Source organism: Tauraco erythrolophus, chromosome 7 (assembly GCF_009769465.1).
Source record: "Tauraco erythrolophus isolate bTauEry1 chromosome 7, bTauEry1.pri, whole genome shotgun sequence".
Taxonomy (NCBI): domain Eukaryota; kingdom Metazoa; phylum Chordata; class Aves; order Musophagiformes; family Musophagidae; genus Tauraco; species Tauraco erythrolophus.
The window spans coordinates 49,076,338-49,140,089 of record NC_141471.1 but is presented as its reverse complement, the minus strand read 5'-3'; the positions used below and the strand labels follow the sequence as shown (position 1 = coordinate 49,140,089).

The 63,752-nt window shown below is 42.5% G+C and overlaps 2 protein-coding genes across 2 annotated transcripts; one reads left to right on the top strand and one right to left on the bottom strand.

The window, feature by feature from the left end:
- Positions 1-3,727: 3,727 nt before the first annotated feature.
- On the bottom strand, positions 3,728-46,964 carry FYCO1 (FYVE and coiled-coil domain autophagy adaptor 1). The gene is given in 22 exon segments (XM_086614315.1): positions 3,728-7,576; positions 8,022-8,131; positions 9,417-9,627; positions 11,576-11,671; positions 14,687-14,770; positions 28,611-28,755; positions 29,100-29,305; positions 30,805-30,954; positions 31,379-31,546; positions 33,040-33,116; positions 33,118-33,159; positions 34,130-34,222; positions 35,278-36,161; positions 36,164-37,504; positions 37,507-37,906; positions 38,315-38,408; positions 39,179-39,322; positions 40,201-40,307; positions 44,023-44,133; positions 44,135-44,149; positions 45,261-45,367; positions 46,870-46,964. Coding segments are annotated over 22 exon segments (4,716 nt in total). The 5' UTR covers positions 46,925-46,964; the 3' UTR covers positions 3,728-7,500.
- On the top strand, positions 21,187-23,576 carry CXCR6 (C-X-C motif chemokine receptor 6). The gene is made up of 2 exons (XM_009978399.2): positions 21,187-21,229; positions 22,510-23,576. The coding sequence occupies exon 2, from the start codon at positions 22,533-22,535 to the stop codon at positions 23,568-23,570; it is 1,038 nt and encodes a 345-aa protein (XP_009976701.1). The 5' UTR covers positions 21,187-21,229; positions 22,510-22,532; the 3' UTR covers positions 23,571-23,576.
- Positions 46,965-63,752: the final 16,788 nt, after the last annotated feature.

Here is a 63,752-nt window from a genome sequence, read left to right as displayed (position 1 = left end):
AGAATTAGATCTATCTTTCTCCTGTATTTTGGCCATGCAATGTGAAGTGAAATTGGGTACAGTTTATTTACTACAGCTCCTACTTTTATGCTGGAAACAAATCACACCTCGCAATAAAAATTCAAGGGCATCAGAGATGTGGAGTTGTCTGCCCCAGAGATATTTGCTGTATGGTGCAAAGGCATAGTAAACCAGAACACAGAAACCAAACCCATGGTTCAGCAGACTGCCAGTTATGCACTGATATCTTTGCTGAGAGTGAGAAAATATATTTAGCCTGGGTTCAGTAAGACAGAGAGTAATTAACTGTCAAACCTGACGTTAATGAAATTTGTATTGAAGGCAGTGGTTCCCCAAAGCGATGTGCTGTAACGCACCCCGCAACTTCTGTAGGGCTTTTGGTGTGCCAGTGTTGGTGCCGTGATGGGGCCCGAGGCTGCAGGGCACCACACGGCCGTTCCCCTTCACTCATCTGCTCCCGAGGACATGGCATTGCCTGTCCTGCCCAACCGCAGCCTGCACCTCCCAGTCTTCCATCCCAAATTGTAGTGCTCTGGGGGCTTTCTTTTAAATAACCACGTTTAACCTGGTCTGCCTCCTGGTAATTGTTTCTTGCAGGAAGAAAGCATTTTCCTTGTACATTAACTGTTAAAGTGTGTCAATAAACACGAGCTTTCTGCAAGGTTTGTCGCTGCTTTTCTAGCTAATAGGGTATAGCTGAGCAGATGAGCTCCTAGTTTCATATACATTTATTAGGATTTTAAAATATTTTTTTACATTTTTCTTAGGAAAAAAATGGTGAAAGATGTATGTATTCTTTACTGTAAGTGTAAGAAGGGTTTGGGAGGGTTTTTGTGATTAGTATCGAGCTCAATGCGAACAGAAGACGAAATTCTGTTAAATAGAGGCACTGCCACAAAGAACAACTGGATGGACTGGTTCTTTCTTGCCCACACATCCTTCCCAGGTTTGGATCCATAGACATAACCTGTTTCCAACGACAGGATTTTCCCCTCCCTAAAAAGGCCAGAGCAAAACCTTGCTAACAGAGTGTGCTCTGTGTGCCGTGTGTGTCTAAGCCTTGGGGTGTAGAAGCTGCAGCTGAGGACCCCTCAGGCACCGGAGCGGGTTTCGGCTGCTGCGGCAATGGGTGGGGTGCAGTTTTGGGAGGGAGGGCAGGTTTCCGAGGGTGAGGGAGGAGGGAGCACGCTGGGGACTGCTGCTTCCCCGCAGCAGCTGAGCCCTGTCACCTCTTCCCAGGGATGGGGGCAAGGGTGCCTACCCGGGGGTCCTCCCAGCCCCAAAAGAGCCCTCAAGCCATACGAACAAAAAAGAAGCATGCAAACCTTAGCTGCCACCAACCCGTGGTGCTGCCCAGCGGCCTTGAGCTCCCCTTCCCCACACAGCGTGCCGCCGGCCCCAGGAACCTGAATTTCAAGGTCTTCTCAATGAAGGTAAAAGCTTCTTTGCGCTGTGAAATGTGGTGGGAAATTTTCATTCTTGGTCGGGGAGTGAAACTGCTGCGGGAGGAGAACCAGCGATGAACTTTCAGCAGTTTGGGTCGTCCCTGGGTCACGCAGCTCCCGCTCTGAGTCAGGCTGCTCCCGCCGCTTTGCCTCGGGGACCTGGGGGATCAGCACCTCCCCGGGGCAGCATTTCCATCCTGGGGTCTGTCCTGCTGGGGCTGCCAGTGCTCCAGTAGCTGCTGGTGGCTCCCCAGGCTGCTGGCGAGCCTGGGCTCACGGGGAAGCTGCCTTCTCACGGCCCCTCTGGCTGCAGCCTCTCCCCTAGCAGGGTCCCTCGCTGCTGGCTACCACACAGCTGGGACTTGGTCATGGAGGCGTCTGCTGCCATTGCCCCGTCATCTGTCTGCGAGGGACCTCTGTCCCCAGCAGCCTGGCTCCTTGTGACCAAGCCCTCCCAGGGCTCCTCCATCCCTCTGCCCTGAGGTTTTAGCTAGATTTGCCCCACTAAAATCCCCCTCATGCCTCCCTGGGATGCAGCCTTCAGCTGATCGTATCTTCTGGGAGGGGAGGTTTCCCTGAAGGGGTGGGGTGCTGCCTCTCCTGCCCCACGGCCCTGCATGCCTCCTGTGGGACGCTGCCTGTGCCTCACCCATCGCTCCAGCAGGACGGGCACCGAGAAATTGTTGGAAGTCCCAGAAGAGGCCTGACATCTTCCGTGGTTCCCCTCTCCTCTCTTCAAGGCCAGTTTTCCCCAGATCTTCCCAATTTTGGGAGCCAACAGATTCCTCTGTTGTCCCTTATCTTTGAAGGAGGAGCTCAGCTGGTCTCTGCCCTAAGCATTGCATTGTCACCCTGAGATCCTTCGTTTCGACTCCTAGTCCCTGTCTCAGACTTCTGAAAGCCAGAACTGTGTCAGGACCCCAGGTTTCTTCCAGGAGGGAACAGGGCCAGACCTGACACTCCCAGATTATGCAAAAGTCGAGTGCTGCGTCATAGCGGGGACAGTCACGGCAGTAGCTTCAGGTTGTCATCAACTCATACGGTGAAGCTTCCGGAGGTAGCTGCGACTGTGGTGCAGGCAGTCATGTAGCGTGGTGCCAGCCTGCTTGAGGTACAAGGAGAGGAAGTTGGAAGAGTCAATGAGAAACTTTGGGTCTCTGCAGGCAAACCCACCTAACCGATGCCTGCTCCTGCCTGAAACAGAGACGTGCTTTATGGAAGCACCTCTTCCAGAGCACAGAAAGATGACAGAAAGGTGCAAGAGAACGGCGATGGGTGCTGCAAGCATTGCTGAAGTCATGGTAGATGAAGTAGCCCAAAATCAGAACCATCAATCTGAGTTTGGTATGTGCAAACCCACCATTTCCAAGTATGATCTGGATCAATTATCCATCATTTAACTGACCAGACACTGCAGTCCCAGCATCCCCAAGTGCTGCCTGTTTTCTCCGAGCCTCCTGGGCCGTACATGTTTTGAAACCTTGTATTTGGACTTCAGAGCATCTGACATGCCTGTGACATTTTAAGGGCTAACAGAGAGGATATCGCTGTCTCATGGCAGCTTCACATGGTCCCCACAGCAGAATGTCATACTGGGTGTGCCAAAGCCAATTCTTGGGGCACAGGCTAAGAGACAGGTGGGTTAAGACCCTACGTAAGGCAGCACTACGGCTGGGAGAGCCTTGCTCCCAGCACCAAAGAAGGGAGAAGATATTGTCCAGTCTGACTAAACATGGACTATTGGAGATGTACACAAAGACTTTCAACAGCTACAGCCTCCCCTCCAGAGCTCTTGTACAGCAAGGCACAGTTGCTTACACGAGTCCTGCAGGTCCCTTGTGCTGCGGGCTAGGCTTTGCTGGAGACTCTGTCCCAGTAAGAAGCCTCCAAGCATGGAGCAGGGGCTGGTGCTGCTGCTGGGGCACAGGAACGGGAAGCGTCACAGTCTCCACCCCAGCAGGAAACTCCCGTGAGGAAACAAATAACCGATAAAAGAAGCAGCGATGGGTCGTGACGGGGAGATAACCTGGACACAGTGATGTCCTTCTAGCCTGGGGACCCTCTCACTTAGTACTTATTTAAGGATCTCCGCTGTTGCTCTGTTGTGCTGTACAGACGTGGCCTTTCTCCACCAGCATGACAAACTATTTTCTATTTTCCTTACTTTCCAGTATTTTTTCCTGCTTAGAAGTAGATCGTACAATCACCTGATTTATCTTCCAGATACAGCTATCTCTACAAAGCAGAAAAGGGACACACACTCTCAATGATAGATAATTTTATTTTTTTAATTCCTGAGGTTAAAAAAGGGAAAAAAAGCATCACAAAACATTCCAGTACACAACCGTCTACGTCTCTGTAACTGTACAGACGTCGGTTTACATACATCTCTTTTTCCCCAATTCAGAGCGTGAAGTTTGATGCGAGCGGGGTCTGCAATTCTTTGGCAGTTAAGATCAAAATATCCTTCTGAACAAGTTACAATCTCAGTGATTCTGCATAATTAAAACTATAGTGCAATTTCGATTTTAAAAAAGAAGCAAAGTCAGGGTTTTGCAGCTTTGCTATTTTGTAACGTGGTACACTCTTGTGCAATACATCTCTGTGACTTCATAAAGCAACATTGAGTAATGCTGAGTAAAGGGACACTGTCGTTTTCTTAAAGCAGCTACATTCTTTCATTCACATAAACCCCTGCGTAACAAAAAATATTCCCCTTCATTGTTCTGGCACCCAGGGCAAACACCCAATTGCGTATGCTGACCTCAATGTGTACTCTCTTTGTCCCATGAGTGTGACATCCCCTTAAATCAATTTCATGATCCATTTAAAATATTTATCTTCTCTTAACTGCACGGCTGGGGATGGTCAGTTAATAAAAGGCCTAATTCAGGGAATGACCTGAGAATCTGTGGGTAAACAAAGTTTATCAGCATCCCTGGCACCGCTCATATGAACAAGTGCCTTACGAAGGGAGGTATAAGGTGCTTGAACGAAATCATCTCTTGCACAAACCTACACTTGTGCTAAGTCCTTTATGAAGTTTCTGTGGATCCAGGAATGTCCCATCTGGGACATTTAAACAAAAGGTTGGTCTAACAACAGGCTCTTTACTGCCTTCTCTGCACAGCTTCTGAGGTGTAAAAAACTCCCTCTTCTAGGTGACATGATGGGATTCCTCTTCTTCAACAGTTGATTTGAACAGTCGCACTCCTGTCCACTTGTGGTACCTTAACAGTTTGAGTATTCTTCTTTCGGAACTTTTTCTCCTTTCTAAATACTCTCCTTGGTTAGGAGCAAACCTTTTCGTCTTAACTCCAGGCTACGGTTCCCACCCTTAGTCCTCTTTCAGAGACCAAAAAAAGCTATAAAACTACTCTCATGGGGCAGGAAAACCTGAAGAAAAGGTACCATAAAGACTCAAACACACACACACAAAAAAAAGCAGTGTTTTTTTCCCCTTCCTCCCAAACATATGTTTCAGCCAGCCTTGGGACTGTCTACATGGAAGACTTACAGGGAAAAATGTGGCTTACTTAGATGGAGCAAATCACTTCAAGAGTTAAAAGTATTTTCCACAGGATGAAAAAATGTTAAGAACTGGGATGCAGAGAGAAAATCCAGAGGCAAGGTTGCCAAATATTTTTGAACGGAGATATTTCAAATACTTCTGAGCAGAGATGTCACATTTTGGCCTAAGATATTTGACGGTGTCCCTTTACCTCACATTTGGCATTTTAAGGAAGATATCCTAGTAAGATTAGTATTCTAACTAAAACAGCAGCAAAATGCTTTTAAAAACCACACCTAAAAGCTTAAAGGAAAACTGCAGGAGGCTTCAGTAACAACTCGGTGAAATTGCACAGCATATGGTACACAGTACTCCATTTTAAAGCAATAAATAATCTCTTTCCTAATTAAATATAAAACATAGCTTCAACACTGAAATATGCCATAATTTATGAACTGATCGGTGCGCTGTTTATTGCCAACTTCAGTCTCTTGTCTTCGGATGTTCATGCACGCAGCCAGGTAAGGGTTAAGTGCATTGCAGCCTGTTCCCTCAGGAGGGGAGTAAACCACCTTGCACCTCCCACCGACCCCTCTGCCTGGCAGAGGCTGGAGAGCACACCACCAACACAGGGAAGAGCTGTCTGAAGGGAAGGGAAAGCTATTGATGAGCTAGACACCTAAAACCTAGGTGCTCCATGGAAAGTAGTCATTCTTCCACAATCTTTTTCAAAATCACAGTATTTATACATTGTTAACAACTGGAATGAATGATCAGCAACCTTTAGCTTTATCTGCAGTATTCTTTTTTTTCTATGATCAGAAATTTCCCTCTACCTCAACTGCTACTATGTAAATGTCCAACATTTGTCTTGAGATCTCCACCTTTCAAACAATCAGACTTTTAGTGTAGGAGATCCCTTAACGGGTAGTAGATTGGACCAGCAACACATAAATGCCATCTGGATTCTCCTGACCCTTCCCTAGTCGAGCTGGTCCCTCCAATTCCCTGCCCTTGTTTTTACATCTACAAGTTTGCCCCTTTCCACTCCCCTAAATCATTTGTTTCAGCTTGTGCTTGCCCCGTTTTCTCTTTTCCCCTCATGTTTTATTTTCTGTCTCCTACCATGACCCCTGTATACCAGCTATAGCTGCCACCAAGAGTTTACAGGGTTCCTGGAAGGCTGTGCTGGTCTTCTACCAACTGCAGCACTAAAGCCTTCCAGGTCTGAGGTTTCCTTGGGAGAATGGTAACACGGAAATCAGACACACCTGAAATGATAAGGAGGGCTGGTGGAACAAAGAGCTTTTCTCCTTTCTCCTGTCAAAAGTTTTTTCCTTTCCATCAGAAGACAGGATTTTTAACCAGAAAAAAATCTGCTTTTAGATATTTTGACAAAAAGTTGAAATTCGATATAGAAAGCAGATGGTTTGCATGGAAATTTTGCATAAACAAGAACCCAGTCTTCCCTTAAAAGGCAGTGTTTACAGCCAGCCCTGTCCCCAAATCCGAGATGGAAAGTCAGCAGTTAGCTAGGGGAACTGCATGGGTTAGGAAAGGGACAGAATACATTAACACCGGGTGGAGAGCTCCTCAGGGCTAGATATGCATTTGGTTTTGAATGGACTTTCTGAGACCGATTCAAACATTATTGCTACCTTCCACGTGGTCTGAAGAGAGAGACAGTGCTAACCTCCTCAGGAACTGTGCTTTCCTGTCAATGCTGATGACTAAGGTGCTAAAGCAGGAAAAAGGAATGCCCCTCTTCCTAATATCACACAGTGAGTGGTACTTTATTCTACAAATGATACTCCTGTTTCTGCCACTGGTACTTACCATTTCAGTGGACCAGCTTACACAGAGTACGGTGAGCAAAAGTGAAAGGAGATGCTGCTTTGTGTTGTATTGTATTGCAACTGGCATTCAGTACCAAAGCATTTGTAAAAGCCAGTTAAGACTTAGCAAATCTTAGCCCTAAATGTAAAAAATCCCTGTGTTTGCTGTTTATAAAACTTGCAAAAGATAAAAATTCTAGATGGATTACAATATATATCTGTGAAGATTGAAGTATTGCATAGTTGTTGCTCTGACTGTAAGAGCACTAGAGCAGAACAGAAATGGTTATGCTTACTCCTCAGTGAAGAGGTCAACAAAAATATGCATTTTTCTTTAAACTTCCTTTTGAAGGACGTTGTTGGAAGAAAAGTAATTAAATTTTCAGTAAAGAATTTCAGTTTACATTTAGACACCTTCACACTTATTTTTCTCCCCACTGAAAAAATTTGGTTATTATTGACCTGTTAAATCAAACAACATGGCTTTTCAGCAATCTGTACACAGTACAGAACCATTAGTGTTCCTAAAAATGCTTCCGTTTTTTAGTGTATGCGTGTTCTCTAAGTGCATTATAACTATTGCATAGTTTCAAAGTCTTCAAACACAGCGGTAATCATAATGCTTACATGTACATAAATAACAGCATTTCTTAAAAATTTAATTAAAAATAACACAGTATAGTCAAGGCTATGGAAAATCACTTCCATCATAGATGACAGGTCGCTCGACAGCCAAGTGATAAAACACTCTTTTTGAGATAAACCTGTCAAAGGAAAAAAAGAGAGCAAGATGATCATGTTAGCTGAAGTCAACTAGACAGGAAGCCTTAAAAGTGTATTCAGTCTTTCAGTCTATACTCAGACAAAAAAATGACTGGTGTCAAAAAGAAGCATGCCTGTGCAAGGGCTGTCAGGTCTGTTGTTAATAAGATGACAATCCTGACTAAACTGTCTTGGAAAGAGTCACAAATTACTTGCTTGCTTCTGTTTACCTTCCCAGAGGTGGAGACAGAAGAGTGGAATTCTGCTATGGGGAGAGACAAAAACCCAAACAAGAACATGAACCAAAACTCGGACTGAAGATCTTTTGGCAAGCTAGGACCAGTTTTTCTTACTTACTTCTGAATGGCAGAATAATGGTACATCCAATTAGTTCCACACTCTGTAAAACCAGGCTCATTTCACCTTTTATACCCAGCTAGGACCTACCTAGAGAATGTGTTGTCAAATATCAGTGTGTAGATTCCAGCATTTCTGACTTTGACCTGTCCTCTGATAGTTTCCTTATGAGAGTTACAGCGGGTCATAGGAATAAGAACCTGGAATTCAATACAAATCAAAATGAAACTTGATATTTGCTCTATAAATTGACATTTGCCTTCAAAAAAATATTTAGACTTGAGCCACCTTTAAACTCCCAAAGCGCATATGTGCCTGTAAAATTATTTATTTTCACTGATTAGCATTAAAAATTTCACCTAAACTAAAATCTCCTTGATAACCTCTTTACAGCATTAAGCTATGGCTATAATTCTCTGCCTTAGAGACAGAATAAAATCCTGATCTTTTTAATGTTAAACTAAGCAAGTTTACTAACATCAGCAGTGCTACATTAAATCTATACAAATATATCTAAGAGCAGAATTTAGCTAAATATGTCTTTTAATATATGTTTTTATACTCACTATATTATAAAATAAGCTTTCTCAGCAAATCTTAATTGTTTATCTAAGCTTACAGCAAAAGTGCGTGTAACCATCTATCTTGCTACAAAACCCTAGCAGAGACAGCTGTCAGAAGAGCAGCTGATGTAAATCAAGGATGACTCTATAAAACCCAAAGTTACATCAAATAGATATATTGAGACAGAAGAAACATTCACTCTTCATTCGGCTTTCAGATTAAGAAAAAAAGAGATTTTCCATGGAGTTAGCAACCGTGGAGCGAATTAACACATGCTATATAAGTGTCTTAATCCCCCTGTGAAATCACAGCCTTAGAGCTCCCCCTGCCACGGTGGGTTAAACCAACAGCTGCTTTGTCTTCATTAAAACTTTGCAATAAACTGAGTAACACAGATTCACTTAATCCATAATCCTCATGAAACACGGACAACGCATATAAAAACTGGTACCTTGGGCACTGGCAAAGCGATTTTGCACACCATCAGGGCATTTAAACATGTGCTGCGCTGTAAGAAATGCAGGTTACCTAATGAATTTATCTGTCTCCTTGTGGCCTCTGCTTAACAGCCTGGCAAGATCAGCCCTAAGCAGTTTACACATTAAATAATACTGAGGAGGGAAAAAAGAAGAATTTTGCAGGCTTGGACTTTTATCTTTGCTTAATAGTAGTGGGTGGATTTGAGATGCAAACAACAGAAACGACCGTGCTTTTCAACTCAACTTTTGCAGGCAACATTAAATAACTAAAAATGTAGCTCTGCTCTCAGGAGAACTGTAGCTTAATTGGAGAAACAAGTCCTAAATGAAATCACAACTGCCACTCTTGTGGAGACCTTCTAAGCTATGCTTGCTGATGCCTCTAGGAGGCTGACAGTAGCATTCTACAGTCTCTAAGGTAGTAAGGAAACCAAGGCCTTACTTTGCACTGATCCAGTGGTGTGTCTTCTGATTCTTGGTAGACAACGCTGAAGGATATGCTTTTAGGGTCTGATGAAAAGATCCAGCTAATGGTTAGCCCCGTCTCTGTAACGGTGATGGGAATGATACTGTAGGTGCTGGATTTAATGAACAGCTCTCTGTTACTTTCCCCAAAATTTAAGATCTCTTCCACTGTAAGGGGTAGCTTGATCCTGTGAGGGAGAAAAATGCAACTACTTGAAGAGATCCAATGTAATTACTCAGACAGAATCAATAATCATTGCTTTTTATTTTCCATCTATTCGAGGCAGATTCCATAGCAACTTTGGGACATGTCCACAAGATGCAGGAAAATTCAGCCTTGGATGAAAGCAAGAACTACTGAAAAGATGACTGATATCAAGCACTTTCCCTGCTCTGGCAAATGTGGCTGTTACTCATTTATTTCATTTTGACTAGAATAATCTAGTGCTTGAATAATGCTTTTTTAGAGTTACTATGATTAAAAAAAGAGTCTGCTGCCCTCTGCTGTTATTTTTAAACAAAAGTTTAAACAAAAATTAAGTCACCTAATTTACTCATCTTTCTAGATCTCACTTGTACAAGAAATAGGCATAAGGAGTACAGAGGGAACAGATGGGTAGGATGTTAACAGCAGGTCTGTCTAGATCCTCTGAAGCACCTAATGCTACAGCTTGGTCTGTTTTACCCAAGCAAGCTGCATAAAAGTAGACTCAAAGTACTTCCAATTAAAAAGGAAGTTCTTAGCACCTAGATGATCCTGAGTCATGAAGCATTATATTAGCCTGCCTCACTCTGGAATCTATTTCAGACTGCAAACACTGAGGGTCTTAAGCAGAAGAATGCTGCTTGCTTTCTTCAAGGGAAACCTATAATTTTTAAGAGCTGAGGATTTCACCTACATTACCCTAGCTAAAACGGAACTCATAAATCACTCTTCAGGCCAAACAAATTGTTTCCCACGCAATGAGCTCACAGCAAATCACAGTACTGTGGCATGTTTGTCAGCAGCTATCAAAAATCAACACATTTGCCAGAAGATACCACACAGTCACCATGATGATTTGCTGCTCTGGAGTAAGGAGTTCAGTTTCCAACCACGACTACACAGTGGTTAGGGATCACAGCCGATTTATTATGATAACTATTGTACTCTGGCCAGAGAGGAAGCTTTATATTAAGTTTTGCTTACCTTGTTGCTTCATCCTCTTAGCTGAAGTAAATGCTGGAGTGTCTAAGGTGATATTTGATTTTAGTAAACTAACGACCAGTCTTGGTTTTGCCCTACAGCCTAGCTATGACTTTAGTTACTGCTTCATTTGCCTGGTTCTCTGAACAGCAGCAACAGTGTTGAAACATGGATTAATTTATCTCTCTGAAGTAAAATTTTAAAACCTTCCCCATAACTAAGCCAAAATTTCAAAGCTAGGCTTAAGGGGACAGTGAGCAGAGGGGAGTTTCTCCAAGTTACGGGCATTTTCGTGCGCTAGATCCCCGTCTTGGCTGTGCAAGTGACATGCCGTATCACTGCTGCACGTAACTATTAACTTCTGAGCAGGATACATGCAGAGAATTGTGCGCACGCAAATCACAGAGGTTGAGCAGAGGCTCAGCTGAACATTTTATGCTATGGCATATATCAATCAGAGCAGGCAAGACAGTTTCTGTCAGGCAGTAGGTAGGGACCACCAATTAATAATAGGCATATGCTCCAAAAGGCCATGAATTCTCTCCCTGTGAAAAGGTCTGACCAGCACAGCACTCCCTGATTTTCCCTTGCTGTTTCTTCCAGAGACCACTAGAACTACACAGCCTTCTCTCCAAACCCCCTTCCTGTTCACAGCACCTCCTGTAATAAGAACAGGAAGGAGGGTTTTCTGATGTGATGTGGACCCAAATCTTTCCTTCTTATTCCCCACTTGCACTAAAGTTTTGCAGGATTGAAGAGAGAGAATCTGGCTCATTGCTGCTGCTCTGTTTAGTTGAGCTATACTCTCTGCTCTTCCACAGACCAAATTCTACCGTGGGACACAAGCGATCAGCTCTTCCGGGAGTCTGCACGACTTGTGCTCACATAGCTGATATCTGAGCTCAGCCTTTATTCTTTCAGCCTGGTAGTAATGAAACTGTTCTGCTTACATGATTTCTCCTGACTTCAACAAGCATATTTCAGCATCTTGAGCAACTTGCCACTCTTCTGATTCATCAAAAGTTGAAGAATTACACGTGCTGTTTCTAGGACAAGGGAAAAAAGGAAAGCTGTGATTCTCTAAGTAGTATGTGGTCAAATACCATCTGCATGCTGATGCCTTCCTAAAACAGACGTGTTTTGATAGTCATTATGCCAAGTTCTAAAACTCTTATTTTGCACATTCTAGTGACAAAACTGCAGCCCCATTCTGCTAACCACTGTGCACAAATCTAAGACTGTTCCTATCTTGGTTTCATGAGCTAAGAGGAATACATACGTCCAGAACACCTTTTCAACGGTCTTAAGATAAATTCCCGATTGAGATGCTGCCAGGTTTTAAAGATTCCCTGGCAGGTGGAAATCTAGATGGAGGGCAAACACAAGCAAAACAGTCTGGACTTGTCCCTTAAACAAAGCTTGCAGAGTGATATGACATTTGCCCTGGATTTAATCTGTGAGGTGTTTTACAAACACGTTACCCAGTTCCTTACTCTGATAATGTATCGTAAACACATTTTATCGTTGTAGAATCACTATCATGTATCTTCTTTTCATATAAAAATACTGGATGATTAAAAGACAAATACACCAAAGAAGCTGTTGCATGATGACAAAACAGGATGCCTCATCCCCACCATGATGCGTCCAGGAGAGCAGAGGAAGTAGATGGAAGCACCTGCCATCCACTCCTTAGTTCAAAAAGGGTGCATGCTCTGGCTGAATGCTGGAGTAGCACCAGGTGTGAATTACAGGTCTGGGACACAGATAGAGTGAGTTTGAGAGGCAGTAAACAAATGCTGATAGTTTCCAAGTAAGCTAGAACTTCTCTAACTGATACTCACTTTGATTCTCTGCATCTCAGCAGGTTGACAACTGAGACAATTAGGCTGTCATTCCCAGAAAAATGCCAAGGATTCTTATATACAGGGAACCAACTGGTTGGCTCCTTCCAAAAACCAGTGGCATCTAATAAAATGTAATATCACTTATATGTGCTTCTGAATCATCAAGTGTAATCACGTAGCAAGGGCGTAATTGCCACACATTCTGTAGACCAATGCTCAAAACCAATGCACAGTTTGGCATTTTCTTTTAAATCCTACAGGACCTTGCTCTACAAGCACCACCGCTGAGTAGAAGAGCAGGAGAAAACATCTCCAGGTAACAGCACCTTCAGCTGCTCATTAGCAGCATCTGAATATACTGTGTAAGCACAGGCAACCACGTGTGAGATTAGCAGGGTGACACTATTGGGTGGAAACAGTGTTTACATGTTTCCTGAACTCATAAAGCACTATTATTTGTGGAACTCATGCTCTTTTACTCCTGTAGCCTCTATGGTAACTTTTGACTTCTTCAGAGTCATACCACTACTGTTAATACCCTGAGGGGACAGCTGTGACCTGCAGGGAAGACTCACACCTGTGACTAAGTCTGAGACTGAGCTACAAACAAACACTACCTGCCAACTGAAATGTAGGAATGACATAGTACATGTTGGTCCATAAAGGTTAATACAATATCTATGCAAATACTTAGCAAGTGATACAAATAATTTAGTTGTTAACTATATTTATACCACTAGATAGGAAAACAGATTCTGAAAAAAAAACCTAGATAACTAAACTACAGCTTGTAAACCTATACATACAGTTTGATTGCACAGTGGGAACAGCAACAGACTTCATGCTATGATCCACAGAACTCTCTCTTCCCACCATGATGGGTAAACAGCCTTAATTTCACAGTCTTGGATTTATACAGACCAAGAGAACTCCAGGACTACAGGTCTCACAGAAGTGTCAAACTCTATGATTTATTATGCAATGCCATTAGAGTTCCTTATTTAATCCATTAATTTCACGTTTCTTTTGGGACCCTGAAATGCAAATTAAATCCAACAAATTTTCCATATTCTCCTCTAACACTTGATTTTTCTTATTCCTGCTGCTCCAATCCAGCACACAGTTAAGCGGTTAGCTTGCCACTTGGCTGCTCTAACCAATAAATTCACTGCACCTACTCACTACAGGCTAAGGGAACACTAAGTCTCCTACTTTGTCTCTTAAACCCAAGTGCATTACCATCACAAAGCAAATTCTTCTTCTCTTTATGATATCCCATTGAGTCCAGTGGTTGCCTGTGTGGAAACACAGTCTCACGGTCTAAGTGGAGCTCTTGTCCCCAAGAGAATTTATTCTTGCAAGACTTATTCACACTAGGTGGCAGCACTAAGGATGTTCCTGCAGCTTGCCAGGTCCCCAGCTTACAAATATGCATCCTCTGGTGTATCTATTAAAATCCAAACTGTTTCTCTTCTTTTTCTTTTAAAAGTGAAATGAAGTGAGGCTGAAAATCAGGAAGAACTGAAGCATGGAAAAGACACTGCAGCAAGAAGAGAATGCTCCAGTTCAGCAAATCCTTCAGACGCAGACTGCGTCCAGACAAAAGGCTGGTGGAGCATTTTGAAGTATTATTTCATGCTTGTTTTGTTCCTATGCTCTTCCTCAGGCATCTGATGTTGGTCACTGTCCCTCAGCTGGATGCTCTGGTCTAGTGTGCCTTTTCTTATATATGGAAAGCATTTCTTGCAAATGATACTAAAAATACTGTGACCAACATCATGAATGGCTTTGGGAGTTAGAAATAAGAAGTCCCTTTCAGAATTAAAACCTGAAGAAAGCTGGTTCAACTCTGCCCTCGGCAATTTTCTGCTTTCATAGACACCTGAGCTCTGGCAGCTGAAGGTATGCATCTGAGGTGTTGGTTTCATGTGGCTGAGCAGTGAAATCCCATAAGTCATCTGCCTGTCAGCAGTGCAATGATTTCTGGAGAGAACTTCAGTCATCCATGAAGCACTGGAACAGGTTGCCCAGAGAAGAAGTGGATGCCCCATCCCTGGAAGTGTTCAAGGCCAGGCTGGATGAAGCTTTGAGCAACCTGGTCTAGGGGAAGGTGTCCCTGCCCATGGTAGGGGGGTTGGAACTAGATGATCTTTAAGGTCACTTCCAACTCAAACCATTCTATGATTCCATGACGATCCAGGGCCAGAAACTTACCAATTTGTATGAAAGCCAGAAACCTGAAACAGAGAGTGGAGGCTGTATGGGGCCCCTTACAGCTTCTTAGTCCAGCAAACACCTCTGCAAATATCTCCAGTGCCAAGAACCAATCGAAGGTGTTAGGCTGGAGTGCACAAATGCTTCCCCAGGCCTGCTGTTACCTAGCAGGTCAGACCCATCCCAGGCACCCTGATGTAGTTATCAGCCTTCCTCTCCAGCCCAACAAAAAGAAAGAAAAAAAGAAAGAGGATGGTAAAGGATCAGAAGAAAGAACGCAGAGGCAGCCCTCAGCACAGGCAAGAAAAGAGGCATGATTTGGGATAGAGCATGGGGAATACAGAACTCACTGAGTTTTTAACAGGGTACAAGAAAGCATCTTGCATGAAGGAGTTATGTATGGGTTGGAGGGACATGGAAGGACCCTGACATATATAGAGATGGGAAAACATCACGCAGACAGCTGAAGAAAAAAAATGTGTTGTGGGTGACTCGCATATTGGTACGCAGGGGATCTCAGCCATTTCTCAGAAAAAAATGTAGGATTTAACTGTGCTACATCCTGTATGAAAAAAACCTGAAAGGACTCCTCTGCCTTAAAATTGGTTACACTCTATCTGTATGACCAGAGGCAACAGGTGTGTACAGAGAAAGCAAGTTAGAGAAACAATCACGACAAAGGGATATTTCTAAGCTCCAAGGGACAAGATGCAAAATCTTTTGAGAATTTTTTCATACTGTGATATGGAAGAGGTTTGGCAAAGGCTCTGAGATGAAGATAGCTTTCAGTAGTCAGTCAAATGCTGCATTTGCAAGAGGTTCAGATAACAGGTTTGAAAATAAGCAATTTGGGATTACCGGGGTGCCTTTAAGTGCCCTCCCCAGCAGGAGGCAGCCAACAGATGACTATCAGAATCAACACTAGAAATACTGGCAAGGTTACAGCCAGCTCTAGAGGTAACCCCAGCTTTTTCCAGTTGTGAGGTACTTGCTCCTCAAAACAAGATGTTTTTTTCTCACATACCTTTGAATTTTCTCCTTACACAGTTCTTTAGAGGCTCTTATGGGGAAACCGAGGCAGGATTATATGATGCCTCTGCCATACCTCTCCTATAGGAGAGGTATGGCAGAGGCAGTTTCTGCCTTGGGTGTACAGCACCATGCACCTGGAGCCCCAGGCCCTTTCAGCAGAGCTTCTGCCCAGCCCTCAGCGCCCAGCCTGTACCTCTGCAGAGGCTGCTCCATCCCAGAGCCTGCCGGTTCCCTGCAGCTGGTGCAGTTTCTGCACACAGCGGGCTTCACAACTATACAATTAAACTTTCTTCAGATTGACCTGTGCAGAAGTAACAGCTAGTCTCTCAGCCCTCTCCCTGAGATAAACTTACACAGCCCACCTCTATTTTTACCACAATGCCTATGTTACAGTGATAACTGTTATGCTATAGTGAGTCTCCTAGGAGGGAGAGGGAGGCCATCCAGTCCTTCAGAGCCACATGCATGCAGACACACTCAGCAGCAGCCCTCACCCTTCCTATGCCAGAGAGGGCTTCTTTGAGCAGGTCATCAGAAAATATTTTATGGAAACACAGTTTATGAAACAAAGGAGGAAACGGATCAAATTACTGCTAGGCTAGTAACCTGAAATAAAGTATCTCTTGAGTTTGTTTTGATTCTGACTGCATGATAAAGGGTTGAATACTGCTGATAGTGCAGTTGTCTTTGGTAAAAAGTTCATCAGAAGTTACACTGAAATGGTCCCGGGATGCCCTGTGTATGGGTGTCAGGAGGTCTCCATGGGAAGGCCACCTCTGCCCATACAATCTGAGAAAGAAGCATCTCTGGTGACTGAGGAAGCGGCAGTTGCAATGAGGCCACTGTGAACTAGGCTGACAGAGTAGGTCAGATGAACTCTCTGGAAATGCACGATGAAGACATTTCAAAAGAGACTGAATGCTTTCTGGTTTTAAGGAATTTAAATGGGCTTCGTTGGCAGAAAGGGCCAATTGCTGGCCCTCTATAACACAGTGGGAACTTTATCTTTTATCAAGGCAGACATTCATGATGGTTTAGGGTACAAATGCTACCACATAGCTTAGCCACCACTGCTTTATCATCTTCATACCCTATTCTGCATCTGAAAATAACTGCTAAAAGCAGGTGGCTGTTGCAACTCATTGCTCCCCTGTTTGACAGGAACTGCTTGTGAATATTTAGCACCTTGCTACAGGTTTGTTTCTGGGAGACAGAGGAATTGCTACCACATGCAATGAAGGAAAAAGGAGAACTCAATTTTAAAAAGCATTACAGGGCCTTTTATCTCTTGTGCTAGTAGTCTTCTTTCAGTAAATGATGCTGTAGGGTTAAGTTAAATTTGGTGCTGGCTTTTTTTTTAATACACATTTGCAGGTACCAAATTCAAGTACTCAGAGGCACAAGCATACTGCTCTACAGGACAGAGTCCCAGAAGCACCCCAGCTACTGTACCACAGTCTGCTGCAAAGATCTAACTGCATGGGCTAGTTTCTCTGAATACTGCCTTCCTCTCTCACAGAATCCGTCCATGAGTAAGGCTGCTATTCTACACTAATCACTGCTCCTGAAGATGAGTCTCCAAAGGCAATCAAGAGCAGCGAGGCTCACTAGCGAAGTGAGCACAGCTGATAAACACAGCTAGGAAATCGCCTGAAATGTTATGTACACTGCATGCAGAGCATTGCTTTATGGTATTTGCAGGTACTGGGCTCCTCCTATAAAGGAACACCACAGGAAAGGTTAAATGAAAGCTACAGCTCATGCCAAGTTGCAGTGATGGCCAGGATGTAGTTTAGTTACAAGGAGTGCACAAAAGATGTCCCTAATTACAGCAGGAACAATCAACAGCAGAGTATCACTTCATTGAGCAGTGTCGTCCAGGCACCTCCACTTCTCTGCATCCTCCCAGGATCCTCCTCACAACTACTTCTCTCCCAGATCCTGTACCCATAGGCTGTAAGTCAATTCCCACCTCTGCCTTTGCTGCAAGAGAAAACAGTCACCCCTGCATAGGGTAGGCTCCCTCTGGTTCCCTTGTAAATGTATGGAGGCCCTCCCAGCTTCTTTCATTGACTCTGAAAGAAAACTTAGCAGATGAGCAAACTTTAACTGGGGCTGAGATTGACTTAAAGGTAAAAAACTCACTCAGGCATGGTCATCAACGCAGTACCTTTCTAGCCATCTCTAGCTCATCTCAGATGGGCAAAAACCCTGACAGAAAATTGTCAACAGAATATTTTTGTCCCAGAAAAAATAGAAAAACTAGAAGGAATTGGAAAATCCAGTATTGTCACAAAATATGCATGAGTGGTTAAAAAAGGTGAGTGGTAAATACAGACTAAATCTTAATTCTGCAAATAATTTTTGAAAAAACAATTTGATTCTAGACATTTCAGACAAATGGCCACATGTAAGTGAATCTGAACTGGATCTTGAGAGCACAGCTAGTTCATACTATCCTACCTGTGGTAGTATCACTCAAGAATCAAAACAAAGGAGTAACTTCATGTCATGTTGCTTTGGTCAGCAACAACTACAAAAGCTGTGGGGAAGTGGCACAGGCTTCAGCACTGATAAATAAAGCGAACTGCTGCTTTCAGATTTCCGTTGAAAGATAAAGACGACCGAGTTCCCCCAAGATGTGACATCGTCTAGTAAGTGACTATTTTCTTGACTTCAGGTCAATAGGTAGACAGTTTAAAAAAAAAAACAACAAAAGAAAAAAAGCTTTAACATTTAGAGATATTCAAACTTAAAAGATTTTGTTAGTATCATACCTATCATCCACCCTGATATGCAAAATTTAAGAGAAAGGGTGGGGTTTTATTCTGACTGTTGAAGATGCTGATTTTGCATTCTAGTTTTGTTATTTTACCATGTTTTGTTATTGCAGTAGCTCTTTGGTTTACATTTGCTAGTTTTTGAAAAACGTCTTTAGACAGATTTTTTGGATATCTGAACTCAGAGGGTGTATGTTAATTATCTCCTTTCCATTTATGCTCTAGAATCTGTTTTTCCAACTGGTATGTGCTTGAAAACCTCTCATCTCTTCCAACAAATATAAATATGAGATAATTTCACCTTTTCTGATTACAATCTCAAAACTCTTTTGTAATGAAATCGGTTCATTTCTGAGCAAGGCACATCAGATGATGCTGACGAGTATTATTTACCTTTTTCTGTTTACAGCCTGGTATTTATTGTCACAGCAAATTATGCTGTTCATTACTATATGGTAAAATCACTTCTTCTTTAGATTTATTTAAAAAAAGAGTGATCTATATTGGATTTTCTGTTTGGAACCCTGAGACAACAGAAATGAACAACTGACAAGATTGTTATTACCGCTTTTTACATCGTGCTCTTCAGGTGCAGCTACTAAAGCTGGATAGCTGATCAGCGCAACAGAAATTAGACCATGGAGACCAAACGGGAAAACTCCTGTAATATTGAGACTACCAACTCCTGTGATACCCAATTCCCAGAGTAGTGAAAATGATAAGTAGCCGCCTTCTGGTGACAGGAGGAGAACTATCTATGCTGCAGCGAATGAGAATAGCTTGTTCTGATTCTCCATTACTTGCTTGCATTTTCATTTCATTAATTTGAGAGTTAATTTTAACAGAACCAGACCTCAAAGCAAATCCTGCATTAACACACTGGACACTGCACAGTTCAGTTTAGCTCACTTTTCTACCTGTGATGTTGTTCCTTATCCGATTTAAGCTTCTATTAAACTTCTCAATCTTTTTAGAACCTAGACTCAGTCCATACAGACTGTAACAACATTTCCTTGCAAATAAACTCATCCTGCTTGCTGTTCTCCTGACCAGGGAATTTTCTTCCTCCTTCCTCTCTATGTACTTAACACAATGCTTTCCCACTATCTCACTTCAGGTAGAAAGATTACTACTGTTCTTTCCTTTGAGGAAAGCTGGAATGGCTCCATGAACGACTAGTCTGACAAGGTGTAACAACTGAAGTTTGAGACAGCATACAATGTGGATTCTAACTTAGGTGTGTGAGTAACAAGCAGGATGCTTCAAGAGCTTCTGGCTAGAAAAATATCAGGTAACATAATAACAATGCATCATGAATAAATGAAAACCTTTTTAAAGGAAATTGCTGGACTTTCTTCTCTTAAAAGTTACCATCCACTAGTGGGGGTGGTGGGGGAAAGAAAAAAGCTTACTGACCTGTGTTTTAGCAGAGAGGCTGGTTTGCAGAAGGTAAGGATCTCCCCCTACGTTTTTAACTTCCTTACCACTTTATACACACTTGCAGCACATTTTCAGTAGCAAAGATTGAAAATATTTGGCAGAGGGGGTCACCAGATTCAGAAACTGTTCAGCCTCATAATACAGGATCAGCCTTTAAGAGAGCCTTCTTGAAAAACTGAGCTGTAACTTCAGCTTGCCTGGAGCACAACAGTTGAGGTAAAAAAGTTTTCAGCTTTAGCAGCTCTTTCTTATTGATCTCCAGCATTCAAAAAAAAAGAAAAATATTTAGGCTAGAAATTTCCACACCTGACTTTGCCTCAAAAATGAGTGTAGAGTTCTACAAGGTTAACCTATTTTTATGCATGTAGGACTTTTTTCTTTTTCTTTTTCAGAGGACTTGGTAATCAGTCAGGCATTTGAGACTCATTTCTACTGCCGTCAAACCAAGGAATTTAAATGTCTATATTCAGACAGAAAGAAAGAAAATTTAAGGCCTTTAAGATCACAAGAACGTAACACAAAAATAAATTTCTAGAGCATCAGTTGAAAGGTCACGTTCAAGGACTCCTATTCATCTTTCACTATCTGTTTGATGGTGTCAGTCACCTCACCTCTATCCTAAAACATGATCCATAAATTCTGAGTTTAGGAGCCCAGCTAACTGAGAAATGTAAAGTGCACGACATGTTAAAAAATATTTTTAACTTCAAAATCTCTTCTGCAGCATTCTGTTCTCCATCGATATGTAGATCGGCTCATGTCAACATGTGAGAGAGACAAGGATATCAGAAGCCAGTCCCTGCTATTTGTATAAAAGAAAATTCTTCACAGCTGGAGTTCAAAAATTACCCTATCCTGGCTTCCATATGAAATCCACAGTAAAACTCCCATCTGCTTTCACCAAAAGCAAATTAGGGTATTACTCCTTGAATTTGAAAATTGCTGTAAAGAACATTAATGTAATAGGAAAAAGTTAGTTAAAATTTAAAATATTTTGGTCTGTCCAGAGACCAAATTCTGTATCTTACTATGGGAAAAAAACTATTATGGATTAAAAGTGAGGATTAAAAATTCTTCTTTTAAAAGAGTCAATAAGACTCTCCTAAAGGCTAATTTCCAGTAAGCTTGGACACCAGAAAGATCCGGTGTCCACTTCAGTAAGGCTACTAACAGAATGTTATGTTGTCAAACTGCAAAACTGAGTGTCTGATGATTGCTTTGTTTCAGCTTAGAGGAAAACATCTTTCCTTTACAAGAGGCAAGAAACACCAGCTGACTGCTGTTGCAAAGAGTACGTGAAATAAAACACAGTGCTTCCATTTGTTTCAGGATACATTGCTTTGATGTTGTTGAGCCTGATTTACTTTTGCCGATTACCTTCATCCTGTGCTTGGCCTCCATCTGAACTGAAAAGCAAAGCATTTTATAAAGAGCCAGTAACTTTTCAAATGGGCATGCAGTCTTACAGTACTTCTCTGGTGACTAACAGAATGCACTGGCTTTGCTTCTTGGCCCCACGGAAACTACTTTTTCGCTTAACGTTCAATCTGCTGCACGTTATAACTCACACAGGCAAAGCCTTTCTGCCAGTCTAAATGATTCAGAGGCGAATTCTGCTAATCTTATGCTGAGTAATATCTTGTAGTTGGATTAGTCTTGCAGAAACATGCTCTTTGTAGCTCAACAGAGAGGACATCTAACCTTAGACTAAATCTTTGAAAACCCCATCAACCTGTTTCACAAAAGACTTTATTTGCAAGGTAAACAGCTTGCAAATCTGATTGTTGCCATTACTCTTATGTGCTGACAGCCCTGACAGAAAACAGCCCCTTGCCTCAGAGAGCTGACACTGTTATATCGCATCAGCTCTGGAGAGGGGGTGTGATGGAGGGGGGCTAGCAGAAAAGTGGTCACTCCTCTGGAAGAAATACAAATGATTGAAACAGATCAACTAAAATCAAGCGGGGAAGATACATTAATGAAAATCCTCCATGTTTCCAGTAAGTCACTTGAGGAGGGGAAAGGAAGAAGTGCCACCATCTGATGATATGACTAACATCTAAACAACGAGCTAAGGCTGAACCACAAGCTCTGAAGTGCTCACTCACTGAGACTCAAACCCTACTTTTCGAGACAGGTCCAACCCAAGCCAAACAACTCCCATGCTTAGAGACTGCAACATGAGCCTAAAGGCTGAATTTGACAACACAAATTCTGTTTCTCTCATGGGTTCCTCCAGAATCCCTTGATCCAAACACTAAACCACTGATGTATTTGAAAGCTTAATCCATATTCTGTTTTTGGAAGCCTCTGGAATTGTCTTGTTTAGCTTTCGAGTCATTGTCAGTATAAATCTGGTAACAGAAGATGTGTTTAAATCCACTAGCTGTTGTGTTTCGGTCTTGACTATCAAGACAACCCTCTTCAGTAAATAAATACATTTGCTTTTGTCTGTCATGCATGTTTTACTACAGCTCTTATCTGTTAGCACTTAGGATTTTGTTTGTCTCCTGGATGCATTAGGATTTAATTATTTGCTGAGTAAAAAAATTTCAATGTGTCTCCTTACAGGCTGGCTTTAAAAAGAAGGCAAGATGGCAACTACAGATGCTGCCAACTTTTACTATAACTTCTCCATCATTGATCCCAATGAAAATGGAAGTGAGAATTTTCACACATTTACAAGAGTCTTCCTGCCCTGTATGTACTCAGTTGTTTTCATCCTTGGGCTGGCAGGAAATGCGCTGGTCTTTGTCATACTGGTTTTCTATGAGAAACTGAAGATGCTGACAGATATATTTTTGCTGAACTTGGCCATAGCTGACTGGGTCTTCCTTTGGACGCTGCCATTCTGGGCATATTCTGCTACTCAGGAGTGGACTTTCGGCACTGCAGCGTGTTGTATTATACGGGGCTTGTATACTCTGAACTTGTACACGTCAATGTTAACCCTCACAACTATCACCTTCGACCGGCTTATTGCTATTACTTTTGCCACCAAAGTGCGTATGTGTCAAACCAAACGAATCATATGGGGCAAATTAATCTGTGTCTTGATCTGGCTGATCTCACTAGCATTTGCTGCACCGCAGTTTATTTTTAGTGAGGTGTTTAGTATTGATAAGGCAGTATGTCAGGAAGAATACCCAAACCATCACACAGAACTGGTTCTTGAAGTGATTCAAGTGACCCTTGGCTATTTTATTCCCATGCTAGCCATGATCATCTGCTACTCGCTAATTATTAGAACCTTACTGCACGCCAGGAGTTTTCGAAAGAACAAATCTCTAAAAAAAATATTCTCTGTAATTGCCATATTTATGCTTACTCAGTCACCCTATACTTTCTTGAGACTGATAAAGATCATAGACTGGAGCTTTAACTTGAACAGCAGCTTTGAATATGCAATCATCATAGCAGAAGCTCTTGCTTATTTTCATGGCTGTCTTAACCCTGTTCTGTATTTCTTTGTGGGGGTGAAATTCAGGAGGAACTTACAGAAAATTATTAAAAACTCAAGATGCGTTAAACGGCAAGTTACGGCTAAACAGTGGCAAACCACTGAAGATGAAGGCTCTAAAACTTTTACTGCGTCAAATAATGCAGATGTAACAAGCATGTATCCATTATAAAACTGCCTAGAGAACCTGGCAACCACTTACAGCTCCTTTTTTTTTTTACAAAAATACTGAGACAGGGAGGCTGCATGAAAGAGGAAATACAACCCCATTAGTAAAGATACTGTGATTGGCTTTAGGCCAGCCTATCTTAATCATGATACTTCAGCGCTTCCTGCTTTTCCTGGTCAGAGCTGATCCTAAGACAAAGCTGGTAACAGAGTTAACTGTGCAGAAGATCTTCAAAAAGTGTAAGAAACAATGAGATAAAACTCCCTTCTTCGTGACATAAAGCTAACTTGGACTTCATGACTCCAGAGGGGCCAGAGACATTCACCAAACCGCTGGCCTGCTGGTTTTCCATGAAAGGTGTTTGTTAACAAAATCATTTATGAGTTTTGTTTCAAGGATATTACAGATTTGAGTTCAGCTCATTCATTTAATGAGAATTCCTCCATTAAAAACATACACATTTCAATCTTCATGCTGGGTATCGCATGTGGTTGGGTTTTCTTGTGGGTTTTTTATATTTTTCCATTTGGAAGAAGGTCTCCACACACACTCCTACAGCATTCATCTAAAAATTCTGTGATAAAGCAGCATTTTCATCTGCCTTCCATCTAATACCAGGTTCATGGTCTGAAACTCCCCTACACATCTTTGTTTCTTGCTTCTGATAACAGAGCTCATGTTGCCAGATGACTGGACCTTCTGTCAACACAACAGATATCATACTGCACACAGGCTTTAACACTGAGCAGTGTTTCCTTAGACGCAAACTCTCACACCCTAATTCCCACACATTCTTTGAGCAATGACATTTTTCCGGTTTGTTTTCTCCTGGCATCCCCTTGACACCCTAGTTCCCTTGCCATGAAACTCTGGATTCCTTAGTTGTTCTCCTTCCTTGTCCCTGCAGTCCCTCCTTTCCACTTCTGGCCTTTTCACTTCCCAGTAGGAGGCAAAGAGGTGGGCACGGGGCAGTGCAGACTGGGGCAGAAAGTACGCAGAAGCTCTTGCAGAGAGTAGCAAAACAGGGGTGGAGATTGGAATAGGGAAACAAAAGAAGGGATGTTGGAGAGGAGCAGAGGGAGAGCTTTATGAAGCTGTGGGCTGTCCATGATGAAGGCAGGGTCGGGTCCGGCCCAAAGGCTGAAAGTCCTTTGTATGACAGTTTTGAAATATCAGTTTTAAACTGTTTCAAACCATTCTTGCAAAAACCACGCTCACTCCGGATGTTCCTTTTCTCCCCATTAACACTCAGTCCTTTCTACCAGATCACTGGAGCTCAGTGGTACCTGACCCTTATCAGCACCATCGTGTCACCTTTTTCCCCTTAGAAAACAGCTGCTTAGGCAATCCTTTCCTGGTTACAGAATCTCTCTTGTGTCTCCCATAGTGAAATGGTGCAATACGCTTAAAAACACCACTAGGAAGGAACGTGCTGTGCTTTCACATCTATGCGGCAAGTAAAGCTGCTGTCCCAACACACAGCCGCAAGGCAGGCTTTGCCAGCAGGGAGTGGACAGAGGTGCTCCTGTCCCCACTCTTCTCCCTGGCTGGTTCTGCGCAGGGCAGCGAATGCTTCAGAACACATGCAGTCCCCCTTTTGGCTACGCCGGCACTTTGCCCAGTGGTGTGAGTTGAAATTAGGTCAGGAAAGAGTGTTATGAGTCATTAAGAAAAAAAATCCAAAACAAAGCAACCACAGCGCAAACAGGCTGAGATGTCCTTTCTACTAAAAACAGTACCAAGGGGTGAATCTTTGTTTCCGTACCAGGGTAGTGGCAAATTTTTTTAAGGGTTTTTGTTTTTTTACACTTCTGCCATCTATGATCTTGATTCTGCTGCTGCAAATATTTATTGCAGGCACGTAATTTCTACAATACGTTGAAATGGAAGCACAGTGCACTGGTTCACCCTGGAGACTCTGATCCAATGCTATACAGTATCTTGACTTTTGTTTTAGAACACAATCTGCAAATGTGAATGCTTTAGAAATAAAAGATTTCAAAAATACACTTCAAAAGAGAAACCATGAGCCCTAAAGTAGCAGCATGTACCACAATCGCACAATTTGTCTCCTTCTCCCTTTAAGATTTCAATCAGGTTGCTCCAAAGTCACATAACAGACCTGAAAGCAGGAAGCGACTGCTGCTTAATCCTAACCTTTAGGAAAGAGTTGCTTCAAGGTCAGCCAGAGTTACACTAGTACAGCATCTATCTTAGCTTGCCACACATCTGTGCAGCTCATGACCAATATAAGTTTTATTTGGTTCTCAACTGACCTGTACCAATAAAGGCAGTCTCTCAAAATTTGCCGTTATGAAGTAATGTCGTTGTAGTATTTCATGTCACTCCACAGAAAGAACTACAGGGGCAGGGTTAAGTGAAGAGAACAAGTGAAAAATAGAATAACAGTACAGTAGATCCCTAAAGAGGGACAAATAGAAAAGAAAATGTCCTTTAAGATAATCCACTGCTTTGAGTACCAGCTCACGTTTCCAGTCCAGCAAGGACTCACATCCAGTATTCTGAGGTAACGTCGGTGTGAAAATCTCAGCCAGACATTCAGCCAGAGTACGGCTGTAAGGAACTATGTCAACAGAGCATGCGTATCACAGATCTTCTGCCTGTCTATTTGGACCACCAAGCCTCCCCTCTCTTCCCTCTTTTGGCTGCTCATCTCCCTCCCTTTTAGAGGTGCACCAAGTAGTTCAAATCTTTGGCAAAAAACTAATAGCTTGAACTATTTTCAGCAGAATCCAAGTAAAGAAGTTTGGCCTGAAAACTTACTTATTCGTATGCATTCCTCAGGCACGCACTAGCAAGCACAATCTTGAATCCTTTGTGTCTTCCCCAGGCACAATATCCAAGCAAATTCTATCTCATATATTCAATTTCATGCAAAGAGAACATTATTGGGATGCCAGTGGATTATTATCTGTATTTCAAGACTACCTGAAGCCTCCACATAGAAATCAGGCCATGTTTAGCTGGACACTTAAAAAAAAATAAAAAATCAAAGGTCTACATGAAGTCAAGGTGGTCCGACAGTCCAGTACGGCCAAGAAATCTGCAGCAGTGACACCAGGAGCTCAGAAAGTCCCTGAACTGCAGATCCTTGGAAGTGGGAGAAAACACACTGCGAAATTATCAGTAGATCTGCTACGGGCTATTGTCAAAGACAGACAGAGGGTTAATGGAATCTCTGTTAACACTCAGTAGAGTGGTTTTGGCATGTTTACCCTCAAATACCCACAGTATCAAATGCTGCATAATCTGCTTGTGAGCTAGGCTACACTCAGACTTTAAGTACACATATACTCCTCACCACAGAAACAAGTGAGAAAACTTCTGCGCTGTCATAATCAACACTGCGCTCTGCTTTTTCTCCTCAACATGCACCACAGGTGCCACACTATTATCTGACTTATGCATCAGTTTCTGCACCTCCCCCATAACACAAAACCACACAATCAACATGAGATGTTCAAATCATCCACAGTGTAAGAAGGCCAAGCTCCTGCATTCTCCTCCAGTGTTCAGGTTAGTGAGACCTTTCAAACATTATAAGTGTCATGGGGAAGGGCAGGTGCAGTCTGTGTTCTCTGCAAGTATGTCTCAACCTCCAAGTATGACCACAGTAGGACTGTGCCCCAGCTCGTAACACTAATGAACCAAGAGCAACAGAGGATAAAAAACTTTTTCCTGGCTTTCCTGCCTATAATTAGTGAACAAGGGGAGATGTACCATGTAAGCTTCTAAAGAATGTCCAGGTAGGATGTCACATGGGCACCCTTCAAGAACTGTATTTCAGTGTTAGCAGAATTAGCATTGTGAAGTCAGCATTGTGAAACTCGGTTTGTTCACGTCTGCCCAACACATGACGAACATGAATATACTGTCAGTGTGAACAGTATACAAAATAGGAAGAATACATAGAATTTATGTAACAAGAAAAAAAAATACAGAATTTGGAAAATTTTTTTTTTTTTTACAAATAATTAAGTCTGTTCAGGCTGTCTTCTACCTAAATTGCAAGTCATAGTGGTTTATGCGGGAAATGGGTCTGCTGAAGGCAACAGAGTGTAGGTCTGCTTTCTCGGCAGCAGGCTGGTTACTCTGTGGCTATTTTCAGTTTAGCATTTAGATTTATCACGGTTAGTTTTCTGCTCAGAAGCAAAACAAGTACAGAATTTAGGTGAAACAGCTCTTCTTTTTTTTCTTCTCAAATATATAAAAGTTTTTGAAAGATAATATATTTACAGAACAGAATTTTTGAAAAATATTTGAACAATAGTAAAACAATATTTTGTATAAACATGTATATACATTAAACTATACTACTACAACATAGTTTGCAAACTAAGTACTCAGATATTCAGATGGCCTTAGATCCCTTTCATTGCTAATTTATGTAGAATTAGATGTGAAAAGAAGACTGAAGCCTGCATTCACTCTCATTTTCTTAAGAAAAAAAGAACAAACTTGTGCCAGATTTAGCTATGCAATTTCTGTTTTTTTTTTCTTTCTGTAAGCTGTTATATTAAAAGCAGCGAGGAATCCTACAGACACAGACCAGTTATTTCACATTCAGTTCAATTAAGCCTGTCAGAAAAGAACAAATCTTTCCTTATCTTTTCCCCACCTCCTCGTTCTCTTGTTATCAAGTCATGGTGAGTCTGACAGTGAGTATCGCTTAGCTCCTATTAGAAGTTAAGTGTAAATGACCAGTGATCCAGTGTGGCCTGCAAGCTGATTTTAATGGTGTCAGCTGCCCTGGTGACAGCATAGAACTGGAACTACTCCTCTGTGCTGTAGTGCAGCAGATGGACAAAGAGGACGGAGCTGTTTGGATTTATTAGATTTGATGCTGACTGTGCAAATAGGTCAAGATTATTTTGTGTTGGTCTACCAAACGTGTGGCTGGCAACAGAAGTATCTTCTCTTTATGCAGAGGTTGGCTATCCCCACTGAATAGAAAAAAAAAAACCTTAACGCTCCAAACAAAACCCAAAAGAGTCCCCTCTCTATGAAGCACTGTTTACTCACAGATCTGTCACGCTTTGATCCAGAGACTCTCCCTCCATCTGACTTTCATTGTGGAGAGAGTCTGATTCTTGTACTTGGCACAGCTCCTCATCAGTGATTATATCAAACGCTGCATCATCTGGTGGTTTAGAGGCTTCACTTGCAACTGTGCCACAAAAAGACATGAAAAGAAACATTAACAATATTAGCTGGTTGTTTCGAAAACAAAGAAGCAAAACTCTTAAGAAGGAAGACTGGGCCATTCCTCTACCTTTACAGAAACATTAAGTAACTACTAGAACCAACTGAAATTGTCAGGCTGACTGACGCTCATTTCATATACATGCAAATTTCTGTCCATACCAAGCAAATTCAAAGATGGGACCAATCCCATCCTGAAAACACTCTGTGAACATGCAGGCCCTTGAAGTAGGAGGTGACCGTGTGGTTTCTTGGAGAATGTCTAAGAACTCTACTTATTTCTCTGCAGCATTCAAACAATGCACTAACCAAAAGCCCTCTCGGATGATGACACAGGTGATTCCAATGATGCTGGTGATCCTTCCTGGTTGGCACTGGACCCAGAGTCATCTGTACTGTCCACAATGACTCTAGGCTTATTAAAGCAAGCTCTGCAGCAACGCTCCTTTTTTCCACCAGGCTTTGTCACCATGTAGTTGTTGCAGCAGTAGTAGCAGAAAATGCGACCACACATTCTAGAAATGATACGAAACCAAAGGTGTTAGAATAGTACCACATATAGGTGGAACATATCTACGTGACAGAGTCTGGAGCTTTGTCATAGTGCTGCTCTTCTCTGAAAACGCCCAAACGCTACATCCATGGCAGAACTCATAACACAGACTGCACTGCTTTCTGAGGTGAAGCAAGTTTTCTTGACAAACAGGATGAAAAAATGCACATTCATGCTTTGCTGCCTTAATAAATTGGGAAAACAGAAAAAAACAGAAAAAAGCTAAAAAAATGTAAATATACATTTAAACATAAATCCATCATAACAATTAAATACCCACAAATATGCAACACAAATAAATACCACTTATCTTAAGTACATGTGAAGCAAATGTACTTAATATTACACAGGCCAAATCTCATACTCAGAATAGAACTCCATTTGATTGTAAGGAGTGTAAGTGCCTGTACGCCTACTTAGTAATCACCCCTCCTTCCTTCAGACGGGAAAGAAGAAACAATATTGGACATATATGTGTACATTCATCCCTCCTGCCCTCCCTGTTCTGCAGTCTCTCAGTATTAAACCTGTCAACTACTTTTTAATTAACAAGTTAAGATTTTCATGAAGAAAAGCACCCAGCAGGGATGACTGTTATTGATGAAGTCTTAGCAGTTTTGTTTTTCATAATCATTTAAATCATTAGTAGGTACTGGTGAAAACACGAGCAGGTTTCACAGATTTTAGTAGAAATGAGTAAACTGAAAGTTCTTACCAGAAATTACTTCACTATTCATTAATCTCCATCGAACGTTCCCTACATCAATACGCAATTGAAAGTCCCAGTACTACATATCTTACATGATGAATCAGATTGTGAGGATATAGAACAGGAAAGAGCCAAAACAAACATATCACTAAGACCTTGAAATGTATCCTCTTCAACAGATTTGAATAAATCTAGATTAGGTAACTAGTAACTCCAAGCAGGCTAATTGTATAGGAAATAATTTAATCTTATTTTTTTAAAAAAAGATTACTTTGCAGTCGGTAATTATCTCTGAACATATCTAGTGTAAGTAATCAAATTTATTTGGTTACATATTGGATGTAACACAGCATATTGGATTTGTTCTGGAAAACTTCTATCACAATAGCAAAACCATCTTAGTGAGTAGTATTTACAGCATGCACAGAGCAGTGTATAATAAACATGAAAAACACAGTCCTTCAAAAAAACACATTATGTAGGGTGTATTTATCTTTGTTTCCAGAAATGAGAAATTGACAGACTCCCCAAGTCAAAGTTGCATCCAGATCTTTGCCTTAATACATGTCAAGGGACCCTTCCATTAATGTTTCTTATCCCCTTGTGAGCTTATGTGTTCTTTCAGCCTCTACAATGTCCTGTATCAATGGTTTTGACCAATGGACTGTGGACATTAAGAAGTGTTTCATCCACGTAAATGATTGTACTGAATTTTGCTTTTTGAACAGCGTAATAGAGTTCAATAAACTGACCTGCAGTGGTGTCGGCGCACCATCCAGGAGAACTCTCTCTGGCAGTCCAGACAATGATTAACTTCTGTGTCCCCCTGCCACCTTTGCTCTGCACTGAGCTTCTGCTGGAACTCCAGAGCATCTGATTTTTGCCACAAAGCATCCTTATCTCTGCAAAAACACAGTTAAAAGAAAGAAAAACACATAGAAATTATCAGTGCTGGTTTACTGTCAACTGTCAATTTGAATGCTGGTGAAAGCTTCACAGTAAAAATTGCTTTGCTGTAACTTCTGAGGAGCTTTCAGGAATAAACACAGATCAAGAAACCTACTGGAACTCTTGGGAAGGGGCGGATTAAAACACATGCCATGCAGAGAACTACGTATTTTTGAAAAACAGCAGATTAAAGAGGAGATAATGTTAGGTGTTATATTCTTGACCGCATTATGGAAACGCAAAATTTCAACTGCTGGTGAATTTGGCCATTAACTGTATATACAATTCAGGAATACAAGACTGAACCACCTAGGCAGTATCCCTTTACATCCTAAACCAGGATTTTAATTTCTGCTTGCTGTTTATTTCAATGCCAACCTGATAAGTTCTATCAAACGTTCTTCAAGGAACTGTTTTGTTCTCGTCAAGTCATCCAGTTCAGCAAATAACTTCTGGTCGCTGCTATCTTTATCTGCTGCCACCTTGCTGAGCTTCTCACTGTAATCTAGGACCTTCTCTTTTGCTTCGTCAGCTTCTTTTTGGATCCTGATCAAATACAAAGGCAATTCAGAATCGTTTTTAGCTCATGCGCATTCAAGTCTTTCCCTCCACCCTGAAAAACAGGTAGTTTTGGTGAAATTGTTCTCAGTGTGTGTGTTTTTTTATAGCTAGCCAGAATCTCTCCAGTTTTCTGCATCACTGAACATGCACACAGATCTGTTATCTGATGAATACAGTCAGCAATCAGCAATTTCTTGGGTGCCTTGCTCATAGCGAAGCTTGTGATGGCTACCAAATTGGGAATAAAACTAGTATCCTTGGAAGCTAAGATCATCAGCAGCTGCAAACTGAGCTAAATGGGGAAAGTCCTACAGCCATAGGTTGCCCAGCATTTGCAGGTTGCACACAAAAGGGCCATTTAACACATACTCCTCCATAGCCTTCGTGTTCACAAAAGGGAAGCAAATCAGTTTCTCACTATATTCTTCTAACACAGATGCAATTAAAAAACTAAATGTTCATAGAATCATAGAATGGTTTGGGTTGGAAGGGATCTTAAAGATTGTCTAATTCCAACCCCCCTGCCATGGGCAGGGACACCTTTCACTAGATCAGGTTGCTCAAAGCCCTGTCTGACCTGGCCTTGAATACTTCCAGGGAGGAACACCTCCCTGGGAGGTACAAGTCTTGGCTTGATGAAATGGTAATTTCAGTACTGTGAGTTCAAGGAATGGATCAAAAATGCTACAGCAACACAACACAAAGAGCTGAGCTAATCGGAACTCACTCAGTCAATTCAGCTGAATTAAAATATTTTGATGAGTAAGATTTTGTACTGACAATCTTCAGCATAGATCAAAAACCATCGGTCTTCCCTCAAAGACAGATGCTATCAGTACAAAAATGTAAAAATATATAGGCTTTAGTTAACCCATTAGACTCTGTGTGAGCCCATGCCTCATGAAGATCTATTCCGGACTGCCAGATAATCCACACCACACAGGCCCACATTACAGACCTCGGAAACGTAACTCCTGTTAGATACTTAAAACTGGTAAGAAACTTGACAAAGACATGCAGCATGTGGTCCCATTCAAATAATGCTTATCAATTCCCTGAAAATTCATGGACAGGAGAGAAAAAACAAACTGTCAAAAAGCACAAATATTCCACTCCTTATGAAACAAAAAAGAGCCAATATCGGTGTTTTAATTTTGTGACTAACCTATAAGGCAAAAAGAGGTTATAAAATGTCTTGCAGTTGCATAAAGGAAGATATTCAATGAATTTATGCCATCATCTAAATTAACAATACAATAAAACCTAAACCTTTCATTCACGTGTGCTATGCAATTTATATGTTTCTCATCTGAAGTGTCAATCTGCTATTCCTTGTCAGTGCCCATGCACTATTTGTCCTATAGAAACCCCATGGCCTACGCTACTTTACAAACCACAGCAATTTTCAATATGCTTTGGTTATCGGCCCCTTGCTTGGCTTACAATTAATGGCTTGTATAAAGAACCCAAACTCCCACCTTTCCAAGAGTTCTCTCAGAGACGTCACCTCCTCTTCCTTCTGCAGCCGAGCAGATTCTGATTCGGACAGCTGCTCTCCTCGCTTCATCCAGCTTTCTAGACAAACTCGTGTTTGCAGCCTAGTGAAATAAATTACTGTGTTTCCTTACGTATGAAAACAAGACTTTACCAAGCATTGGACAATTACCAAGACACCTAAACAACGCTTTAAAAGAATCGGTTAAAGCCAAATCGCCAATTAAGATATTATTGTATAAGCAGACACTAATTAGTTGTGTACTAGCGACTGATTACTTCTGTCACACTGAATAAGGGATTGACTCTAAAGTGAGACAGTATTAAGCCTCTGATTCTTATTAGTCCATGTCAGTTGCACTTTTGCCTCCTTATCAAGGAAAATCTCTCAAAGATATGGCAAAAGAACATGCCCTAGAAGTTTTTTCACCATCTAAAGTTTCAAAAGAAAAAAAAACAAATAAAAGTTAGAAAAGGTTGTTTATTAAAGCTATATGGAACATGAAGGACTTTCACAATCTCTCCAGAGAAGTCTGTCAAACTAAGAGTCCTCAGGGAATATACCTAACTGCATCTAAAGGTGTACGTACTTCTGCCAGCAGGTAGGAACAGGTTCAATCACATTAACTTTCTACTTTCCAGATCCTTTACACCTCAGTACGATCCTCCTAACTAAGCTGCTTGATAAATACATATTGCAAAAATCCTACTTTTTCCAGCTGAGTTATTTCTCAGCAAGATTAATTCTCTGATTCAGTGCCCCGTGCAGCCTGCACACAGTTGGAGCCACATGTGTGCAGTGGGCAGGCAGGGCCTGAGATAAGACACCTTTTAAACCAGCACCTCCATTTAAGAAGTGGACACGTAACTAGGTCTTAAGATAAAACCTGACTAGCTTTGATAATTTCTGTTTCAGTGGCTAACTTTCAGCTGCCGAGTGTTGTAGCTGCAGCACCTGTATTTGTTCAAGGGCATTCTCAGCCAGTGGTCAGAAATGCTGCCTGCCTTCTCAACTATAACACTAATGCCTGATGACACAAACACCTCTGGCTCTTAATCAGATCAAGCACCTACTTGTAACTCTGCAATCTCTTCCTCTGCAGCATGCTGTTGTCGCTTCTGCTCCTCAAGTTGCTCTCTTACTTTACCACACTCTTCACTGACAGCCTAGCAGAGAGATTGAGCCAGGAGTTAGCATTCCTCTAGTGGCCACCGCTTCATCTTTGAAATTCCCAACTGTGAAATCACGAGTGCTCTTACTGTCATGTATAGGATAAATGCACCACCACTGTCAGGCTCAGGAAAGACAGCTAAAGACTCATGGATTCAAAGAAACTCTCCTGTGTGGTGGCAGACCAGCTGTTTTACTGTTACTTGCTATGGGCTACTACAGTTCTCAGCAAAAAGAAGGTCCAACTTGTGAAACGCTTTGGCTCAAAAGAGTGAGATAGCCCATATCATACTGAGGTTTAAGAAGCCTTTATGAAAACAAAACATAAATGAATGCACACTATTTTCTCAAACTCACAGGATTTCTGGATACCACCAGTGGCATAAGCCTCTGATCAACTGCCAGTCTTAGACATTATCTCAGCATGGCAGAACAAACACAACAAAATCTTCAGCCTTTTGATGTGCTCTTTCACATACACAGAACTGACTCATTTTTTTTCTGGAAGCAAAACTTTGATCTTTTTGGCTGCTACCTTGAGCAGTTGAAAGCAAAAATGCATGAGGGAATTAACTGCAAAAGTATCTCGTCTTATACAGTCTAAGTTTGCTTTCATCAAAATCAGTTTTAAGGAGAAGCAGTGTAATGGGTGTGGGGAACAGGTCTTGCAATGTTCTTTCCAAAATAGAAAAATATCACAGTTGTGACCAGAGGGAATAGTTACAGACGATGCCACCTTCGGTGCCAATGTAAGAAATCATCACCATCTCCATTACTGTTTGGCTTTTCCATATCACGTGGCCTCTTCACTGTGCTCAGATGGCCACACTATACATCTCCAAAAAACTCTGAAGAGTTATTTTACCTCAAATAGGCCTAGGTCATGAGTGCAGAGACATTTTCGGATTCCCAGGCTAAGGCTAGTTGCGTGCTAGTCTCAGCGCCTGACCAACACAAACCGTAGGATTTCACCCAGTAATTCCTGCAGCAGATGGTAAAGCAGGGGAAATCCTGCACAGCTTCCTCAGCTATAATAATCACATTAATTTACCTTGAATTTTGTCTGATAATTTAGAATCTCTGTGCTCATTTGAAATTTTATTGCAGACAGCTCTTCTTGGCTGGTCTCTTGGAAACTCTGTGCCTGTTTTTTTACTGTCTCCAGCTGCAATTGCAGACTTGGGACAGCTGCAGCATATATTTGAGCCTCCTCTAATTTCTCTTGCAGGCTCTTGTTCTCTTGTCCGAGATTAGAGATGTCAAGCTTCAGCTTCTCCTGTTTCTCTGCTGCCTCTTCTTCTAGTTCTTTGAGCCTTTCTGTGGCCTGGGCTAACTGCTCTTCTGCATCCACCTTTTCTGAGGTTAAGGCACAAATCTGAATACCAAGTTCAGCCATATCTGTGTTGGTCCTGTGGAGGAGATCTTTGTTGTCTTCGTTTTCCATTCTAGCAACTTCCAAGTATTGCTTAAGCTTGGATAGCTCTTCCTTCAAGTTCAACAAATTATTTTCCAGCTCAGCTTTTTGATGGGCTGCCGTCTCCTGCTCTCTTTTCAGCACTTCTTCTCTTTCTTTACATTGCACCAGTTCTTGCACATGGTTTCTGTTGAGTGACTCACTTTGCTCTTTCAGCTGCTGGACCAGTGCCTTCTGCTCGCCCAAGACAGTCTCTGTGATTGCCAGCTCACCTCTCATCTGCTCTGCCTCATCAGTGGTCTGCCGAAGCTTGACTCGCAGCTCAAGGACTTCCGCTTGCAGCCTAAACACTTCACCTCGGTTGACCTCCAACTGCGCTTCACTCACAGTCAGCCTGGAGGCCAGCTCTTTTGCCTCCTTCTCCAGAGAAGCCGCCTGCTGTAGTTGGTGTTTTTCCACTGATTCTTTTTCTGATGTGAGGGATTCAATAAGTTTTGTCTGATGAAGGCATGTCTTTTCACACTGAGCTTCTCTACCTCAAGAGTCTCTGCTTTCTTCCTATGTCTTTCAGCTTCTGCTCTTAGCTGCTCACATTGGCTCTCCATGCCTTGCAGTTCTACTTCCTTCTCTGTGAGCTGTGACTGGAGAGACTCTTTGCTTTCCTTCAAGGTGCCTAAGCTTTTTTCCATTTGTAAACTATGCTGTTTGGCACTATTCAGCTGTCTTTCAAGTGAGGCATAAGATTCCTTGGTAGCCTCTTCTCTTTGCTTTAGTTCTTCATAGTCTGAGTGCAGAGCCTCTAATCTCTCCTCCAGAATTTGGTTTTGCCTCCTGGCATTCTGCAAGTCTTCATCCAGTTGTTTGTTCTCGCCCCGGAGCTTCTTCTCTTTTTCATCAACTGACACCAGGGCATCATCTATCTCACTCTGAAGCTGTTTCTCAGAGGCTCTCAGCCTGGCCACCTCAGCTTCCAGGGAAGATTTAGAAGCTTCCACATTGTTCAGCTTCTCTTCCATCTTCTTCTTGGACTGCTGTAAATTCTCATTCTCTGCTTTCAGCTTACTGCTCTCCTCACCCATTTGGCTCACTGCAGAGTTTTGCTGCTCCATCTGCTCCTCCAGCTCCTTGACTTTCTGGCTGAGATGCTCTTTCTCCGACAAGAGTTTCCGGTTTTTCTCCTCAAGGCTATGCACAGTCTGACTCACCTTTGTTAAGTGACCCTCCTGTAGTTCAAGTTGCTCGGCTTGCGATTGGGCTTCCTGCTTCAGTGCTCCTTCCCTCCTACCATACTCCTCCTCAAGTTTCTCTTTTTCTTTCCTTGCTTCCTCAAGACTTTTTTCCAGTGAACCCATGTGAGCCAGAGACCCCATTACCTGGGTCTGGAGCTCAGCCATCTCCTTTTCTTTCAGGGTCAGGGCCTTCTGAAGTGCATCCATTTCCTTTGTCATGGTTTCCAGGCGCCCAAGCAGCTTTTCACTCTCTTCTTTGGAGTCAGCAGTGAGGCGATTGTATCTGGATTCCAGTTCCTTCTGCGCCTCTTCTTTCAGATGCAGCTCCTCCCTTGCTGATTTCAGCTGAGATGCATGTTCGTCACTGAGTCTTTGCATATCTGCCTTTTCCTTTTCTGTCTCCTGAAGCTTCTCTAACAGTACCCGTATCTGTAGGGCAGAGTCACAGTGGGCTGTGGCTTGCTGTCCCTTTTCCTCCAAGGCAACATCAATTTTTGCAAGGAGATTGAGGTTCTTCTGCTCTGTGGAACTCAGCTTGGCTTTGAGTTCATCAATGCAAAGATCCTTCATAGCAACCAAAGCCCTAGAGGCCTCCAGCTCCTGATTCAACACCTGCAGTTTCAAGGCACAGTCTCCTTGCTGGTCACCAGCTGCTCCAGCTGTGTTGAATACTCCTTCTGCTGCTCCACTGCATTCAGTTTCAGTGACTGCAGGCACTTCTGCAGGTCATGAACAGTGCTCTGAGTGGAGTGCGAGACCTCACACTGCTTCTGTAACTGTGTGATCATCTTTGCCAGCCGAGAGTTCTCCTCGCTGTAGTTATTGTTCTTCTCCTTTTCTACCTGCACTTGTTCTTTCTGAAGGCTGACAGCTGCCTGGAGCTCCTGGTTTTCCACTTCTAACTGGTGAATACGATCTTGAAGTTCCCTCTGCCTCAGCTCAGCCTGGTCAAGTTCTACACGCATCTCTTCAAAGCCCTCAAGGTGTTCAACATTTAGTGAGCTATTTGCATCAGGACTGGAGGGAAACTCTTGGGCCTAAATGAACAGAAGGGGAAAAAGAGAAAGCTTAAGAAGTATTAAACATGCATTTAAATGGTGTGCTCAAATGAGAGCAAGTTCAGGTTCTTAACACACAGTGACGTTGTATTGCGTTTACAGCACTACAAGATACCAACTTATAGGAAATGGGGCTTGTTTTCACAACCATAAATGAAAACACCCCATCTGCAGGCAGTCTTCTCAATATTTTTTTTTTCTCTAAAAGATTTGCATGTTCAGTTGAATCAGCTATTGGACAATTCCCTTTACTTTTAATTGAGAATTTTTTTTGTAGTTTACCATTGTAAGAGTCATAATCACCACAAAACTACCAAGCTCTTCAGAACTATGCCATTAATTAAAGATTTACCATGCCACATAAACATTTATTTGTAATTTGCTTACCTGCAAATAATTGCTCACTAAACTGCTCATGCTGGAACTGCGACTTGGGGGCTTCCATAAATATGCTGAAGATCCAAGCGAAGACAATGTCCTCCTGTTGATCACGCAAAGAAACAATATATAGAAGAAGTCAAAGCGCAAACATGTACATCTTTCTACTCTTAAATGTAAGATTCATCTAGTTGTAACTACCACATACAAAAAGACATCACCTGGTGTCTGGGCCAACAACCACTGATGTTGATGAAAACAAAATAGGGATATCAAAAGCACCTGTAAAATATTATGGGGTTGGTAGCCATGACTTCCCACATCCACAAGAACCAACACAGCTTTGCTCTAAGAAATGGTATCACTGCATGGTGGCAGCTCAACCAGATGGTGGCAGCACGCAGCCCTGGAAAACTCCCACTGATAAGGGATCTGGATCAGACCTAGTAGTTTTGTTATTCCCTGCTTTGAGGTGAGATCAGGCTGTAGTGACCGCATACTGTCATCTCTACAATTGCTGCAAGTAAAGCACACTGCTTGGCTGTTCAGCCACTACGCGTCTCAGCTCTCAAAAGAGAAGGAGCCAAGAACATTTCTTCTTGTGCCTGTAAAGATGTGACTAGCTTGGGATTTGGGCCTAAACTGCAGTTAATGGAAGCACTCCATTACGGAGCATCGACTCTGATCTCTGGTCCACAGTACACTGAAAGAAACAAAGGCCAATTTGGTCATAGGCTAATTACATGGAGAAAGTGTATACCTGCTCTAACACAAATATTGCTACCTTCAAAAGCAGAAGCCTTTACAGATTCTGCAGCAGGCGGGTATTTTATGGCCCTGTTAATACGAAATGACAAAGTGGTGCTATCTCACCTGGCAAATGCTGGCCAAGCAGCATCTAAATCATAGCCTCTTGATGCCAAGTCAAATTGAACATCAGTGAGCTCATAGAGTTGACCCACAATGTCAGAACTCATTTTGGAATTCAGAAATGGACTTCTTGCATAGTACCAGTCACTTGAAAACAACAACAAAAAAAGAAGTAATATTCATAAGTAAAGAGAAGCAGTAGTTTCACTTGCAAAAAACCCCTACAATATCATTATTCACTCCATCCTAGAAAAATTATGATATGCTATTGTAAACGCAATCTGAAAACAACCAGACCCACCAACCAACATCCCATTCCTTTGACAGGAGTGGAATTAAACAGTTTCAATGAATTCCACAGAAACATCCTTAGAGGAGCCCCTGTACAAACTATTTTTTGCTCTAGTAATTGGGCAAAACACTGGCAAGACAAAACATTTGCTATACACTAGGCAATCACACAGTAAATACCTAAAGCACATACTTAATACATCAAAATGAGGGAAAGAAAGCAGCAACCAGAGCTAAATACACTGTGCAAAAGTTGGCTTTTCCTAAAAGCCCCATCAGTGCCCCTCCAAACAACTACAAACTATCTTTGGTGCTCCCTGGCAAGGGGCAAGCTGTTCCTCTGTGTGACAATCCAGAGGACAATATATGCAAATGCTTTCTGGGGCTTCGCGCAACACATCCAAATTAATTCTCCCTTATGATGTACAGCACAGAAGATCAAACCCAGGATCTTCAATGCTAAAAAAAATGTCGCCTTTGAAACCAACATACAGAAGCATCAGCAACACCCACTCCACACACATTTAGCTGTAACAACTTTCAATCTTTACCAGCCTAAGATAGGTATGACCCAGTGACCCAGGCCAAAAGATCTATTATCCTTCCTATCCTATTACCAGATCTCTAAGTCAACCATTTGGAAGGGTTTCAATTTCTTTCAATAGCTACTAGATGATGTTGCTTGATCACACTGAACAAACACCTACTAGTTCACAAGGAACTTTACTATTCACCTGGTCACCCTGGTGTTCATAAAACATTGCTGCAAGGTGTCTGCTAGCCTTTGGTGAACCAGGGAGTAACGAAGAAATGCTCTTCCTTTTCCAAGAGATGTTCGTAGCTGGAAGGGAGAAACCACAAGAAAAGAAAATTCTAAATATCATTTGTAATCATGTAAACACACGGCCAGAACAGCCTACATAGCAACACAAAAACCTCACAATAAGCCACTAGTTGTAGAGGAAGTAGTAAGAAATTCCACTAAGAGAAACCTTCTCCCAAGACTGTCATTGGGTGAAATCCTTTTGAATGACGAATTTGTATCTACAGCTGGCTGTTGTCCACTTCATAATCATATAAAAGGCATTACAGGACCAATGAATCTCCTAATATACTGAGTACATGAGTACAGACTATGTTAAGGACAATTCCCAACATAAGGCAAAATCTCAATATGCCCAGCAAAGCCAGAAGTGGCTGCTTAGGTTACTTAAGATGTGCTGGCCACAGCTGGAAGAGCTTTAGGGCAGATCTAGTCATAGAACAAAGATGTACACACATACAAATATATATCCCCACAGACACAGTAACTCCAGACAATGCAAAAAGCCTTTCTTAATACTTAGCCATTAAGTTACAAAAAATCTAATTCTTACTTCAGACCAAGAGCAGCTGCATGACCGAAATTAATGGATCTTTTTATGAAGACAGCTGTTAAATAAACATAAGGGGGATCACAAAACTCAGCACTAAATTTTGCTACAGCTATTAACTTGAGGAATTGATGTTTTGTTTTGTGTTTTACATGTGAACTATTTGCCTTCCTGCAAAACAGTGAAACACTAAACAGTAGTGCTTCATTTCTCCTTTCCACCAAAATCAGTAATCAATTTAGGAAGGGAAAATGAAAGTGATGAAAGGAATTTTCATCAGTCAGCCATGCTCCTAACCAAATTGCTTATCCAACTACCAACCCAAATATATTCATGATTTAAAAATGGAGGCCAAGGAAAACATTAGAGGGGCTGAGACTCAAGCTAGCCGGTTACTGTAAATTTTGCTTGAAAAGTTAGTGTGATAGAAGGATCAGAGGCCACACAAGTTTTCTCTCCTTCAGATCAGTATTCCACTGTGGTGGAGTGAGAGCAATACCCTAACTCTCAGTTTCCTCAGTTTTGCTGTTACTGGGCTTCTGTGCTCAATTAAGACACAGGTTTCTCATTCATCTTAGTAATCCACTATATACAAAAACATTCCTTATAAATGGAATGAAGAAATGTGGACTAAAAGAAGCAACACCTTTTGCTGCTTTTTGTTTTGAATTCCATAGGACACAAAGTGTGAAATAACATGGTCTCCAAAGGCTAAGTAACCCAGAAACAGCAAATTTAATTTCTCAACTGTTTTTTACCCTCATTCACCCTGTAGATGTCTGAATATTTCTTCAGGGAGATGTTATCCCTGCCCTGTGCACAGAAGCTTACAAGTGTTTTTCCTAACTACGCATATTTAGTGAGTATCTTAAGAATAGTCAAAAAAAAACACTGGAAGCCATTGAATTAATCCTGTTCTTATTCCCATTGGTTTATCAATTTAAATCCCAACGCCTTTTTAAGCATGGAGTTTCTGGAACAAATGTACACGACAAGAAGTAAGGAAAAATATTTACATATATGCAGCTACAAGTAGCCAAAGACTATTTGACTGCGAACCAAAACCATGCCACCTCTTGCTAGAGCCCTGGGAAGCAAAACCATGCCACCTCCTGCTAGAGCCCTGCTAGAATTCAGAGGTAGGCAGTGCCTGGTATTGTCAGTGTTTCCGTGTTGACTGCAAACGCTGTAGCTGAGGTGCAATGTATGGCTGTAGCACTGTATCATGTGCCTTGTCTGGCTGTAAAGACTTGGACAGATGTATATTCAGTGTAATCACCTTTTGAAAGGGGAACGACCCAGAACTCACTGCCCACCTAATGCCATCAAGGACAATGATTTAATGTTTAACTAACAGCTGGGCAGTTTCCAGGGTATTCCTATTTGCTTCCTTGCTCCACCTCTCTAGCATATCATGCACCCTAATATTAGAAGCGCTGCAGGCAAAGCAGAAGAGAAGGCATTATTTATGCTGTTAATGTTGACCATTCTTAAAAAGCAACTGCCATTACCCTTTCCTCCTTGTTCACTTTCATCTTTGAAAGTCAACAAGTACTGTTCAGTGAGCAAATAAATGACATTTGGAAACCTTTATGTTCTGTCCAGCCAAGTTGAAAAATTGGCTGCTGATTTCCACCTGTAATGAAGGGGAATAATCAACATGTTCTCTGTCATTTCATTTCTGGACCTGAGTCTGCCAGCTCAGTTACCTGAAGCAGTTGACTGATTTTTTTTTTTTAGAGTTCGTATTCCTAAACCACAAGCTAATAAAGTTAAAAAAGTCTTCCACAAGCTAATTTCTATGGCTGCACATAAATTGGAAGAAGGATATTTCCATTTCAAACAACAGCTTCTGACATCATGCTAACCATTAAACAGCCAGAGGTACTGAAGAAGGAGGAAAAAGCAGAGCAGCCTTTACGTGTGGTAATATGCAGGTGATACCACAGGCAACAGACTGTTGAAGGCTACAGCACAGTCACCTTTGCAGAGAAATCAGATTGGCTACTACTACTGAGAATTTAGAGGTCTGTATCTACAGTCAGAGGACCCTTCCTGCAGCAGCAGTCACTATCCTTACTTCTCCAGTCTTCCTGGAAGTAGTGGGAAAGTGAAACCCAATTTCCATGGCTCTCCTCTGTTTCCCCGCCCAGTGGTAAAATAAACTGGAGCTCTTCCTTGGCTTGTTCGCATTGGAAGAGCAAAATTCAGTATTGCCTAAGTTGCTGAGAGAAGAAAGCAAGGTGGGGACACAGAGCCTGCCTCTGCTACAATATCATGTCTCTCTTTCAGATGGCTCAAAACTTTTTCTAGAGCTGCTGTGGAGGAATTGCTACGAGAATAGGGAAATCTGGTGTAAATAGTAACTCACCAATACGAGTTAGCACTGCTTACAGATAACAGAACTATCAGGACAATGCTGGCCAGCACCACCATAACCACCCCCTCTTTTAACGACCAGGGAAGCTCTTCTTCAGATGATTCTAAAGGCTCAGACAGGATCAGCACAGAAAGCTTCTCACAGCACTTATTTCACCCACTCACTGAGCTGAAGACATAACATGGCTGTTACAAGATTAAGCTTTTATTACTATATCTAATAAAAATCAAGCTTTTTGTCCTGTTCATGGCATCTTACCCGAGGGAATAATGCCAACCATCCCGAGCCATCACATCATGCTATTTGACATGGAGGAACAAAGTTGAGACAGAAGATAAATGCTGCTCTCAGTCAGTCCTCCTCAACTCTACTGACCAGTTGAAAAAGTCTTAAGAAATGTCAAATATGGTGAATATTTCCTCTTACACTTAGAGCCAAGTCCTGCTGTAATCTATGCTAAAGATGGCAGGCTCTACCCTTGACTTAATTTTTCATTCCTTTTTAAAGAAATATCACGAAGTATATGAAAAGGCAGGGCACAACCAGAGACAAACAGGACCATTCACTTGTGTAATCAGCCTTCAAAATACGTAAGAGCCAGGCTATCTAATCCTATATAATTTAGTGCCCTAGTAAAACGGTAACCTTGGATTTTTATACGATACATGAGAATTAAAAATAAAACTCCCAACTTTTTTTGCTGCATGTTAAAAGTAGGGTATTTTCTTTTGGTTTCTACCGCTCTCTGAAAGGACACACCAAAACATAAACCACGTATTATGATACTTAACTGATATACTTACTTCCGTAATAGACTTGACAAAGCGGATTCCATCATTAGCTCCTTTGACTTTTGCCAGACAGTCACAGAAATAATCCCAGTAGTCTTTTCTGTTCCCCAGCAATGTGTTTTTTTTCCTTCTGGTCAAACTTAAACAAAGAAAACAAAACGCAATGAGCAAAACTTAAATATAAACATACTCAAGATACAGCTTTCTCTCCAGCAACATGAGCTTTCATGACTCCTCTTAGTTTTAGCCAATGTAAGAAGCCAAGGAAACAGACACTGTACTGTACTGATGCAATCCAGCAGTTACAAAAGCCACTTTACAGACAGTCACAGATAATAATGTTCTGGGTCTAGTTAAATAGACATCCATTCAAAACTGCTGACACAAACATTTGGAGCAGATTCAGCAGCTGTTCAAGAGCAATGAACTAACAACCAGTTGCTGCGAGACCTGCAATCAAGTGTGGCAACAGCACACGTACGCACCAGAAAAACCTGCTCTAGTTAAATCGCGCTCACAGCAGCAACGCAGAGAGGGTATAGACTACAGCTTGGACCGTTCAAATCCCAAAGGATTCTTCAGCTTCTGCTGAAGCCTCTGCAACCCAATTAAAACTCCCTTGCCTAGATTAAGGCTAGATTAGCATGTCTTTATTGCAATCAGTGACAGGATTACAGTATGTGTAGACACAAGACTATGCAAACTGAATTTCAGTTTGCCCAGCAGCGTCCTCTTTTACTTAAATTTTGAGGATGGATAAAAAGCAGCATTTCAGATTAAAAATCAGTCTTTTGTGTTAAGCTTTCTATATAACAAAAATGAATTTCCAAAGTGAAATTGTTAAAAATTCTGTAAATTACTCACAGTACTATATTTGCACCGTGAACAGCTTACTAGTAATTATTTTGCGTTAAAATGTTGTCAAGATTTCATTACTACAGTTTTTCCAAGATAATTTATCAGGACGTATCTTTAAAACCAAGATCAAATCTTTCGGATCAATAGAAAAATGCCTTACATTCTTCCATCAAACTGCCAGCATTGCCTTTTGATTATATTTATTTACTTTCACTTGAAATAAGTACAATAAGCAGCATACATTTCAGCCCACTTACCGAAAAAAAAAAAAAGAGAGACTCAACTGGATATTTATGATTATTTGAGTCAAACCCCACATCCTGAAGAGCCAGTAAGAGAAGAGAAGGCCTAGCTTTGATGGTGGATTACAAATGACACATATCACTTTTTACCTGTAGAAGGTACTCAAGCTTGTAGGAGAATTTTTGCAAGTTGACGCTGTCATCTGTGATTGGTTCCCCTCCTCCTTTAAATTCTTTACTTAATTCTGTCACAGCATCTTTAAAACAAGACACCAAAATGGTTAACTAATGCAAGGGATATATAGCACTGAATCCATAAACTACGGAATAAATGGGTTTTCTGCCTGACATTGTGCATGTGTGTTCAGTTTCTTTCAGTCCAACTGTCTTAACATCGGTGCAAAAGCTTACTGATTTATTTGCAATTTGACAACACTTATAAAAAAACTAGAGCTCAAGTTATGTGTACCAGCTACTTCTTAAAAAGAGCTAAACCTCCTTTTGACACTTAGCAAAAACCGCTAACAGACAATTGCTAACTGGTTCTTCAGCTGAGGAAAGAGAAGTAACTTTCTGCTCTCCTCATGTGCACATTAAGGTACTGCCACAGGACAAACAGAATTCTGATTAGAAAGGACAAAGCATGTAATCTGCTAAAGGGGATCAGTAATACGAGAACAGTCGTTCAGTCAGCACATTTATCTTCTCCATGCTTTATTCAGGAAGGTTCAGCTTGTGCTGGTTACAAAACACAAACAGGAAAAATATTACATAAAAATAAGCATACAGTAACTCCTCTTCCTAAAACCTACAGGCATAGTGGGTGTGGAAATCTCAAGTCAAGCAAACTCTGCTGTCTCCCTGGAGACTCTGGCCCCAAAGGGCTGTACTTCTCAGCATCAGAAATTACTGATTTTGAGCTTCCTTTTGACTTGGTTTTGTATTTCTTTCAGGTGCCTGAGGGAGCCTTAGCTCCCAGTTCCACTCAATCTCCTTTGCAAATGAAAATCTCTTCTTGTTAGCAGGCACGTAGATCTCCTTTTTTACATCACAGGAAGATCCAGATTCCCAGGTTTGATGCATATCTTCTATTTAATAAAAAACAAAAGGAAAAATATGTGGATCTTGGTATTGGCAGCTGATTAGGACAGAGAGAGCAGGAAAATGGTTATGAATCTGCTGCCAATTTTGCCTACAACAGAGCTGTGGAAAATGAGGTTGGCTACTGCTAGTGGAGGACGAATCAGGTGCACAGAAGGCATGTTCCACTGCAGCAAGAACAGCAGATCCAATTCTCCAGCACTCTTCCTCTGAGTTTGGTTCCCAGTTTGCTTTGGCCTCCTACATTAGCAGCAACCCCCACACCAGCTTCCCATCAAGGGAGGGTCTAAAAATCAGGCCTTCTCCTTATCTCACATGAAGTCCTCTAACAGCATAGCTCTCTTCATGCCAACAAAGTCCTAGCTCAGACCACACACCCTACAGGCACTTTTTTTTTTAAATCGTAAAACTGATTTATTATTTTGTATGTTTAAATGTGCAGGATTCAAGAATTTAGGATCCTGCAGAAGGTACAGCGCATTTCTCAAAAAAAAACAGTTGCATCTCTATTGAGCACATCACACATATTGAACTATGTTGCTACAGCTGCTGCACAAAAGTGTTACACAACTGAAAACACAACTCCTACCCTCTGTTACCTAAAACATGGAGGATGCAGTCCAGCCTACAGAATGAATCTGTCGGCATGGCACGGTACCTTGCAAGTCTCTGATAATCCGCTGCAGCTGGCTTTCGCCACTAGTTGCTGCCATCTTGAAAAACAAAGGAGCTCCCCTTCTGGGTGGTTAACCTTTTCATCCATCTAGATAAAAACAGGAGAGTTCATATCCCTGATGACCACTGGGCTGATGGAGATTATTCTTCTCTGTGACAACTGCAATTCTGTAAAAGTCAAAACCAAAATTAAAGTCTTTATCATCTCAAAAGAGCAGAAGAGAGGTGCTTCAGCATTTTAGATCCTGTTCAGTAATGAATTCCCATAAGGCCAATTCTTTTCCAGGAACCTTCTTTATATTTCCTTCTAGACTTCACTTTCCATTTCAGTTATTCCTTCAGTTATATCTTTCAAAACCACTGAGAAAACCTCAGAGAGCAATCTTCCCTCACTGAAGTTACAACAGTTAGTCTTACAGCCCAGCTCAGGCTGGCATTTCATGCAACTCATCTTGTGATCCTGAGGCAAGTTCTGATGACACAAGACTTTTCCTTCCAAAACCCTCTGCCAGATCTTTCCTACAGGCTGCAGAGTAAAAAAGATAAATGACCTTTCCATTTCAGGGAGACTTTCAAGACACAGACTAGGCACGGGCCAAGGAGTTAAAAAACGATGCATGTTTGATTCTCTGGCATCGCAGCATATTTTTAACTTATAAGATCTACTAAAGATGTAGTACTGGAGACTGGTTTTAGCACATGAACATTTCTCATCACCTCCTCGGAACTCACTGTTCCCAATACACGTAAGAGGACACCACTTTATTTTAAGCTCTGTTACAGCATCCCTGGCTGGTTAAATATATCTTGCACCACCTCCTTCGCTTAGAACAATGACAAATGAGTTATACCTAACACGTGTAGAAAATCTTTCCTTAATTAAAATTAATGAATTAAAATTCATTAAAAGCCTCAAACACTTTACTAAAACAACCATGCCTGGGGACTGAAACTTTTAAACAGTAACCTGGGGACAATCATTCAAAAAAAAGCCCCATCGAAACTGCATAGGGAACTTACTAAGCATCCTGTTCAAAGGTTGTTCAGAATTCTGCCTGCAACGGTACAGCCAAATTTTCAAGCAAGTACAACATCCAAAGTATGGAATCTTTAGAAAATTGGCCGTTCCACTTCTGTGCTTTGTTACCATTCAAGCTGAACTACAATGAAGTTAAGTTGTTCCTAAATCTTACAAACTTTCGCAATACAAATCACAAATGTGCTTAGGTCAATTATTACATCTCCTTTCTCCTTCTTTCACTCCCAAAATAACTAAATCTGCATGGCTGAAGTAGGTGTCTGAATGAATTGAATGGATCATCCTTCTACCCTATGTATCAACGTATTGTTTGGAATGGTTCTGATATGATCCTGTATTCCTTTCTTTTTTAGACAAAGTAAACCTTAACAAAGCTGTAGAAACAGAAACATGGTAAGTATAAAGAAAAGGCTGAAACTATGCTTAGTATGTTTCTTTTAATATCTGTGTTTTGTTACCTGCTAGTTTCCACTTCCACATTTTGATGGTAGTCATTACATTACAAAGACACAACCATCGCATGGACTATGCGCTGTCTGGGGAAGGGTCTTGGCCTGCAAAATCCCCACCACAACGGTGCTGCTTCAGGGAGAGAAGGCCAGCACAGCACAGATTGGCCAACCTTTTGTGGTGCCAAACACCATTTTTTTTACCATAATCATCAACATTATATACCCAAGATTCCTATCTTGATTCTACTGAGTGATCATATAAAGTACCACACTTCCTGGCAACTGGCTGATTTTGGGTACCAATGAAAGAGCAAGAACGAGAAACCCGGCAAGTCAATGTTTCTTTTTTCTAGGCACGCAGAGTCATATCAGCCATATCTGTTCAGTTTGGCAACTGTCACAGAAAGGAGCGTTAAGTGAGAAGTCTGTGCAATGTGGGCAATGGCAAGGCAAAACATGGGGCCAAACCTCACACAAAGGGGAAAAAGAGCAAGGGCCAAAAAGGAGATCCTGCCTGTCCTTCCCAAAGGCCGGAACAAGCTCCAATTCAAGGCTCCAGAGACACAAAGACTATGGGAGAGGCACACCAGGAAAACACTGAACAGGCCAACCGCAGGCACATACAGAGAGCCTGGAAGAGAAGGCAGTTGGGAGTAAAGCCCTTATTTTGCAACAGCCAGTGGGGAGCAGGACATGGGGCATCCTAGAGCAGACAGGCACACCACGGGACCTTGCAAGGTGCCCATTCCTGCAGGCTGCCCAAGCAGATACTCACTGGGGGAGGATTAAGGTGGTTAGAGTTACTCCAGCTCCACTAGCATTGCGTAAGTCACTGCGCTTGCCCAGAAGGCACAGATAAATGACCACTGCCTGCACAACAGCTCAGCGGCACAATACAAGGGAAGGCAGCGTCTTCCCAATGGGTTGATCCTGTTGTGCCAAAGCAGCCCGAGACATGTATCTCTCTTCCTGTCGGGATCTCCTAGGCAGAATGTGGGAACCCTGAGCAGCGACAACAATTCAGCTGGAGGCATGTGGCTGCACAGCCCACTCCTCTTCTCTGTCTGCTCCCGGTCACCCCTTTCCTCAGTACAGGGAGCAAGGTCTTACAGCCTCCCCCCTTCCTTACATCAGCTCCCACCCATGAGACATGCATTTACGCCCTTCTCTTCCCAGAGGTGAAGGGGATCTTTTGAACTGGGCTATTGCACAAGGAGAATGTGCTGAAATTTTTCTACCTGCCTTCTCTTCTGCAAAATGTGGAGAAAGGTACTTCTCTCTTCCACAGTCCTTCCAGAGATGTTCTTAAAAAACACAGTCCATCCCACTGAAGGGTGCAGAGCTCTCCCTTCCTACGGCAAAGAAAGCCGACAACATACCTTAACTGGTTTCCCAAGGTTCCAAAATAGGAAGAGCTTCTGTAAACACCTGATCTAGTCCTTCCTGATCACAGAACATTTTCCCCAGGATTGTTTAGAGCCCAACCCTGTTCCTCCAGTATTTACTATCCCATTATGTATGTCTGTAAATATCTGCTATGTGAGAACAGCATTATACATGTTTCAGGCACGAGCGACCTGCTTTGGGTCAAAAGCTTTTGATGCATCATTAGCATCTTATTCAACAGCATTTGACTAAGGCCAATGGCATTAACTCGCACAAACTGCGGTGCGGCAGTCACACCAGTGCAGTCACACTTAGGACCTGGCACAGAGCAGGGCAGAGGAGGCAAGACAGGGCATGTCATCAGTCCCTCCCCGTGCTCTTGGGTCGTGCCTGCTGATGTCTGAAGGTCACTGCTCCCTCTCCTGCTGGCATAAGCACTAGTGTGGGGGTGACAATCTTCTTTACAGAGGAGGATATCCTGGAGATTAAAGAAAGAAGCAGAAAGGAAACAGCCCACTCACAGGAAAAGATTTACCCGAAGGGGAGCGTGACACATACAAACAGTAAACAAAATTTAATAACTGTAATTAAATTGGTTAGTGGGGTAGCTACAATGTCCTACTTTTAATCTGTTTTCATAAAATTTCTCTTTGTGTTACTGTAGGCATGTCTGCATCTCCAGCAGCTACATTTTTTGTAATTCATTGGTCAATTTTGGCCAATTTTGACAGAAGGTAGAGGTCTTCAAACTATTACACTCCTCCATATGCAATCAGAACGAGAAGCTGGGAGGAAGTCCACAAGCAGAGTTTCTCTTCATTGACAAAAAGGCTGCAGTGAGACCTCCATTACAACCTGGTATCAGAGGGTCCACTCCTCACCCAGCTGTGTTTTCAGCATAAGCTAAGAGCACAGCTCACAATGAAGACTTGGGGTAATTCAGTTAAAAAGTAAATCGAGTCTGCAAGACAAATTCATTGGAAACCAAGGTCCACTACTTTCTGCTGCTTAAGGAAATATTTCATGTTAACTTAGCTCCTCTGGTCTAGCCATTCCAAACAAAGGCACTTCATCACATGGTCCCCACTAGTATCACAAGGCCTTTAATTATTTGGTGCCCACAATTCTGTATCTGTTCTAACACTCTATATGAAACAAAACAGGCAGGTGAAGATACTGAGCCAAATCCTACATTCATGAGTAACAACAACTTTAACTGTGTTACTCCCTTGTGTAATGTGAACATGATTTGTCCCATAAAAGCAGATACTGACTGATAACTGCAAGGCATGCGTTTGGAAAGTGTGTGGAAAAAACGACCTACCTAATCATACAGTTGGCTATAAGACACGCTGACAAAAGAACATTGAACACAAACTTCCTGGCAAAGATTCTACCACTCACAATCGTAACATTACTGATTTAGTTAAATAATTTAATTCAAATAATTGTCTGGAAAAAGTATTTTGTACGTTGTTGCAGGAAACAGAGTCTCAGTGGAATTTACTGCAGCTGTGCTGCTAGCTTTACTCATTTTGTACCATGCCGGTACATAAAGCTGCACATCCATAAGCTAAATAACTGTTTGCTGGAAATAAGTGTCTGACGTGAACTGAAAAAAGACAGCATGACTCTTCTGCCATGCACACATCCATGCTTTTACTGGGCAACTCAACCCTTCGTGCTTTAAGAGTGCATATAAAGATATGTGACCGATAGAAATGGACAGTGGACTACATTAAATGGGATGATTAAAAAAAGGCAGGCACAGCCTGAATGTCAGCTGAGGTTTTCATTCAGAGTTTTGAAGCTTCGTTCCGTTCCGAGAAGTGAAATTTTCCTTGCTAAATTAATCTTCCCCCTTCATTTTCTACAACAACAAGCCTTCACATTTCAGTTAAAAATATGTTTGGGGGGGGATATTTTTTATTTCTTTTAGTACTTCAAACAGGAGACCACACTGCAAACCTATGCTGAATTTCCCACAGACTCATAAACACAAACCTCATTTTGAAGTGTTTGGGCGTACAAACATTTAGTAATAAAATGCATCTTGTACAAAATATGTATCCAGAAACACAAGTTCACAGAGTATCATAGCATAGCAGAAGACAGTGACTAAATGAAGTACATAAAAACATTCACATATTTTGCAAACCCCTGGTAGAAAAATAGCATGTTTATACTTAGAGACTCCCTATAGTAAGGGCCTTTTTGTGGAGGCCCTTGCACACTAGGGATGTTTGCATTTTACAGCAATGACATTCACAAACTACTGCTTGCACCCCTAACCTCACCAGAGAGACTGACACAAAGGAATCATTGAAGTTTTGTATAATCTTTGTGCAACTTCCCTATTCTATGAACAACTGGCCTGCATTCCCCTCCGATGTCTTGTATTTGCACATTGTTCTCAGAAAAAGATCAAAACCAAGCAACAGATATGAGTATACAAGCAGCATGATAAGAACTCCATGAGACAGAGTTAATTTTTAACTCTGAGTGGGGAAAGCTGGCAACTCAAACCACTTTTTTCTAATGCTGCACCTAATGAATCGGTCCTCCACCCTAACACCTGACTTAAATCCCTTAACACGTTACACTGAACTTTGCCAAACACGACAGATGCGTTAGACCGAGACATAGTCTCCAGATTTGGAGAATACAGTGCTTTGTCTCCGATATTCCTCACATCAATAACTGTTGAACAACATGAACTCAAATGATCACTTTCCATAAACAACATCACAGAGATGAGTTTGTACGTATCTCACAAAGACAATCCTGTCTCAGCCCTGTCTCATGATGAGAGAAGTTGCCTGTTTGAGGAAGCAGATAGTTCCCAAGGAGGAAGAGCACTCTTCTGATAACAGGAATGCACTAGTATCGCTCTTAACAAACTCCTCTGCCCTTTTTTCCTTAGGACACACCAGACCTCGCCCCATGTCAAGAATGCTACACTGGGTTTACCAACATCTATGAATTAACCTAACAATAATTCTCCCAGAGCTCTGCTTCTCCTCAGCTCCTCCCATCCTATTTCAGTCCTTCTGGGGAAAGGTACCCCTGCTGCCTCAGTGTCTGTATGGCGAGCTGAAAAGAGAGGTTTCACAGAAAAGTGAAAAGGTTTGTTCCCCCTTCGTGCTCTCATTCTACCAAGCCATTTTCCCCATGTCCCTATGTACCCTCCCTGCCACAAAACCTGCTCTTCCTCTCCACAGCTCACCCAACTATCTAAATCTCTTACATATTCTTCAAGCTAGGCACCTGAGGCTTGGATGCCACTCTGAAGAGCACCATATAGACACCTGTAGAAACAGAAACACTAGAGGACTTGCAGCTGCAAAGGAGCATTGGTAATTCATGACACTCAACTCGCTCATTGTACAAGCTTGGAGTTTTTGAAAATCTCATGTTTTTTGAGCCCCCAAAGTTGGTCTCTGAGTCTTGTTAACCCCCTCAGCAAGCTCAGCCTGACTAAAGCATCTCAGTCACCTCTGAGGCTTTGGGATAGCTAAAAGCAACAACCATTACATCCTAACTCTGAATAGGGGCTTTCCTTAGCAAGATTTTTTACCTCTGCATCTATCGTTCCACACTGTCCCTCCAAGCCGAGGTTTCAGAAGTACTTGAAAAGGCTGCCTCCAACTAACAGTTTTGGGAAGTTCAGCAGGGGAGTGTTGAGACTTGCCCATGTGTACACTCCATCTGTCCTACAGCCAGCCAACAGCAGCAGTAGCTCCTTAGGGCAACTCCTGGCCTGTATGCAGTTCCCAGTGAACTTGCAACAAGCAACACTGAAAATTACATGTTTTGGCCACGCACAAATCGGATGTGAGGCAAGCACATTAAGCAAAAACCACACTGAGACAACCCAAACTGGCAGGCCACCAAGCCAATCATGTTACCGCAGAGCCAACAGCAAGAATTGTTTTCTTTCCTCTGTAGCAGGAAGCACAGAGTATCTCCTCTCTACCTCTTTTTTCATAGGTTTTCCAGTGAAGGTCACCATTTTGGGGGGAAGGGGAAATATCAGAGTTACGAATCCCAAAGATTTAAAAGCCTTTGGAAGAGAGGCCTGTAGGGAACTGCCACCGCCTGAGCCAGTTGGGAACAGAGGCTCACAGGTGACACAGGCTTGGCGTGAGCCCAGTTATTTGGCGATATCCTGGTCCAACCTGTTCACTTTCAAAACCTAAGTCGGCTTGCAGTAGTAGCAAGATCTTTCCTGTGTTCATCCTCCTTGCCAGCAGTAAACTGAATGTCATGGTGGACACATTCAGGGGTTAACTGTTTACAGATGTCTCTGCTGAGATCACTATATCATCAGCAACCACAGAACACTGTGATGAACTACAATATTAAACCAAATGGAACCATGAGTCAAGGCCTTGTGCAGCAACAGCTTCTCAGCACTCAGATTGAGACTCTCTTCATAAAAGGTTCTGCTTCTTCTACCAGTGTTACAAACTGTAAGGCTTTCTCCTGAATACATTTAGGCAAAATATTTAAAATTACTATTATTATAGAATTTTTGGACACAAACAGCCAGCACTCCCTGGATGAACTGGAATTACTACATAGAATCATAGAATGGTTAGAGTTGGAAAGGACCTTAAAGATCATCTAGTTCCAACCCCCCTGCCATGGGCAGGGAAACCCTCCACTACACCAGGTTGCCCAAAGCCTCATTCAACCTGGCCTTGAACACTTCCAGGGATGGGGCACCCTCAACTTCCCTGGGCAACCTGTTCCAGTGCCTCACCATCCTTTGAGTGAAAAATGTCTTCCTTATATCCAATCTAAATCTGCCCTCTTTCAGTTTAAATCCATTGCCCCTTGTCCTATGACTACACACCCTTGTAAAAAGTCCCTCTCCAGCTTTCCTGTAGGCCCCCTTTAAGTACTGGAAGGCTGCTATAAGATCACCCTGGAGCCTTCTCTTCTCCAGGCTGAAAGCCCCAACTCTCTCAGCCTGTCTTCATAACAGAGGTGCTCCAGCCCTCGGATCATCTTTGTGGCCCTCCTCTGGACCCGCTCCAGCTGCTCCATGTCCTTCTTGTGTTGGGGGCCCCAGAGCTGAACGCAGTATTCCAGGTGGGGTCTCACAAGAGCAGAGTAGAGGGGCAGAATCACCTCCCTCGACCTGCTGGCCACGCTTCTTTTGATGCAGCCCAGGACACGGCTGGCTTTCTGGGCTGCCAGTGCACATTGCCGGCTCATGTTGACCTTCTCATCCACCAGCACTCCCCAAGTCCTACACGAAAATGCAAACTAGACTAGATACAAGCTGCTAAAAAGATTCCTTGCAAAAGTTTCCTTTTGGCAAAACCAAACAGAAATAAAAACATAGCAATAATAAATATAAATAACAATAATAATGTGTAACAATAAAACCATGTAGGGCTCTTGCAGTTTCCTTCAGTTTAGTAACCTCAACATCATCTAAAGAATACTAGAAGGGTTCAGTGTTTATTTGACATATAGTCAATTGTTCATTTTTAAATGTGATCAACTAAGAAAAACAACAATCTGAGTTTAAATCAATCTTCAGCACTACTTTTTCTTGAGTCCACTGGATAATTTCAGCAATTTCACACATACTTCTCTTTACATTTTGAATCGTTTTCTCTCCCTAGTTGTTCCTTTAGGTCTTGATCCCCTCCTGACCAAGTTTTAGTGGACCCTGGCCTCCAGGATGTTAGTACGAATTCCTATTCCTTTTATGTAACCCTCTAGCAGTGGAGAGAGGGACTGCACACACAATACACCCTTTCACTGTTATCAGATGGTGTACATAAGAGGCTCCTTCATACATGAAAATCAGGCTCCATAACTAACTAACTGGCTCTTCAGAAGAAGTAGTGAAACCACGTTCACAACGAACACTGTCAAATATATACACTACAACAAGAAGAGCAAAATTGACTATCACTTCTCTTCCACCACATTAACTTAGATACAACTTTTTAACTGCAGTGCAGTCTTCTAAATGTGAATGTATGAAAACACTGTTTGGAACCCCTGGAACATTTTTTAAATTCAAGCATTCCCACGAGGGTCACTGGAAGACTTCAGGAAGTTGCCTTGTACACAATAATATCTGGAAATCATAAAGCATAGTACTTCAAGGCACTTTTCTCCTCTGCTGCAGCTCCTGCAACATTGTATCGAAACAAAACCAAGTAAAAGGCCAACAGAAAACATGTCACCATGCTGCTGACAAGACAGAGTCCATGCTGTACGCCGAAAGCTTAATCCCAGCCTGCCTCCGTGAGTGCGTGAAGTCAGAGTGGGATAAAATCAAACACCCACCTTCACTCTTCAGCATTAAGAGGCCTGGTACTCCTCCCTCTCTGTTTGCACTTGAAAAGTAACTCGGTTTCAAGCCAGAGGCTGAACAGAGAGCACGACACCTACAGCTGAGCAACGCCACACACCCAGCAAGCCTTTGCACAGGCCAAAATCAGCAGGAGACTGGGTGCCATGACCGGGCAAAAAAACACCCGGGCCCTGAGCTCCCGAACGACAAGCACCTGCAGCAGGAAGGCATCCACCAGCCTCCAAAACACCGCACAGCCCCTCCGCAGCCCGACTCACCCCCGCAGGACCCCTTCCCGAGGCGAATCCAGAGCCCAAAGGCATTGGATGACCATTTCACTACAGCCTTGCTTCTCTCTATTTTCTTTTTTACCCTTGCTCCCTCTGGATTACCAGGATCACCATAAGCCAGAGGAGGGCCGGCCGCAAAACCAGCATCTGCCCCTGAGACAGACCCAGCCGCCCTGCACGCCAGCAAAACTCTCCCTTTCCATCCGCTGGAGATTTGCCGACACAAGGGCAAGCGGGATTAGGGCTGCGGCAAAATATTTGCCCGTCAGCACTTTTTAACGGGTGAGGGCACGGACACGGGCCAATATTTGGTTTCTAGCAGGGCTGCGGGTGACCCTGCTTCCCTGGCAGCTGCCGGGAACGGCGGGCAGGCCTCGGAGGGTCCGTTCACGGGAAAAAAAAAACAACTAAAAAACCAGAAGGCAGTGTTTATGTTGGCCTAAAATCATCGCTCACCAGGTGGAAACGATGACACGTAAGGCGGCTGGGCCTGGAGCGTGGCTAATGTCCGCCTAGGCGCTGGCCCGGAGTGACGGGGAGCTGCGGAAGCGCAGGGGACAGCTCCTAGACGGACATTAGCCACCCTCCAGGCCACCCCGGGGCTGTGCATGCGGAGCCGCTCGCCCCACGGTGGGCTGAGGTAGCCCCACCAGGCCCGCGCTCGCCCCGCCGCAGGGCCGAGCCGGGCTTCTCCCGAGGCCGCCCCGGCGCTAAGGGGCCGCGGCGCAGCCCTCTCCCCGCCGCGGCTCCTCCCCTCGGAGCCGAGCTCCGAAAGTCAACAAGTGGAAGCCGCTGAAGTTACTTCCCCCCCCACCTCCCTTCGGCAGCCGACGCCTCTCCCCCACCGGCCCCGCCGTCCTCCCTCAGAGGGGTGTGAGGGGGCAGTGTCGCGCGTTACCTGCGCGGCCGCCGCCATGTCGCGGAGAGACGGCCTGGGGTGAAGCTCCGGCGCCGTTCGCCGCTCCCCGCCGACTACAACTCCCGTGAGGCCGCTGGAAGTGCCTCCCCACCCCCGGGGCGGTGGCTGGGTGTAACGCGATGGGCTCCCGGCCGGGTCCGGCGGCGGCTGTCCGGCCAGCGGGGCGCGGAGGGCATAGCTGAGCGGGGAGGCGCGGGGGGGGAAAGCACCGTGGTGAAAACAAAGGGTTTAAAAATGAATTTGCTGGAAAAATCGCCGTTTTCCCCTACAGCTGCAGAGTGGGGGCGATTTCCTCTCGGGGGTGTGTTTCTAGTACGCTCAAGCAAAGTCGCCTGTCAAGAGGTGTAACTTTCTGAAATGGTACCCACTGTCGCTTTTAGGACAGTTCAGTAAGGGTTGTTTGTTTTTTGCTTGGTTTTGTTTTTGTGTGTCAGTTCGTGAAGCTCTCTGCAGGGGCAAGTGAAGTGAGTGTGAAAGTCAGGCTCGATAAGTCCAGAACGCAGCAGATTTCCCCTTTCTGTCTGCGCCAAAAATCTTGACGAAAATCTTCCCGCAGATGAAAGACGTAGGTAGGGATTAATAAAGGCCATGTATGGTGAGAGTCTGGGAGAAAGCAGATGTGAAACTGAAACAGTTGCTTCCTAAGGAAGGGTGCCCGTGGTTCCAATACTCTTACACCATCTCCCAGCTGGAACCCGGCTCCTTCTACAAGTGAGATATTTCCACTCTTCATTTCAAATTTTAACCCTTCTATAAGGCCTACGGTACTCCAAAAGGACATTCCAGTGTCTGAAATAGGCGACACTGTTTTTTGTATTTGAAATGTGCTTGAAAACTAAGTTCCTTTGCTTTTTTCCACATTGCCTTGGTAAATAAATGATTTTAAATAAAACTTGTGACCACATGGTTTGTCATCAGTTCTTGCCACAATGCTTGTGACTATATTAGTGTCATAAACTTCAGCTTAGGCAGCCATAAAATCAAAGCATCGTATTTTCAAGACTCTGAGGAAATACATGTAGTGTGTAGTTACTGACTTGTCTCCATCATCCTCATTTTTCATCCTCAACTTAAGGATGACTAAGTGACCTTAAGTTTTGGTGAATAATCTTCATCTAAGGTATGGTTTTGAATAGCTCAAAAGCATTTTAATGTCCTCAGAAGTGCAGGTTATGGGGCTGAGCATGTTATGGGCACATGACTCAGGAAACAATGATGGGCTGTCTTACATAGTTCAGAAGCAGCCTTCAGGCTGACTTCTCTTGGCATGCTTTGCTGCGTCATGCAGTACAGGGCCAGGTGCATCTGAAAACAAATGTTTGTTTTCCATTGATCTGTAGACAACTGGATGTCTTCTAAAAGTAACCTCAGGGTCACCAGTTGCAAATAATGATAAATGAAATCCCAGATAATTTTACTACAATGGAGGGTTTTTTATATATTTTCAAAAAGTCTTCGTGCAGTTTTACTTCTCACTCAATCAGGTAGAATGGATTGTTCCTCCTTTTAATTATGTAGTGACAAGCTACTTTCAGAAATATTTAATTATTGACATTAATTATTGAATTATTGCCTGTTTATACAGATATCAATTTCTTCAGAGAAAAACATGCGATTTCCAACTAGGTCTGTCGATGACCAACACTTCAGTAGAATTTTTGATATTTTTCATTTCTTAGCAACAAAAGAGGTTCAAGATTTTTGCTTTTTGGAAGCTGGGAAAAAAATGCATTATTTGTTCCATTTGTGTTGCTTTTCTTTATTTTTATTCTGATAAAATGTATCAATTAACTTTTTCATAAACTATGATAAGCTGAATTGAAATTATTGCCAATGTTACTAGCCCAGGAAGGCAACGTCACTCATCCCAGCAAAAGGAAAGCCTTTGTTGGGAAAAATCTTTCCCCTAGTTGATGGAATGTTACCCTTACAGTCATAAATATATTCCATAGAGGTACTCAACTCAATCAACTAAAACTACTAAATTGCTACTTAACATGTATTAAGGATCATGAAAAGATCATGCTGTGTTCTTTATGTTCTGTTCCATATGGCTAAAATGTAGGCCAAAATAAATATTTAAGGGCTGAAATCAACTTCTGACATCAGAAGTTAAGTCTAATGCTAGCTGCAATTCTTTTAGGGTGATTCTGAAAATACGATTTGAATGTCGCTTTGTTTGGAGTTGGTCGGTGGGTTGTGGGTTTTTTTTTGCTTTTTGGTGGCACTAGAAGCCATTTCTGTACAAAGTTTGCAAATAAATATAGAATTCTTTAGTTCTAATTGTGATGCATGAATGTCCTCTGCTTTCGTGTGGGAAGAGTTTCCTCCATTCAGGCAAGTCAATTTACATCCACGCTGTCTAGCTTGTCATAAAGTAGAATTATACATTGTCATCAATGCTGTCATGCTAACAACACTTTGGGGCCTCATTGACTAGAACAGGTCGTTACTAAGCCCTCTTAACTAACTGGTTCTATCAAAAAACAGAAAAAAATGTCTCCTGAGACTATTGGATTCTGCAAATATTTCATAGTGGTCTCTGAGTACGTGCCCATAGGCTGCATTCTTTTAATCTGTTTGACTTTATTGTTACATGGGCTACATATTTTCTCTCAATTTTTTAAAGAGTTAATTGATGTTATATAATAACTGGGGAGGATTTTGCTTCCAATAGGCACTTGAGGTATTTTATGAGGGCAGCAAACTCCCAGTTTCCCTGGTCACCCTCAGCGGATTAACATACCATTGTAGCTAGACTGAACAACAGGCTGCTGTTCATCATCAGAGACTTCCTGTGACTGCCGGGGGAAAGCTTTGGAAGCACTTTTTGCATTTGTTTGCATTCTGTTTTGAATAGGTGGACAAATAACTGTCAGTAGGTATAAAGCTGGAAGCAGGCGACATAAAAAGAACCAGCAAAGCTCTGGAAAACCTCTAGAAGCTTTGGAGATGAAGAGCTGGTTAAGGTGGCTGGAAGGATATCGCTGTCAAGAAACAGAACTTGATCTCAGAAAGCAGTGTTTGGACGAGTGAAACAAACTAGAAAATATTTTGGATTTGGTATCTCAGCAGTTCCTGAATATGGAGAGAGTGCTCCACTCTCTGCACTTGTCTCTGTCACCCTCAGTTCTTTGCTTCACTCCACCCAGGATTGTCAGTCTTACACTGCTCTTCTGATTTAAAACTGAAGATACATATATATTGAACATTTATAGAGCCTAGAGCTTCTATCTAATAATGCCCACAATCTGCCAGAAGGGGCTGGCTTCCTTTCAAACCTCTCCCTTGTGGAACACCTATTAAACCTTTGCAACAAAACATACTGGTCCCATATGCGGCAGGAATTTCTGGTTTACATCACCATGAATGAATCTTTCCAGGAACTATATTCCTTGCCATTTCCATACCTACATAAAAACCCAAAATGAGACCTTTTTAAGTAACGCCATTTTTTTTAACAGGCATAATTTCAACAAGGAATCACTTCCATGGCAGGTTTGTTGCAAAGGTCAGTGAAGGCTTTGGACATCAAAACCTAACTTTTGAGTTTTGTGTTCAGTTCTTTTAGAGGACTGTGTTCATCAGACTGAATTCTTCTCTAAAACAATCTTTCATCAGCATTTACTTGGTTTAATTTTGCTGTGGCAACAAATCGTAAAAATGATAGAGTAGTTTAGATTTGAAGGCATCTCTGGAGGTCTTCACTCCAAACCTCTGTTCAGAGCAGGTCTAATCAGATGAGGTTACTCAAGCTCCAGTCAACACTCGAACCACCTCCCTGAATCCCTGTTCCAGTGTTTGATGACCCCTGTAAAAAAACAAGTACTTATGCCTGATTGGAATATCCTATGTTCCACCTTGTGTCCATTGCTTCTCGTCCCACTGCTCTGCACCTCTGAGAAGAGTCTGGCTTCATCTTCTCTGTATCCTCCAGTCAGGTAGCTGAAGATACAGTCTTCTCTCCCCTGAGCTTTCCCTTCCTAAGGCCATATGAATCCAGCTCCCTCAGCCTCGCCCTGTCCATCCTGTTCTCCAACGCCTGACTGGTTTGGAGGCCTCTTCTGGACTCTCTCCAGTACATCCATGACTTCCATGTACTGAGGAGCTCAAAACTGGACACCTCTACTCCAGCTACAGCCTCACGAGTGCCAAATAGTGAGGAAGGATCACTTATCTTGACCTGCCGGCTACACTCTTGCTAATACAGCCCACAATGTGGTTGGCCTCCTTTGCTGTGAGTGTCCTTGGTGGCTTATGTTCAAGACCCCCAGATCCTTTTCTGTAGGGGTCCTTCTCAGGCAGCAGGCAGCTGCCCTCACTTCTCCCCCCCCCCCCCCCCCCTCCCATATTTATTTTTACTTTATTTGCAAAAGGCTTTGCAAATAAAGTAAAAAAATAATAATCATCGTGTTTGGAAAACCAAGATTGTTTTCTGTGTGACAAACCTTACTGGATTCTTTGATCTTTCACCACTGTAGCTCTCTTACATGAAGAAGGTGAGATGCAGAGAAAACTGCTAGCAGCAGTTCCTTCCCCTGGGTGATTGCTGTGAGATGTCCCTCATATTTTAAATGTGGATAGGGTTCCTTTGTCAATAATTGGATGTGAGGCTCACTTTCAACCTTCAGCATGCTTAGGAGTGAGTGAGCTCATGTCAGGAACAGCTCTATGCTGGTAAGTGAAGTACTGTTGTGTTTGTTCCTCTTTTATGATGATATACAACTGGTCTTCAGAGGTCATCTTACTGGTACTTCTTATTGTCTTTTCTCATTTTGACTGACAGCTAACTCTCACTTTATTTTCCTTTCTAATTTTTGTGCTTACTTCAGTATTGCTTCCTGAAGAACATGTAAGCATCTGATCCGTACAGCAAATATCGAACTTCTCTCCAGTTAACACAGTGCCTTCCTGTTTGAACACTGAATGAGTAAGAGCATTTCAAACTGCTGAGTAACTGTAAGGAGAAGATAAAATAGAATGTCATTTATTATTTTAGTAACACTGGTGATGTTTTGAAAATACTGAATTATAGATGAAGGTATCTTGATTCTGGATTGAAACGCGCCTGGCAGTAAGAGGTGTATGCTGTGCTTTGTCCAATGCGTTTCACCCGTTTATGAATCCAGAGTCCGACTTTGCTCTGATTATGATCAGAAATACAATTATCATTGATTTTAGTAGCAACAGGATGCTTTCTTAAATGTCTGGATTTTAAGTTTGCTTATTTTATTTAAGACAGTTTACATTAGCAGTGGAAAGGATTAATTTTATTACCTGCCTTAGCCCGTAGCAGTGAGGATTTTCCCTACCGGCAGATCATTGACTGATACAGGTTCCCATGGCTGCGCAGAAGGTGGGAGCTCTGACAGACTGTGGCAGTGATGCTCGGTTTTGTGTTGTCCTGCTGAAAAGACAAGTAGGGAGAGGGGCCCAATCCAGCTAAGTGCTTGCAGGAGAAGCTGGTTGTTCTTCCATTCCCACTGGGTGGAACTTAGTATGGACTTAATTAGAGCAGCAAAAGCATGTCCATTTAACTGTAACTTGCGATTAGGGTTAGAGGTGCCATCATGTGTAAAGGCAGCCTTGGCACTGTGCAGCAGTTGTAATACTGTGACCACTCAGTCTGACACCGCTCCCCTCCCCTAAATAGACTGTATTTTCCAAAAGCAATTAATTTCTCCTTTTTCACTTCACAAACTCTTTATCTCAGTTCCGCATTTGCTCAAACCATGTAATAGTTGACTGATAGAGTGAAATTAAAGAGTCAAGGTCCCCTGAACATTACATTTTTCCAAGCATCTGGAGTTCTCAGAAGGAAAGAGATGCACAGGCTGCCCATGCCCAGACCTGCACTGGGCATATTCTGTGGCTTTAGCAGTATACATATTCAATAACATATGCATATGAACAAAGATGAAAGCCACACCAACATATTTCCTCTTGGCAATGTATATAGCTCCACGTGCTTTACAGGTCTCTGTGCCTAGTAGCAGAGTTTGGAGAGAGAGGTACTACCCATGGCAGAGGACGATTGCTTTGGGACTACTTAAGTAGACTGGACATACTGTTGTCTGCAGGACGGGGCAGGGTGCACATGATGGTGCTGAGGGCATGCCCGATATCATTGCAAGGCGCTATCTATTGCCTCTAAAGGCCATGGTGATCAGGGGACGTCCCTGATGATTTGAAAGAGGCAAAGGTCATGCCCATTTTCAAAAAACACAAGAAGGACAATCCAGGGAACTACGGGCTGGTCAGTCTCACCGCTGTGCCCTGGAAGATGGAGGAGCAAATCCTCTTAGAAGCCATTACCAGACAGATGCAGGACAAAAATGTTTGGGAACAGCCAGAACAGATTTATGAAGGAAAAATACTGCCTGACCAACTTGACTGTCTTCTACAATGAGATGACTGGTTCTGGGGATAAGGGGAAAGCTGCTGTGCGTTTACCTTGA

Bases quoted from the DNA above. Each gene is read 5' to 3' on its own strand.
- CXCR6 (XM_009978399.2), top strand. From the start codon at position 22,533: ATGGCAACTACAGATGCTGCCAACTTTTACTATAACTTCTCCATCATT.